The sequence below is a fragment of the Schistocerca gregaria genome, chromosome 7, assembly GCF_023897955.1.
Source record: "Schistocerca gregaria isolate iqSchGreg1 chromosome 7, iqSchGreg1.2, whole genome shotgun sequence".
In the NCBI taxonomy this organism is placed as follows: Eukaryota; Metazoa; Arthropoda; class Insecta; order Orthoptera; family Acrididae; genus Schistocerca; species Schistocerca gregaria.
In genome coordinates, this window is record NC_064926.1 from 503658771 (window position 1) to 503730859 (window position 72089).

The 72089-nt window shown below is 39.1% G+C and overlaps 1 protein-coding gene across 2 annotated transcripts; it reads left to right on the top strand.

Moving 5' to 3' along the window:
- The first annotated feature begins 23128 nt into the window (after nt 1–23128).
- LOC126281557 (protein C19orf12 homolog) lies at nt 23129–59479 on the top strand. Of its 2 annotated transcripts, none has more exons than XM_049980628.1 (3): nt 23129–24193; nt 24269–24468; nt 58301–59479. In XM_049980628.1, exons 2-3 carry the CDS (start codon nt 24309–24311, stop codon nt 58540–58542), a joined length of 402 nt encoding a protein of 133 aa, XP_049836585.1. In that variant the 5' UTR covers nt 23129–24193; nt 24269–24308; the 3' UTR covers nt 58543–59479. The 2 variants fall into 2 exon arrangements, with proteins under 2 accessions (XP_049836585.1, XP_049836584.1); XM_049980627.1 differs by having other exon boundaries at nt 23133–24193; nt 24291–24468.
- The last annotated feature ends 12610 nt before the right edge of the window (nt 59480–72089 follow it).

Below are 72089 nucleotides of genomic sequence, written 5' to 3' on the forward strand. Positions count from 1 at the left end.
AGAATTGGATTAACAAGTAGCTGGAACTTATTTGTATGTTGACAATCACTTTTAGTGTTACATAACGGCTTGCCGGTGTGGACGAGCGGTTCTAGGCGCTACAGTCTGTAACTGCGCGACCGCTACGGTCACAGGTTCGAATCGTGTCTCGGGCATGGATGTGTGCGATGTCCTTAGGTTAGCTAGGTTTAAGTAGTTCGAAGTTCTAGGGGACTGATGAGCTCAGCTGTTAAGTCCCATAGTGCTCAGAGCCATTTGAACCATTTTTTGTTAAATAAAGAAATGCACTGAAAACCTTCAAGCACTGCAAATTGCTTGTTTAAATATGTATTTGTTGACAGGCTTATTTATTGTTTAGCAGCTCTCTGAATTGTATGTGAAACAGTTTTGCAAGCATCTTTGGCTAACCTCAGTACATGCAAGGCACTTGAACTACTAAAAGTCAAATACAGCATGTAAAGAAAACCTTACGTATCTCGACGGGAAAGGGATTGAAGGAGATAGGACTGATGCACAAAAATTTCCACTTGAACAGCAACTAAAGCTGACCTTAAACCAAATTTTCACGGAGTGTGATGGCAACTCAGAAGGCTGTGTTACTTTTAGTAAGCCTGGGTGCAAATAAAAGCAAAACTGATGTCTGCACTTTCCAAAATATGAAACACAGATTGCTCTTCCTCAAGCTCCTTGTATAATGTGTGAAATTCCTCTTCTCTACCACACAATGACATTTTTTTCGGACCCACGCACTTCCCTTATTTTGTTTTGCATTCCTGTCTCCATTCTCCAATATACAAGCTATACCCGCAAGCTGCAAACCATTTGAGTACAACACAGTTCAGCCGGCCAGAGTGGCTGAGCGGTTATAGGCGCTTCAGTCTGGAACCACGCGACCGCTATGTCGCAGGTTCGAATCCTGCCTCGGGCATGGATGTGTGTGATGTCTTAAGGTTAGTTAGGTTTAAGTAGTTCGAAATTCTAGGGGACTGATGAGCTCAGCTGTTAAGTCCCATAGTGCTCAGAGCCATTTGAAGCCAACACAGGTCGTTTTCACATAAATGCAGACTCCAGCATCCCATGCATATAAGTTATCACGTTGTGTATGTGCACTTTGCACATAAAAAACAGTTGAAAATCATGTTGCGAAGATCGTAATTTCTGTGAAAAGAGCAGTGGAGGACAGCAAAGCCTGTTGATATCAAGTGACTTGAATTGACTTCATGACTCAGGACATGACGGACAGTGTGACTACACCCTGACGTGGCGAGACAGTGCCGTGGCGTGACAGTGTGAATTGGCCTTGAAGCGACGTCGGGCGACTGCTGAAACAGATGTCAGTTAATTTGCTGATTGGCCAGCGCATGTCAACAGGGTTCGTGCACTGACCGCCAGGAGCGCTCTGTGACGCTTTCTCCTTGCTGCAGCGCATGCTCCGTGAACTTAGTAATTTGCTTTGACTTTTAGGCTCCATAAATTTAATAATTTGCTTTGACTTTTGAGTATTCTTGTTACTGTTACTTTTTCCTGACTTAGTAACAAAAAATTGGTAATATTCGTGGCGCCAGAAATGTTTCGTAATGCTTTTCCTGTTGTTATATGAGCTAAAAATAACTTCTTGCCTAAATAAAGTGTTTGACAGAATTATACGTCGCGCATATCTTATTCTCGCTGCGAACACGAACGCGATAACGAGATCGCAAGTACAACACACCCATCTTGCGACAGTGGTGACCCCGACGTGATCGCAGCTAGAGAGAATCAGCAGCACAAATGACTAGTGGCGAACTTCAAGAATCGGAAATTGGTGCGGGGGCGGACCCACCAACCATATCAAGACTGGTGGCGTGGCTACCGCCGTTGTGGCCCCACAACTCAGTATCATGGTTTGCACAGGTGGAAGCGAGTTTCCTCTGCGCTGGAGTGACCGCCGACTCCACTAAGTTTGCACTGGTTGTCAGTTAGCTGCACCACCTCTACGCAGCTGAGGTTCAAGATACTATAGCGTCACCTCCGAATACGGAAGCATACGCGAAATTAAAGACTGAATTAATTCGAAGAGTGTCCTCTTTGCAGGAAGAATGAGAGCGGCAGGTCTCACACAAGATGATGTCAGTGACAGAAAACCATCGCAGTACCTGTGTCATTTAAGGAGGAAGGTTAATACGCGCACGGTACCTAGTACATTACTACCCATTTTGTGGAGCAGCCGTCTGCCGGCACAGGTGACAGCCGTTATAGCGTCACAAACGGACATGTCGCTAGATGGCGTTGCGGACCTGGCGCATCGAATTCAACGACACCATCGTACCGACCTCCTCCCTTAAATTACGACGGCGTGTAATAGCACCCCGGTGGTAACGCGGGCTGATTACGACAGTCTCGTAAGCATGGTCGACACGCCGGGTAAGGAGATGTGCGAACTACTGTTCGACAGCTACACTAGAGGACGATTCCGCACAAGATCTAGAAGTCGTTCCTCGGCGATCCCCGCCGCGGCCGAAGGTTTAACCCGGGCAGACATGTGCCGGTACCACAGGAAATTCGGAAATCAGGTGTACTTCAAAGTGTACCTTTCTCAGTTATAAGCGACAGGCAAAAGTAATCGCTCTGAACCGTCGGCTGCCGTCCATGCTTCGCTTTATGACAGATCGCAAGACAGGGCGCAAGTTTTTGGTGGACACGGGTTCCGACATATGTACTCGTATTTTGCCACAGACCCAGTTACACAACTATCAGCCAGCCACCTCATTTCGCATTTCCGCAGCTAATAATTCAACCATTGCAACGTATTGAATGCAGCACATCGAGTTGGACCTGGGACTACGTCGCATCTCGGAGTGGAATTTCACCGTGGCGGACGTAACCGAGTCTACAATCGGAGCCGATTTCTTAGCACATAATCATTATCGACTGCTGCCGGACGTCGCCAACGCCCGCCTAACAAATGGTTCAAATGGCTCTGAGCACTATGGGACTCAACTGCTGTGGTCATTAGTCCCCTAGAACTTAGAACTACTTAAACCTAACTAACCTAAAGACATCACACACATCTACGCCCGAGGCAGGATTCGAACCTGCGACCGTAGCAGTCGCACGGTTCCGGACTGCGCGCCTAGAACCGCGAGACCACCGCGGCCGGCGCCCGCCTAACAGACAACGTCACGGGACTATATGTCGATGGATTCCGTCCGACCTAGCGCGGCGTATACGACGCCAAACTGATCCAGTCGAAGCGTGATGAGTTCATAAGTATACCGTACTTCTAGAACAATTCCTGGCTATCACAAGGCCCCCTGGGGCTCCACAAAAGGTATGTCACAATACTGTACATTATACCAACACTACTGCGGGCCCTCCAGTTTCGTGCAGACACAGGCGTCTTGCTCCTGATCGATATGCGGTTGCCAAGGTGGAATTTAATACAATGTTGAAGAAAGGCCTCATTCACCTGTCTAGTGGTACGCGGTCGTTATCCTTCCATTTAATGCCAAAGAAGAACGGTGCATAGCGTCCTTGTGGTGCTTACCAAGCCTCGAATGCTAGGACAATACCGCATCGGTATCCTGTTCCTCTCTTGAAAGATTATAATTACACACTATGTGGAGAAAAGGTGTTTAGCGTATTAGATTGCGCAAAGGCATATACACAGATTCCTGTTGCCGTAAGACACATTCCGAAAACGGCCATTGTAACGCCGTTTGGTCTGTTCGAAAGACTGTTTATGACATTCGGATTGAGAAATTCTGCCCAGATATGGCAAAGATTTATAGTTTCCGTTTTGCAAGGCTTGCAGTGTTGTTTTGCATATCTTGATGATATACTCGTCTTTTCAGCGACCCCAGAAGAACACAAACAGGACCTGCTTGAGGTGTTTAAACGCCTTGACGAATACAGAGTAGTGTTGAACACTTCAAAGTGTGTTTCTGGCCAGAAAGAGGTTACCTTTTTAGGCCACCAGATTTCATCAGAGGGGTCACTGCCATTACTGGAGAAAGTAGAGGCTATATTGAATATTCCACTGCCAGAAACTGCTGAAGAACTGCGAAGATTCTTGGGAGTCCTTAATTTCTACCTTATGCAGCAGAACTCCAAGAGCCTGGTCCTACGTTAAAGGCCAAACCCTGGTATTGTGGACAGAGTCGATGAAAAAAGTATAGCAGACGCAGCCCTTCTTGGACATTTGACTTTGGAAGCACCTATCGCACTGGTAGTAGATGATGGCCAGGCGGCAATCAGTGCTGCATTGCCACAACATGTAGGTGAAGCTTGGCAACCTCTCGCATTCTTTTCACAAAAGCTATCTCTTGGGCATCAACAATGGAGGGCATACTACCGCAAATTGTTGGCGGTTTATGAGTCCATTAAATATATCCGTACACGGTTGGAAGCTAGAGTTTTTGTCATTTTTACAGACCATAAACCCCTCACCTCTGCCTTTCAACAAAATAATGACAAGTGTTCTCCGAGACAATCCGATAAACTGAAGTTCATCGCACAATTCGCTACTGATGTACAGCATGTATCGGAAATCCACAATGTCATTGCAGAATGTCTATCCCAGGAGAGAAGTATCACAAAGACTGTAGGTTTCACTCACCTAGCCCAAGCATAGGAGTCTGACCTGGAACTTCGAGATTGTTGACAAGATGCCACGTCTGGCCTTGAACTTCAGCCAATGGACGTTCCAGTTACAAACGCAAAGCTATATTGTGACATTTCAACTGGGAAAACTCGTCTGTTCGTTCTTACAGCGTTATACAAGCAAGCCTTCGAAAGTCTACATAATTTATGTCACCCCGGCGTGAAGGCAACAGTTTTGTGTGGCCAGGAACAAAAAAATACTGTCACACACGGGCTCGTGCATGCCTACAGTGCCAGGACATCAAGGTTTCTCACCATGTCTCTGAGCTGGTGCGCAAATTCCCAGACACAATGGCAAGTTTTGCCTGTATTCATATTGATGTAGTAGGTCCACCGCCCCCTTCACAAGGATAACTTTATCTACTGACAGTGAAATTGCTACGGCAAACAGACTGTTCAAAAAAATATGTAAAGCATTCCTCACTGCACATTTCTTATCTGTTGATTTCTTGCAGCGAGAAGACTTAACTAAACATGGTTTGCATTTGCATGCAAGTGGTAAGTCACTCCTTGGACATAAAATTGTACAATTGCTAGACCAAAAAAAAAGAATAAAGAGACCATTGCTACGGTGGGCAATCCAACACCAGCAGCAGTACCTAATCCAGCAAAAGCACAAACAGCAGAAGCTCAACCACCACAACAACCAGCTTCATCTACAGCACCACCAACTGTGTCAGCAATGAGTAATCCACGAACCGCAACGACAGTCTTAACATCAACAGCAGAATCAGTAATGACTTCATCAGAAACAACAGCAGCAGCAATAATTTCTGGGCTACCAATTAGTCCAGTAACAGCAGATGCCCAACAAACAACACTATCAGCTTCATCTGTAGCATCAGTAATGAGTACTCCAGGAACTACTACAACAGTCTTAGCAACAACACCAGTAGCCTAACCAACACCACAACCAGCTTCTGTAACCACTTCATCAGGACCAACAGCAGCAATAATTTCTGGGCTACCAATTAGAAGTGTGAGGCAGCCGAATCACCTCAAGTATTTTTTAGTGTCAAAGAGCCACAAGAAAGCAGTGTTAAGATAAGTAATAATTTATTTAACTATGTGTCTAACAACCAGTTTTCAGTGCTATATCAGAATCTACAAGGTTTAAGTAATAAGTTGGGTGAACTTGAAGTTATGTTAAGTGACAGTTTTAGCCAAGTATCTGTTGAATGTGTCAGTGAACACTGGTTACAAAACTCTCAAATATGTACAGCAGTCCTTCCCAAATTTAAAATTATAAGCCGTTTTTGAAGAAAAGAGTACAGATGTGGAGGTGTTTGTATTTATGTTAGAGACAATCTTAATTCTAAAGAACTAAAGTTGAACAAAGTAAAGTGCATAGAAAAAGAATTTGAATACTGGGTCTGTGAACTGACTAACTGTGGTTTGGCAATTGTCTCTCTATATATAGGTAACTTCTGGAAATATTCCTTTATTTTAAAAAAAAATCTTGAGGATCTAATGAATAAATTGAGAGTTAGGTCAAAATCAACAATTGTACTAGTTGATTTCAACGTCAGTTTTAGAAGTAATAGTAATGCACACAAGGATCAATTGCTAAATCTCTTTACCTCATATAATTTAGAAGCTACAGTAACTGATATCACCATGTATGGACATGGGTGTCAGACAACAATTGGTCAGGTGTTTATTAACAAAGAGACCTGTAGTTATTAGGTTGAAGTAACAGATACTGGTTTCTCTGACAACACGGCAATTAAGCTCTTATTAAAAATATGGTTAGGAAAAAACATGGCAGTGGAAACTATATAGAAACCAGATATATTAATGAAAGTAGCCTTTGGAATTTTCATAGCATGTTGCATAGTGTTGAATGGGACAGAGACCCAAACAAAACTGTAGACTCTAAATATGAGTCATTTTTCTCTTATTATTATTACTGTCTTGATGTCGCTTTCCCCCTCAAAAAAAAAAAAATCTCTTTCAAATCTAATTCATGGTTAGCTGCAGGAATTAGGAAATCTGCAGGTACTCTTAGAAATCTGGGTTGGCATTCAAAGCGTAATACAGCTTTAAAACTATATCTTAGATGTTACAGAAAAGTTACTCATGCAGAAAAAAAGAAAAAAAACTGAAATGTGATTTAATTATCAGAAAAGGCAGCAATAAAACCAAATCAGTTTAGAAGGTCACAAACCATAACGTTGGTAAATCCAAAGTGACAAACTATAAACTTATAATAAAAAAGGGAGGAAAAGTTGTTGAAGACCCTCGATGTGCTGCCAATATGTTCAATGACTACTACATTAACAGTGCTCAAAATCCTATCAAGACTCTGGCGAACTCAAAAGATAGTAAGTCAAAAGTTCCAGCAAATGTAAAAACAATGTTTTTGTACCCAGTTACATATTCAGAAGAAAGAAATGCAATTAATTAGCTGAAAAATAAAATGTCCTGTGGATGGATTGGTATTCCTGATATGGTCATGAAATATAGTGCAAACAAAATAATAATTGAACCAGTTGATATTATTAATACATCATTTAAAACTGGTGAATTCCCTTCTGCATTTAAAAAATCAATAGTAAAGCCACTTTATAAAAAAGACTGTCCATATACCATACAAAATTATAGACTTTGCTAAAGTAATTGAGAGGATTATGTATGAGAGACTGATGAGTTTCCTAAACAAATGCAAAATTCTAACCAACGCACAAAATGAATTCAGGAGAAGCAGGTCCACAGAAACAGCTCTATATCACTCCTTGGAACAGGCTCTAACTGCAATGGATAATGAGGACTTAAACTGTGGAATATTTTTAGATCTATCCAAGGCATTTGACCTCATCAACCATGATATTTTGCTACAGAAACTGTATTACTATGGAGTACGTGGAAAAGCATACAGCTGGTTTCAATCGTATCTGTGCAACAGATATCAAAGTGCTGAAGTAATACATAATGGCACGAAGTGTTACTCAACATATCTGAAAGTCAACGGTGGTGTACCCCAGAGTTCGGTTCTAGGCCCTTTTCTCTTCTTAGTTTTTATTTATCATTTTCCTAACCATCTAACAAGAACAGAATCAGTACTTCTCGCAGATGATATGAGCCTTTTTATTAAGGGAGTTAGTGAAGCTGACCTACAAGAAAAAATAGCTTCAACAATGAATGAGGCGGCTGAATGGTTCAAGGACAATTACTTAATTATAAATGACAAAAAAACCACTTGGATGAACTTTAGGCTCATAAGGAACAAAGTAAAAAATTACATAAGAGTAGAGATTGGGAAATGTCTGATAGAACAAACTTCTTTTACAAAATTTTTAGTTGTATGCCTGGACAATAACTTGAGATGGGAAAAACATGTTGAACTATTGAATGAAAAACTTAGTAAATACTGTTATATATTGAGAAAACTTAAAGAAAACTGCAATTTCGAAACAGTACTATGTGCCAACTACTCTTACATTTGTAGTAATCTAAGATATGGTATTATATTTTGGGGAATACAGGTTTTGCAAAAAGTTGTTTTAAGCTTCAAAAGAGAGCAATTCGTATTTTGAAGGGTGTTGCCTACAGAGATCCATGTAGAGGAATCTTTAAGGAGTTGAAAATTTTGACCCTCTCTAATTTATTAATCTATGAATCAGTACGTTTCCTAAAGTCAAAACAAGAATTCTCTTCTCTAAACAGTGAAGTACACGACTATCAGACCAGAAACAGGCACGATTTCCATAGAAACATACATACAAAATCCCTGTACCAAAATAGTGTGATGTATCTACCCAAAATAATGTTAAATGCCTTCCCAAAAGAAATAAAAAGCACACAAAACTTTCATATATTTAAAAAAGAATTAAAGAAGCTTCTATTAGGTCAGAGTTTCTATAATGTTGATGAATTTCTTTGCTATCTAAACAGACAGTGCTCATCTTTTGATTTTTCTGCATAATCCTTCACTTTTTTCAACTTGCATGTAAATATAAGACAAAATATGTGAAGTTTAATTTAGAAAAATATTAAAGTGTAATTAAGAAAATGTTATTGCCTTTGATGGATTTCTCTTTGTATAAATCTTGTAAATTTTTTTCTCATCTTTCATGTAAAAAGAAGACAGAATGTGTAAAGTGTAACTAACAAAATGTTATTTCCCTTAATTGTTAAAAATATAAATCATGCTCTCTCTCTCTCTCTCTCTCTCTCTCTCTCTCTCTCTCTCTCTCTGTCTGCCTCTCTCTCTTGCTTTCTATATGACAATTCCTATATCATGTATATTATAAAATGGATGATAATAAATTGAATTGAATTGAATTGACAGTAATAGCCCGATTCACGCACTAGCCAGAAGCCATTCTGGTGGATAACATTCCTACTGAGACGCTATCCAATGCATTTGTGTCACACTGGATCGCCCGTTTTGGTTGTCCACTTCATATAACCACGGACAGAGGAGGGCAGTTTGAATCGGACCTATTTGCCCAACTAAGTAAATTTTGCGGCACATTGCATCACATGACGACAAGTTACCATCCTGTCGGTAATGGCATGATTGAATGCTGGTACCGATCGCTTAAAGCAGCCTTAATGTGCCATGGATCACAATGGACCTCTGTTTTACCACTGGTTTTACTTGGCCTACGTAACATGTATAAATCGGATCTAGAAGCCTCACCAGCAGAAGTGGTGTATCGGCTTCCCGATGAGTTCATGGACCCGCTCCAGTGACGTCACTTTTGGCATCATCCAACGACGGCGCTCCTCTTTCCCAAAGAGGGCTGGTGTAGCGACGTAGGGCGTCTACCGAGATGGCCACCGAGTGAGATCACCAGTATTTTCTTTGTCCGCTAAAAGAACTTATTTAAGAGGAAATAATGTTAAATTTTTATTTTCTTTGTTTCATATACTTACTGTAGTGTTTGTACTTGTCACACAACTGCATATTAGCAAGAACGAAATTGTTCTTGAAAAAACTTCGAGTTATCTGAAGTGCCGACAATCGAGACATAACCCGAAATTCTGCGTGACATAAGCACAAAAAAATCTATTCAGGTTTTCTTGATAAGAGAAAAATATATTTAAAAAAGACAGCTGCTAATTTAATCAGTGACTAATCTCACAAAAAAGTGTAATTATACGTTTGTAAATCGTATTAACTAACACATTTCGTATTGTTTACTAGTTAGACAGACACAATCTAGGCCTAAATTTTCCGAGTTATAGACGTTTAAAAACATGACTAAACACGCTTGATAAAGTAAATTCTCTAAAAACAAAGTGAGTGCTACTTCATTCTTCTGTCATTGTATATCTAAATCAGTACAAAAACAACAACAACCACACATAAGACTTGAGTGTCGTTTTTTGTTTACACACAGCCAGTCTCGAGTCCTCGACAAATTTAAAACGTTCTTTAAACTTAATTATTCTTTTGAAACTGACCGTTACAGAAATGTGGGAGCTGTTATAGGGTATTGAGTAGAGGGATTTGTTGCCTGTTGCCAATCTCTTAGGAAATATTTTCAATGGAGGGGGGGGGGATGCAATGGTGTTGGGAGAACAGAAGAGGCTCTATCCTGGAACTGCAGAGTATACAACAGGAACATTCTGATTGCGAAACAGGAAAGGAAAATCTGTGCTCTTCAGACACAGTTGGAAGAAGCAAGGAAGGAACTAATAAGGGTCAAGGGAGATAGGGAGGAGGAGGGTGGTTGGGAACTGGCAGCTGGTAGGAGGATGTTACTGAAAAGATGGGATTGTCAGGTTCTGTAGATGCTGCTATGGAATACCTCAGACCAGACATTTCAAGTAGCTTCCATAACATGAATCTGACCTTCACTACCCCATCAGAAATAATGTCCATCATAAAATCTTTAAAATCAAAAACATCTAGTGGGTATGATGAAATATCAACAAAGTTAATTAAGAATGTGATTTTGAGCTAAGTAACATATTAAGCTATCTTTGTAACCAGTCGTTTATCAGTGGAATATTTCCTGAATGGTTGAAATATGCTGAATATAAACCACTGTTTAAGAAAGGAGATAAAGAAATAGCATTAAATTTCCGTCCAATTTCAATGATGCCAGCATTTTCAAAAAATTTTAAAAGGTAATGTACAATCGGCATTATAACCATCTTATTTCAAATAACATACTGTCAAAGTCGCAGTCCGGATTTCTAAAGGGTTCTGATATTGAGAAGGCTGCCTACACTTACAGATAAAATGTGCATAATTCATTAGACAAAAAATTACAGGCAACTGATATATTTTGTGATCTGTCAAAGGCTTTCACTGTGTAAATCAAAATATCTTTGTACATAAATTAGAATATTACAGTGTAACTGGAAATGCTGCAAAATGGTTCAAATCTTATATCTCTGACAGGAAACAAAGAGTATTATTAGGAAAGAGACATGTATTAAACTATCAGTCATCATCCAACTGGGAACTAATTACATGTGGGGTCTCACAAGTATCCATTTTAAGGCCCTTACTTTTTCTTGTGTATATCAATGACCTTTCATCAGTAACATTATCAGATGTCAAGTGCATTTTGTTTGCCGATGATACAAACATTGCAATAAAAATCCAATCAAGTGTAGTCTTAGAAAAGATCGACTAATAAAATATTTGAGGACATTAATCATTGGTTCCTAGCCAATTCTTTGTCACTAAACTTTGAAAAAACACTCTACATGCAGTTCAGAACTTGTAAGGGATATCCCATGAGTATGTGCTTAACATACGATGACAAGCAGATAGAAGAAGTGGACAGTGTTAAATTCTTGGGAATACAGCTTGATAATTAATTCAACTGGGAGGAGCACACCACAGAACTGCTGAAGCATCTTAACAAATCTCTATATGCAATGCGAATTGTGTCAGACATGGGGGATATAAAAATGAAAAAGCTGGCATACTATGCTTACTTTCATTTCATAATGTCATAAGGGATTATTTTTTTGGGGTAATTCATCAAGCCAAGGTAAAGTTTTCAGGGCACAAAAACGTGCAGTAAGAGTTACATGTGGCGTGAACTCAAGAACATCCTGCAGATGCCTGTTTAGGGAGCTAGGGATACTAATTGCTTCTTCCCAATATATTTATTCCTTAATGAAATTTGTAATTATAAATATATCACTTTTTCAAACCAACAGTTCAATTCGTGGAATCAGTACTAGAAATAAGAACAATCTTCACAAGGATTTAAAGTCACTTACTCTTGTACAAAAAGGTGTGCATTATTCAGGAACACACATTTTCAATAACTTGCCAGCAGCCATAAGAAGCTTAACAACCAATGACATTCAGTTTAAGAGAAGCCTAAGGATCTATTGGTGGCCAACTTCTTCTACTCCACTGATGAGTTTCTCTGTAGAACCAACTGATTTGTGTATAAGTATGATATAACTTCTGCACAATTTTAATCCAGTAATGTGTTCATTGTAAATAAGTGTGTGTGTGTGTGTGTGTGTGTGTGTGTGTGTGTGTGCGTGTGTGTTTGTGTGTGTGTGTGTGTGTGTGTAAGTACAATCTAACTTCCGCACTGTTTGAGTGCAGTAATGTGTTCATTGTAAATAAGTATTATGGTAGTTCTATTACATGTTTATTACCTTATAAATAAGAAAAAAAATTATTTTAAATCGAGTGCATTAGTGTTTGTAAAATGATTCTTTCATAAAGTGCTCATTTCAAAAAATGACGATCATTCCACTTGGCACCCGTGGAAGGTACATTAGCCTAATCTAATCTAATCTAGAAAGAAAGAGAACGCGATCTGAGAGCTTTGTCATCAACACCAAAAGCAGGTATCTACCACTGCCAGAGTTAATGAGATGCAGGAAATGTGCAGCAAACTTCAATCAAGGCCAAGAAGCCTAGGAATGTACAAAGAGTTAGGAAGAACAAAGTGCTGCTTCTGGGTAGTAGCCTCAGTTACAGGAAAGTTTAAGGGCAGCATAACAGAACACCAGTATCTTCCAGTCAAATGTAGGGCTAAGTCATGTGATACAGGACTTAGGGTCTTTATTTAAGGAATTTACAAAAGAGGACCATGTTGTGATAGTATGCGGGGTGGGAAACAGTTTGGACAGGGATGGGGCATATGAAATAGGTGGTGACCTGGACAAGATAGCTTCCTGACTCATGGCACCAATGTACACTTTGTTGAGCTGTTTCTGCGTCATGATCGACCACGCCTTAATGGAGATGTGAGGCGAATCAATATGGGGGTAGGAATGGCTATGAGGCCAGCCAACTCAGGACTATCAACAGATGGGGTTTCACTAGGCATGGCCTACACCTAAACAGGACTGGTACAGCTGATTCATGAAAGTGTAGGGGGTGGATCTCAGGACACACATGTTCTAATACCTCTTGTCATAGGTAGGAAAAGTAGGGCTTTTTAGGATAAACCCAGACATCAGGTTTTCCTGCCTAAATAGTATCTCCAGCAGTTTAAAAAATACCGAAACAATCACACATACCAGGTGTCACAAAGAAAAACCATTGGAAAGAGTAACATGGGGTATTTCACAGACTTAACAGTCCTCCATCAAAACATGCAATCAATAAAAAATAAAATGCAAATATTAGAGGGTGAGCTCCCATCTTCAAACTACACGGTAGTCTGTGTGACTGAGCGCTGGTGTAGAGACGCAGAAACCCAGCATGTAGTATTATCAAAGTATGAAAGGGCAAACTATTACTGCAGGGGAGGAGGATCATGCATTTATATCAGAAAAGGGATGCAGTTCAAATCAAGACATGAGCTCAATACAGTAAGTGATGACAATCACTTTGAAATATAAGCTATTGAATTAACAAGGCTTGATATCAGCAAGAAAGTAATCATTTTGTGTGTGTGTATAGATCTCCTAGTGGTGGTATGGACACTTTTTTTCAGAAATTTACAGAAGTTCTAGATAAAGTCTCAAGTAGAAAGGTCAACATAATTCTGTGTGGGGACATTAACATCAACATTAATATCATAAACGAATCCGGCAGCACCCTCATAAATATCCATCATAGTTTTGGCATATCCCTATTGGTCAATAGTGCAACAATGGTTACTACAATGACTGCATCATAATTGTACATGTGGCCACAAATAGGGACAGGGAAAATGCGATGGAGCTATAAAAGATCTTGGACCATCAGACCATCTCTGTCAAATAACAATGGTAAAATCAGGCATTGAATCATTCCCTAAATTACAAGCCTACAAACGAAATCTCTCAGAAATCAAAATAAAAGTTTTTTCAAAAGAACTAGCAAAACAAGGCTGGATGAAGTGTATAAGAAAATTAATGTGATTACGATATTCTCCACATTATTTAATTTGAAAAGGCATTTCCAAAACAATGCATGTCGGAATAAACATCTCACAAAAACATTTGGATAACAGCAAGTATTAAGAAGTCCTCCCAAACACTTAAATACCTCAGTTCGTTGAAAAAGAGTTGCGATGATCCAGAATTCTTAAATTTCTATCATAGATACAAAAAGATCTACAAGAGGATGCTAATTGCTGCAAAAAAAGTCATTTAAAGACAAAATAATATATAACGCAGAGAATAAAACCAAAGCAGTCTGGGATGTTATAAAAAGGAAACAGGGAGAGGCAAACAAATGCAGAATGTAGCAAACTATGAAAACGAGCATATGTCAAGTATTGCACAAGCATAACACCTGTAAATAATGTTGTACTACATATAATGATGTTACTTACAACTACAGAGAATGAAGTCAATAAAACTGTTCAAAAACTAAAAAATAAAAAGTCAGTGGGCTTAGATGAAGCACCAATATGTGTACTGGAACAATGCATAGAGATATACAAGGCCCCTAACAAATATAGTAAATCAATCCTTCACATCAGGGACATTTCCAGAGCAGTTAAAACCAGCTAGAGTTGTAGCTTTGCTTTAAAACCAGCTAGAGTTGTACCTTTGCTTAAGAAAGGTAATTCAGAAGACATAGAAAATTACTGGCTCATTTCCCTGCTGTCATCATTCTCAAAAATAATAGAAGCAATTATGAAAGGCAGATTAATGAATTACATGAATAAATAAATCTATTAAGCGAATCACAGTTTGGTTTCTGAAGTGGTAAAAATACGGAGTCAGCCGTAATAGAATTCACAAACGTTGTACTTGATGCTCTTGATAATGATGAGTGTGTCACAGGCATATTTTTGGATCTTTCTAAGGCCTTTGATACAGTCGACCACAATATTACATTAAATAAATTAAAAGCTTTAGGAATAGGAGTGTTACCTAATGACAAGTTTCGATGATACCTAGCAGATAGGGTACAAAGAGTGAGGAACACAGACTTCAAATAGATCATTTAGTAAAACACTTATCAGAAACAGCATACATTAATGTAGGGGTTCCACAAGGTAGCGTATTAGGACCAATACTATTCCCAATATGCATCAATGACTTTTCCAGTAGTGTTACTCATGGTGAAAAGATTGTCTTCTTGCTGACAGCAATATCATAGTCACTGAGAAAACAAGAGAACTCCTTGCAGAGAAAGCAAATGAAGCTCTTAAGGAACTTTACAACTGGTCAGTAAGCAATAAAGTGACATTAAACATAAAGAAAACTAGTACCATGAATTTCAGTTTGAAGAGGAAAAATGACAATGTTAATTTAAATGTAGATGGCACCTCTACAGGCTGTGTAACAAATGCAAAATTTATAGGAATGAATACTGATTCTCAGTTGAACACACAAACGTGCTGGCAAACAGAATGTCATCAGTTTGTTATGCCCAGAATTCTATCATCAGCATGTAATATGCACTGTCTTTTAGTTACATACTGTTCATATGTACACTCAGTTGTTAGCTATGGCATTCTTTTCTGGGGAACAAATGCACAAAATATGAACACAATTTTCAAATTCCAGAAATGAGCCATAATAACAATAACAAAAAATTGTAGTTGAGTAATTTGTAAAAATCTGTTCAGAACACTTGGGATTTTAACTGCTCCATGTGAATAACTTTATCAGTCAGCTGTACATATCAACATTGGTAATTACTGCACAAAGAGCTCTGTCCATGGCCATTGAAACAAGTGCTAGACTCAACTTACATTTACCAAGAAAAAATAAACATGAAACTTGAAACAGGATTTTCTACCAAGGAATAAAACTACAATAAATTACCAAAAGTAATTAAAGAAGTTGCAAAAATACACTTATTTAAAAACGCAGCTAATAAGTACCTGTTAGGCAATACATTTTATACATTGCAGGATTACTTAGATAAAACAGAGTAGTCGTTCGGTAAACAAAAATGTTATACAAATAAATAATAATAAGGATTATAAAACAGCCAACATTCCACATAACACCTCCACACTATGCTTTTTCCTTTTCTATAAATACTTAGTCCCAATACTAACACCTCTTCCTCTTTCTGAGCTCAACATCTCAGTCGTTATATATATATATATATATATATATATATATATATATATATATATATATATATGGAGTAAATCTATTAAATGTCTCTAACTATAAGTCTGTAACTGTGTGTGTATACGAATTACCTTATTTTAAATTGATCTCAACTAGTAAAAACTTAGACATGTCCTATATTCGTGTAAAAAAAGATATATGGATGAATAAAGCTGCTACTGTTGCTGCTACCACTACTACTAGATGTCAGTTAATCAACTGCACCGCATCTCAACAGGGTTCGAACATTGACCGCTAGGAGCGCTGAGAGACGCTTTCTCTTGCTGCAGTGCGCTCCATGAACTTAACACCCATAATTTGCTTTCACAACAGAGACTTGGACGCCTTTGAGAAAGCCAAAGCATATCTTCGAAAGGTGTGGGCACTGATCTCTATACCACAGTCTAACTTAACAGTCGCGACACTCACTGTTGTAAAAGTTGTTACCGTTTGAAAGATGGAGCGACACTAGCGCTCCAAGCGGCGAGTACGGTGAATGTCAGACGCGTCTTAATAATTGCGTTTGTTTTGCATCCATTTCCTAGATAATTTACGAAATATTTGACTTATTTTCTTGCCTCTGGGGGTTTGTGTAGTATCAGAAGGCATATATGTTTCAAGAAAATGATTTTAAAATAAACGCAAGTATGGACAAAAACTGTGAATCGAATGGCAAGCTACAACACATTCATGAAAGAAGTCTTGTGACGTTGTATAAAGCCGGGTTCACACAGGCAACAAAAGTATCGCCACTGCGAATGGCGAACTGCAGTTGCTTTGTAGTTGCATGTGTGAACTCCTAGTTTTCCGTGGCGCCTTTTAAGAAGCGCAACTTTTGTCACGCCACAAGATGTTGAAATTAGTTCTATTGTGTTGCGCCATTTTGGCTTCTCCACAATCGAATAACATCATTCGATTGCTACCTCGCGGCTGGATTCAAACCTTTCTAGTGCTTATTCGTTCGCAGATAGTTCCTTTGTTTATGCTTTTGCTATTAATATGTCGAAAAATTGGTCAACAGCGACAATTATGAGATTCTTGGAGGTGTATCAAGAACGAGAATGCCTTTGGAACCACAAAAGCGAGCCATCCAAAGAAATTTGAGAGATGCTGCATTAATTGAAATAGTAAACAGTATGCGTGAATATGTACCTGGAATTGATGTAGCTACAAGAGCGAGTCATACAAAGAAATTTGAGAGATGCTGCATTAATTGAAATAGTAAACAGTATGCGTGAATATGTACCTGGAATTGATGTAGCTACAAGAGCGAGTCATACAAAGAAATTTGAGAGATGCTGCATTAATTGAAATAGTAAACAGTATGCGTGAATATGTACCTGGAATTGATGTAGCTACAAGAAAGTTTAAAATTCGAAGCATTCGAAATGCTTACATGAATGGACATAAAAAAGTACTGAAATCATTTAAGAGTGGTGCGTCTACAGACGGTTTTTATAAACCCAGCCTTGCTTGGTTTGAAGCTGCAGACCAGTTCTTAAAACATGTAATCGAGACAAGAGATACGAGAAACACTTTGATAAGTAATATTTTACATTTATTATGTTTCCTAAACATCTTATGTAGTAAAATGTACAGCCGTTTAATCAGCTGATACAGGTGACGCCATTTTGCAAGCTGCGCAATTACGAAGAATTTGTGGCGTCCTGTGTGAACGGTAGCTCATAGCGCCACATCAGAATGACTAGACTTGTGGCGATAATTTAGTTGCGTGTGTGAATCTGGCTTAATACTGCAGCTAACCTCGTTGATGTCAAAAGAATATAAACACACAGATTCACACGTAAGAAACACAGACATGCATCTTTACATGCAAAAGCGATCGACAGCTCATTTATCGTTCTATAGGCCTACTGTGGTTGTCATTGTCGTCGCCTGTTGCCACAAGTACGATCTTCATGTTTATATTATTCTAAGTGGAACAAGTAACTGCCAAATAGCGGAAGAAATATGTTGAAAACATTATAATGAGCTGATTACATTACATTTCACGCAAAAGCAACTATTTGAATAATTTTCAAACCATCTGTCAGGAAAGAAAGTGCTAACAAAATAATTATCATCACACGAAGGAATCGAAAATTAAGCGACTGAGAACAGAAGTGAATGAAATACATACCAAACATTACTCTATTGTAAGACACGAATAACTGCATTTAACCTAACCACTTCATCGCCAAAGCAGGTCTGTGTTGACGATTCACATGAGTCTGGCACTGATACATGGAGAGTTGACCTGGCTGCTTCTGTTATAGGACTGTTTTACAGCTTTAGAAAGATTGTCGAATCTTTGTGGCAGTTTCCTCTTCATCGTCAGATGAGGTGGCTTATTTGCGATCTCAAACAGAGTGGGTGCTGTCTGCGTTCATGAACTGGTTTTGTTCGAAATGTAGCCAATAGAACCTAGTATTATTATACAGGTAAACTTTATCTTTTTTCATAATGTCTTCCAGTTTGCTATTAATTAGCCATTTTCTGCTCCTAAAACGAAACATTAATGATTAATGCACAAGTAGTTTGCAAGTGAATTCCTGACGATACAGTTTAGTAACATGATGGTATATACCTCTCATGGTCCGTAGACTACTTAAAAAAGACAGCTGTAGTGTATTCTTCCTGTTGTTGCTGCAATTTATTGCACTACAAACGCTACCGCTTGTAAAAACCATTGTAGAAATAAAAATAAACCACCACTATTTGCTTTCACGATCGCGCCGAACTCTAAGTTTAAGTTACTGGCCGCTTGGGGCCCTGATGGCGGGGTAGGCAACAAAATCGAGGCGACTGTTACGTGTGTTTATACTTACTGGTCGTACATTTTCTGTCTTTGACCATAGCGTTTATCCATGCAGTGTCAGGACTGTTTACGTTGTTCGCCATATTTTAGTTAGGCTGAAAGTTTCTCTTGCTGTTAATGAAGTGTATGTTGTGACTGTAAAATGGTTATTTCTGCTCCACATATAACTGTATGGACCTGTGGAGCAAAGAAAGTGTTTAACTTTCCACAGGTAATAATTGAATGTCAAGAAATGACAATAATCTCGTAAATATCTTGGTCGTTGCCTTGCATATGTCTTCTGTTTTGGACAGGTTTCCTCTACAAAAAGGAAATTTGCTGAAACAGTAGGTAATTGCCACTGAACGCAAAGGTTTCACGTCTACATGGGTTAGTTTATTGTGTGGACGTAACTTTTTGGAAGAAGATTATTTAGTAAGGCCTAGTACTTCGAAAGGCATCTCAGTCCTGATGCAGTGCAAACACAGTTTGCGTTTGCAACGCATTTAATGCCCAAGGGAATGCAGCCAAGGCGACAGATTAGAATAACAACTGAACAGTCTACTATACAAACTCATGATTATATTGAACAGGTTAGTCACTTCACATAAACATTGTTTTTGTTTGGAAACAAATGTTTTTTCGTAAGTACTTGCCAAATATTATTAATGTTTCATGCCTGTACTACTTGTATTCTATTCTTGGTTCAGCTTTCTCAGAGTTGCAGACATCTGCAGTGTGGATCTCAAACACAAATAGAAATGATTGACAAGGCCACTGCCACATGCAGTTTTTTACCAGATGTGGACGCACTAAGAAGAAAAATCAAGAGCCTGGAGGAAATAATTCAGAGAAGAGAGAAGGAAAACTGTTCAATGAAAGACATCATAAGTGCTCTGAAAGAGAAGTGTCATCTAACAGTGAAGCTGCATGAATTCCTGAATCAACGTACAGGGATTCAGGGGGAATTAGCGTGCAATTTGTTGAATAATTCAGTTTCATCCTAGGGAAACAGGTACAAAACAGACATTAAAATGTTTGCAATGACAGTGTATTTTTACTCTCATAATGTGTATGAATGTTTACAGACATTAATGACTCTGCCTCACAAATCACTGATTCCTTGTTGGGCAGGACTGTGAATTGTGATCCTGGCCTTTTAAGTGGTGTGTTCAGGTACTTTGAGTTTAACCATCAAGTGAGGACTAAATTTGAAGATGTTGTTGTTGTTGTTGTCTTCAGTCCTCAGACTGGTTTGATGCAGCTCTCCATGCTACTCTATCCTGCGCAAGCTGCTTCATCTCCCAGTACCTACTGCAACCTACATATAATAGCCTCATAATAGACAGTATGGCAATTAGAAAACAGGTAGTATGGGAACAGGAAACTAAGAGGTATACAGGTTTTGTAGATTTTGGAGGAGAAGTTGAAAAATTAAAAGAAGTGAAAGAAACTTCAGAGGCATTGATTTTTATGCTTGTGTCCATAAAAGGTAAATTTAAGTGAACAGGTAAATTTTTAGTGAATTGATTTGATGGTAGTGTGCAGGCAAAGTTAATAAGCTCTGTTCTGGAGAGGCTGAGCAATTCAGGCATCAGAATTTGGGCAGTCACTTGTTAATGGCACAAGGACAAATATAAGTACTCTTCATTCATTGGAAGCAGTATTTATTGTAATCAAAATTTTTTTCTTCTCAGTTCCTTTACCCAGTTTCAAACCACAATGTTCACTGCATTTTGGATATGTCTCTTAAGTGGCTTAAAAGAACTAAATGAGGTGCAAATTGAGGAAGGCATGACATTTGCTAACAAGTTATCAGGACAACATATTAATTACATTAATAAAAAGATAAATGTCTGGTTAGCAGTTAACACTCAGTTCTAGTGTTGCAGATGCTATAGATATTTTGAGAAGAGCTGGCAGTCCCAGATTCCATGGTATTGTGGCAACAGTAGAGTTTTTGAGACTCATAGACAGAATTTTTGATGTCTTTAACTCCAGAAATCCTCTAGGTTCAGGATATAAAGCCAGCCTGAAACTCAGTAATCAGACATATTGGCTTGATATTTTTCATCAGACAGAATTTTGTATGAGAAGTTTAAAAGTAAATGGTGTTACTCTCCTGCAGCATCCAAGAAATACTTTTGCCTTTGGCATAATTTTGAACAAGCATTCAATTAAAGCCATGGCACTGGAAATAATTACAAGGAAAAATTCTTCCCTGTAATATTTGTTGACACACTAGTTTTCCCAAGATCATATTAAACTCTTCTTCTCATGTGTGAGATCCAGAGGGGATTGGCAGAATAACCCAAATTCATATCAGTTGAAGTGTGCTATGCATAAGTTGCTTTTAGGCAGTAATGTTAGCACTGTTGGGGCAAGCTGTGCAAATTTTACATGTGTTTATGGTACCTGTGGGGCTGTATGATTTCTGATCACAAAAGCGTCCTCTTACAGATGATGATGATTCTTTTATGTTTGTAGATGAAGTAGAAAAATGGTGCTCACCTATTGAAGAGGGTACTCTGTTTTCTACATACAAGCAGAACATTTTGTACTACACTGCAGGGCATGTTGCCCTCACAATTTCAAAACAAGTTACATATAAGGAGTGCCTCTACATTATTTGGCCACCTGTCGTTTGTAATGCTGCAATGTAAGCACATCTCAGTACTGCATAAACGGGCTCATTCACAAAATTTGTAAGGCGAGGCCAGCTTATTGAAACAAGTAGTGCTTGTATACTCTGTGGTGGAGCACTCGGAAAAATTGTTTCAAATGTTTGTTGTCAGTGGTGACATGAGGCAAAAGCACTTAATTAGTAAGATTGTCATGTGTGTCCTTAAAAAATTTATGAACTATTCATTCCCTCAACTTGACCATAACTTCCATAATGGATGCAGAATTGAAGATTTGCATGAGACACAGCTTGTATGTAAGATTGCATCCAGGTACATGTACGAGTGGCTGAAAACATATGGGAAAAGGTTTTCAGCTGAGAAGATAGGTCACAATACAACTCGTGTAAGACAAAAACTCAGCATTATTTTATTCAGTAACATTGCAGGAGTGGTTAAAAATGTATGGAAATGAAAAAACTAAATTTCATATTTTGTGTTTGTGTGTTTTTGTGTTCTCATTTCAATGTCCTTGCTCATGCTTAATGTTTACAGTATTAATCATTTTACAAATGATAAAAAAGTACATAGACATATTAAGATATTAATTGGGACATTACAATCAGGGTAGCTTTTAACTAATCATGCTACCCTTGTACCAACTGCTATTTTGTTTCAAATGGCTGGTGTCACACCTATTTGTATTATTTTGTATAAAATGTCACGTTTTTATTACCTCTGTGATTCATTCAAATGTCTTTCCACATCCCTAAAAGCTCTTAGGCTTGTGATTTTTCTTTAATTGCTTTGACTGTGAAGTAAGCCTTTGATAGTGATTTACATTGAACACTGCCAGACTGATACAAACATCTTGATATTTCGAAGTAAATCTGGAAATTGAATCAACACTGTTTTTACTTATTATTAACACCTAATTTCTTTTTGCTGTGATGTAAATTTATCCAGAACATTAGATGTGGTAAAAATATTATGTTTTTTAAGACTGAAGTTACCCAAAATTTCAGTAATTTTGTACCAGTATTAAAATTGAAATTTTACTCCAAGAGGGCATCTCTAGTACATATTTCCTCATTGCCAAGACCAGCTTCCCCCCCTCCCCCTCCCCCCATGAACCATGGACCTTGCCGTTTGTGGGGAGGCTTGCATGCCTCAGCGATACAGATGGCCGTACCGTAGGTGCAACAACAACGGAGGGGTATCTGATGAGAGGCCAGACAAACGTGTGGTTCCTGAAGAGGGGCAGCAGCCTTTTCAGTAGTTGCAGGGGAACAGTCAGGATGATTGACTGATCTGGCCTTGTAACAACAACCAAAAAGGCTTTGCTGTGCTGGTACTGCGAACGGCTGAAAGCAGGGGGAAACTACGGCCGTAATTTTTCCCTGGGGCATGCCGCTTTACTATATAACTTGACCAGAAGAAGGGATCGGTTGGAAGGACATGTTCTGAGGCATCAAGGGATCACCAATTTGGTATTGGAGGGCAGTGTGGGGGGTAAAAATCGTATAGGGAGACGAAGAGATGAATACACTAAGCAGATTCAGAAGGATGTAGCTTGCAGTAGATACTGGGAGATGAAGAAGCTTGCACAGGATAGAGTAGCATGGAGAGCTGTATCAAACCAGTCTCAGGACTGAAGACCGCAACAACAGCAAGAAGACCAGCTTAGCAGCACGTTTTAAATTTTAGTGTCTGTTGTAAGGTAAATTGTGCAGTGCTTTCAAAAAGACGGAAAAAAGTGGTGCAAAGTTACCCAGACTGACTGAACTCTTTATATACGTACGTTCTCAGTTAAATATGCACTTTAAATCAATTGATTTCATCGCAGATTCCATGTTGGTAAATGTGAATTAGTTCAATACAATAAGAGAACAATTTTCGTGTCACTCTCGCGTAATTTTGGTTGTCTTACACAGTGCCTGACAATATTTAGCATATTGTTGAGGATATCCAGAATTCACGTTTAAATAAACCACATTAGGTTTTTTCCGACGCCAAAGACGATGTCGCCACTTATAAGTGCATTACATATGTAGATAAAACTGTTCCTTACGCCTGGGAAAAATATTGTTTCGCTTTTAGGTACTTTATGTTTACGATATTACAGTGGACTTAAATGTTCATGAGCGTAAAACGAAATTGGTAGTTCGTTGCTTTAATGTTAACATAGTGGTTTTATTATCGTCAAGAATGTAGATACTTTCGAACGAAAATAAGTGCCGCCTTTGTAACTGAAATAGCACGTCCAGTTTCTTGCCTAACTGCAGACAACGGCAAGCTGTGACAACCGCAGTTCGCCATCCTGTTAGTATAGAGGTCACTGGTGTGCAGCCACAGTACCTGTAGTGACGTATATACAAATAAAGGCACTTGAGCTTTTAAGGCTAGACGAGAATACAAAACACGAAAAATGTTTCCGTTGGTAAAAAATAATATTAATCAGTGTAGGTATTTCCTGAGTTTGTCACATACATGGAAATTTTTCATATGCTGAACCGCTGAATAGCTGTGATTGGCCGCTACAGCATAATATGATCTCTGCACCGGGGAAAAACTGGGAGTTTGCGCAGTGGAGTGCAGGACCGATTTTGAGGTCAAGACAAGCAAAGAGCGATATCGTATATAGTACTGCCATTGTTGCCTTGATTTTTGAAAAAGTGTTTACGAGGTAGGCTGATGTATATTCCGTTTAAAAAATGATGTGCAGTAAATTTTGTGAGAGTTGCGATGAATTTCTTTAAAGGAATATTAATTCTTGTTCATAGTCTGCCATATTTAAGAAAATGCCTCTCAGTACTCGAGAAATAATGGAAGCCCTTGCCATTGTGGCAGAACACGAAAACGTGAAAGTTGCAGTCAGGAAATCGGTTACGGGAGGTGTTATTACTTGTTTAACAACTATTTGTGGAGGCCTCCTGGCTGGACGTTTCGGCATGGCGCTTGGTGAGTGGTGGACATATTTATTTTTGTGGATTTTTGGCACATTATTTTTATTTATTTATTTGCCCATATAAATCTCTTTTTCAGTACATGTATTGTACGCAGGATATTGGACAGAAAACCTTTTTAGCTATTGGTTTTTCAAATGTTTAAACTTACATTTTTTAAATTTTTATCACAAATTGGCTCTATGCAGTTAAGAATTACAAATTTCTGAAATACTACAATTTAAGATACAAATTACATTTTGTTTTGCATAAGATACTGTGGAATTGAATAGTAGCAGTTTTTCAGAAGGTAGGATGTCACAGCCTTTTTAAAGCTTTGTAGTTCAGGAAGAGATTTTATATGTCTTGGTAATCTGCTGTAAGGTTTTCTTCCTGCATGATATACACCTTTTTGGCATAATGTGGTATTACAATGATTAACATGTATGCCACTGTCTGACTCGGTACTGTAATCATGGACACTTTTGTTTTGAGGAAAAAGGTTTTCTTTTCTCAGTATGCTTTTTTGACGTGGGTGACTACTTCCAGTATACAAATGCAGGGAAGGGGTAGGATCTTTAGATCTTTAAAGAAAGGTTTGCATGATTTCTGCTGCTCACTTATTTCATTATTCTTATAATTGCCTTTTGTTTCCTGAAACTGTTATGGTCTGATGTACATTTCCCCAGAAAATGATACCGTACTTCAGTATTGAATGTACACGAGCAAAGTATACAGCCCTAACTGTTTCTGCACTAGTACTGTTGCAGAGAATTCTTACTGCATAGCTCATTTTTGCTTGTTTTGAATTTAGGGCTGTGATATGAGTGCTCCATTTAAGATTTTCCTGGATATGAATCCCAAGACATTTAGTTTCATTGATAGACTAATGTTTGGTTATCAATACATATCAGAGGTTGTGCCGGATTTTTATTTTGATCAGTGTGGAAATTCATGAGTACCATTTTTTGGGGATTAACTATTAGCCTGTTTCTGGTAAACCATTCAGACACGCCTTTTGTAATATCTTTTGCAGATGCAGTAATTTCTTCTTTATTCCCTTCAATCAATAGACTGGTGTCATCTGCAAACAGTACAGGTTCAGAATCCCTAACATGTGATGGGAAATCGTTAATGTAGACCCCAAAAAAATGAAAGGGACCTAAAATGGAGCCCTTTGGAACACCATGACTTAGTACACGTGGTTCCGAAAGGTGTACCTGGAGTTCATTTCCTTCCATGTACTTAATTTCAGTTACCTGAGGGCGATATTCCAAGTATGATTTAATCCACTGATTTGGCACACCTCTTAAACCATACCATTCAAGTTTTCTCAGGAGTTTAGAATGATCAATCACATCAAAAGCTTTTGTTAGGTCCAAGAATAAACCTGAGATATTTCTGTGGTTCTCCACTGCATTTAAGATTTTGTTTTGTTTGATCCATTTTCATCTACAGCTGCACAATGTGCAAGAGATATTTGGATTTTTTTGTTAATATTAACACTTTTACATATACTATACCTTTGTACATAATAACGCACATTAATATATTAATTAATGATGAATACTTAAATAACTGTTGTTACACTATGTACAGAGAGATGAAATACAAATGTTCTTCTGAATGAGACTACATTGGATAAACACACAAAAATTTAGTTTTGTAGGTATTCATGTATTGTGTAAAAGCAGCGATCAACCAAGTACGATTTCAGTTTAGATTTGAAGTGACCAATGTTTTGTATGCGTGTAATGGTATCTGGTAAGGCATTGTATAGTTTGATACTACGATGGATAAGGCTGTTTTGAAATAACTTTGTGTTGGCACTTTGAACATATACATCCAATTTTTGTCTTGTGTCACAGCTGTGTATTGTGTGATTTTGAGTGATGAGTGGTCTTTTTGTATGTAAGTTTTGCTTGAAATACATTATATTTTCAAGTATGTATATGCAAGGATGTGGCAGGATCATCCTTTTTTGAAACAATGGTCTACATTATTTGCGATTATCTACCCCCCCTTTTTTTTTTTTTTTCATCTCCAGAATTTCACCAGAACATTATCCCATACTGGAGGTGAGAGTGTACAACTGCATAATTTATACACTGAAGGGTTTGTAGCTGGTACAGTTTTTTAATGTACACAGGACAAAGCAAGAAGTGCTTAATTTTTTGTTCATTTGCTCAATATGTGCTTTCCATTTCAAGTTGTCTTGTAGATGAAATCCAAGAAATTTTGTACAGGCTGTTTTGGCAATTGTCTGTTCATATAGGTCTAGATTGGGTGATATCAGATTTTTTGTTTGTGCTGTGTGTACATCCATAGCTACAGTTTTTTTCAGTGTTTAAGTCATTGTCATCAAAGTAACATGTTAGGCTGTCAGTAGCTTCTTTTGTGTTTTTTACAAGAGTTTCTTCTGAGTTTCCTGTAATTAGAACACTCGTATCATCAGCAAATTGAAATATTTTACTGCTCTCATTGCATATGTTTAGGTCATTTACATAGAGTAAGAACATAACAGGACCCATTACTAATCCTTGTGGCACTCCATATTTAACAATCAGTAGCTTGGAATTATATTTCCCTTTCTTGATCTATATCCACATATTGTTCCCTGTTCTTAAGATAAAGAGCTGAGCCAGTTGTTAGCTGTTCCCCTAATCCCAAGATTTTCTAGCTTGTATAGCAATTTGTCATTTATGGTGCCAAATGCCTTTGACAAATCTAAAAATATGCCAGTGGTAAGTTTTTTGCCGTCTAATGCTATCAGTGCCTCTAATAGAAATGAGTGAGCTGCAGATTCGGTTGAGCGGTTTGCTCTAAATCCATGTTGAGATTCTGACAGAATGCCATTTACCTCTTATTGAAATGCCTTTCTAATTTTTTGGAAAAACAGGCAGAAGTGCCAGTGATCTGTAGTTGGAAGTATTACCTTTGTTTCCTTTCGTGTATAATGGTTGTAGTTGTGCTGTTTTCAAACATGAAGGAAAAGTTCCTGTAGCAAAAGATAGGTTACATAGGTGGGTTAAGGGCTCAGTAATGAAGTCCCCACACTTCTTTATAATGAAATCAGGTATATCATTTACACCTGCAGAGTGTTTCATTTTGAGACTTTTTATTGTAACCTATACTACCTCTACATTTGTTGGGTACAGAAACATTGATCTGCTTGAGACTTTTTTCCTTGTTTCTGTGTGCTGTTTTTATTAGAAGTCAGTTGTAGTAGTTTCTCTGTTACATTTATAAAATAGTTATTAAACATATTACATACTTCCTCTGGGTTTCAGATTGAAAGTGGCAGTTTCAATTGATTTCTGTGCTCTGAAGCCATGTTGACATCCAGAAATATTATTATTCTTGTCAAAGACTGTAATTAGTTTTGAAAGGAACACTTTTTCAATAATTTTCGAAAACCCTGACAATAGAAACACTGACCTATAGTTACCCATACATTGATGATCACCTTTTTTATATAGGGGTATTACTTATGCCATTTTCAGTTTCTGAGGGAAGACACCAAACGATAAGGATGAATTGCATATGTCAAATAAAGGTGAAAGTATTTGTTTTGCTGTTATTTTTATAATATAACCTGGAATATCATCAATACCAGTTGAATACTCAAGCTTCAGTGAATTAATGGTATTTAGGAGCTCTGTTGGGCTTACTGGACTGAGAAACATGGATATATTATTTATTTCACTAGATGAAAGTTCTTTCCATTATTTCACAAGGGTGTGCATATAAAAACAAATAGAAAACTGTCACTTAAGTTATGGCCAAAACTATTCATATTTATCTGACATGTTCCACACCCGCGAGAATCAATACATTTTTTGGTCTATGGCACAAAACTGAATGTAAATAAGGTTACCGTAATATTAATTTTCATATTCTTTACTTGTAGCACTTCCAAATTTATTCTGAGTTATGTTTCAGTACACATTTGATTAGTACCTCAAATGGAAGAACAAGTCGAATTTAAGCTTAGGAGCGTTTTATGCAGATTGTGTGTTTAGTGGTTCAATAATTATTTCACTGAATACAAGCAATGGTCCATCATAAGTGACATACAGGTAAGGTGGTGAAGTTATTTTTATATGCCTCATAGCATACTGGAAAAAATTAACCGTTTGTCATTTTTTTGTCCTACATCTACATCTACACTCTGCAAACCACTGTGAGGTGTACAACAGAGGGTACATCCCAATGTACCAGATTGTACGCTCTCTTCCCATTCCATTCATGTATGGAGCGCAGGGAGAATGATTGTTTGAGTGCCTCTGTGCGTGCAGTAATTATTCTAATCTTAGCCTTATAATCCACATGTGAGTGATCAGTAGAGGGCCAGTTCCTGAAACTTTGTTAATAGACTTTTTCTGTATAGTTTAAGTATATCTTCAGGAGTCTACTATTTCAGTCCCTTTAGTATATTTGTGACTCTCTCCTACATATTAATCAAACATGTGACCATTTGTGCTGCCCTACTCTGTATATGTTCAATATCCCCTGTTAGTCCTATCTGGTACGCGTCCCTCACACTTGAGCAATATTCTAGAACCAGTCACACAAGTGATTTGTAAAGAATCTCCTTTGTAGACCAGTATTCTACCGATAAACCAGAGCCTGCCATCTGCTCTGCCCACAACTGAACCTGTGTGATGAAACCATTTTATATCCCTACAAAGTATTTCACCCAGGTATTTGTATGAGGTGCTGATTCCAACAATGACTCATTGACATTTTAGTCATAGGATACAATGCCCCCCCTTTTTTTTAGCAAAATTTTACATTTCTGAATGTTTAGAGCAAGTTAACAATCTCTGCCCACATTGAAATCTTATCTGACTGATCATATGTTTGACAATAGCATAAATGTGGTACTGAGTGAAACACTTTTCAGAAGTCGAGGAATATTGTATCTACTTGATTGCCTTGATCCAAAGCCTTCAGTATGTCTTGTGAGAAAAATGAGAGTTGGATTGCTCAAGACTGATGTTTTGAAATCGATGCTGGTTGACATTCTGTTCGAGATACCTGATTATGTTTGAGCTCAGAATATGCTCTAAGCTTCTACAACAAATGGTGTCACAGGACACTAGATCGTAGTTTTGTGGATCACTCTACCACCCTCCTTGTAGATTTGTGTGACCTGTGCTTTTTTTCCCAAGAACTGGTCATGGTTTTTGTTTGAGGGATCTAAGATAGATTACAGTTAGAAGAGGGGCTGTTTCAATAGTCGGTATACAATCTGCCAGGGATTCCATCGGGGCCTGGAGCTGTGTTCAATTGTAATGATTTCAGTTGTTTCTCAACACCACTGCCACTAATACTTATTTCATTCGTGTGTTCAGTAGTAGAAAGGTTAAATTGGGGCAATTTTACTGGGTGTTTCTTTGTAAAGGAACATTTGAACATAAGACTTAAGCATTTCAGCTTTTGCTTTGCTAGCCACTATTTCAGTTTATGTCTCATTTGCTAGGGACTGGACACCAACTTTGGTGCCTCAGTCAGCTTTTACGTACGACCAAAATTTCTTTGGGTTCTGTAAAAGATTGCTAGATGATATTCTGCTACAGTAATCATTGAAGGCATCATGAATTGCTCTCTTGACAGCCAAATGCATTTCATTCAGCATCTCTCTATAGCTATAGCCCTACACATGTTATGCAGAGTTTCAGTGTTGCTTCTCTCCCCCCCCCCCCCCCCCCCCCCCCTCTCCCATGTCAAAGTATACAGGGTGTTACAAAAAGGTACGGCCAAACTTTCAGGAAACATTCCTCACACACAAAGAAAGAAAATATGTTATGTGGACATGTGTCCAGAAACGCTTACTTTCCATGTTAGAGCTCATTTTATTACTTTTCTTCAAACCGCATTAATCATGGAATGGAAACACGCAGCAACAGACCGTACCAGCATGACTTAAAACACTTTGTTACAGCAAATGTTCAAAATGTCCTCCGTTAACGAGGATACATGCATCCACCCTCCATCACGTGGAATCCCTGATGCGCTGGAGAATGGCGTATTGTATCACAGCCGTCAACAATATGAGCACGAAGAGTCTCTACATTTGGTACCGTGCTTGTGTAGAAAAGAGCTTTCAAATGCCCCCACAAATGAAAGTCAAGAGGGTTGAGGACAGGAGAATGTGGAGGCCATGTTTTTTAGAAGCGTACGAACACTTCGACTGAAATGTGCAGGAGCTTGATGCTAGTACTGTAGAGCAATGAGTCGCATGTCAACACAAGCACTGAAGTCAACATTACCTTCCTTCAATTCGGCCAACTGGCAGTGAATTGAGGAAGTACAGTACATACTGACGAAACTAAAATGAGCTATAACATGGAAATTAAGCGTTTCCGGACACATGTCCATATAACATCTTTTCTTTATTTGTGTGTGAGGATTGTTTCCTGAAACCTGGGCCGTACCGTTTTGTAACACCCTGTATATATGTGATTACATAACAATCATATATACATAGACTTCAAAAAATAAATTAAATTAGGAAAACCAAGGAATTGACAGTCTACATTTAGGTAGCATTTATCCAGATTTATTTTATATTATTTAGTTTTTGTTGTGTGGCATGTATTAAGAGTTTTGAATCCCAAGATAAGCTACATGCATACAAAGATTACAAAACTACTATTTATCAGCATTTCAACACAGCTCTCCAGAATAATAAAACATAAATGACAACAGCTGATCATGAATATCAATGTCATTTATGTAGTTTATCACAGCACACGTTACTGTTGGGAAAACATCGGATGGGCCCTTGTGGGCATTCGTAGGGCATTGGAGCAAGGTTATTAGTGGTTACGTTCAAACTTGCTGTCCTTGATACGAATGCCCATGACATAAGTGATGACTTAGCCATGTCAGCAACATTTCTTATCTGTTAAGGGACCTCCACACAAACCATTCCTAGTTGTAACTAACCAGAAAATATTCATATAACTCCAGTTTTGATGCTTAGATTACCGCTATGGAAATCATGCCTTATCTGAAGGTACTTCCAAAGGGAAAGAAAGAAAAAGGCTGCTCATTCTAACTGATATCAATGCAAACTGCCCCCTGTGGAACTCAGATAGAACTGACGACACAGGGTAACTAGTGCTTGACGTGGTAAATGAATGCAACCTCTTCGTACTGAATAGGGAGGGTCAGCCACCTATCTACCTTGGAGACGCTGGTGGTGTAAGTAACACAGACATTTCTCTAGGGAACGCAAAATCTCTTCCACTAGTCAATACGTAGAGGGTCAAACAATGGAAAATCCAGGATGGAATGTAACAATACGAGAGAAGGAAAGTTGCTACTCACCATATAGTGGAGACGCTGAGCCGCGATAGGCACAATAAAAAGATTCACACCATCGTAGCTTTCGGCCATTAAGGCCTTTGTCAGCAAGTGTGTGTGTGTGTGTGTGTGTGTGTGTGTGTGTGTGTGTGTGTGTGTGTGTGTGTGTGTCGCGGCTCAGCATCTCCACTATATGTTGAGTAGCAACTTTCCTTCTCTTGTATTGTTACAATACATGGAGGATATTAGATAGAGCCACATGCAGTGACCACAACACATTGGTCATAACCACAGACATATATATCAATACACATAACATGGACCACAAACAGCTGCACTTACTCATAGGAAGAGCCGACTGGCAGAGAGTTCGAGATATTGTTGAGGCACTATAATTACACACTGTTCAAGGCAGTATAGATTACAAAACACATGTTCTGACAGATTTCCTACAAAGAGCACAGGAAGCAGCTATACCACTAGCAAAAACTGGTTGGGGACAGAAACAACCGTGGTCAACAGAACTGGCAAGACTAAGGAAGGATTCACGGGACAAAAGAAAGTACTACCGACAAGCAAAGACAGCTAAGACTTGATCTGTAACGTGACACTAAACAGAAATACCAAAAACAACTAAAGACAACAAGGCAAGTCTACTGGACCAACTTTGTAAAAACCCAGCTACAGAACATCTGGGGACAACCATTCAAGTTAGAAACGGAATGAGTTAAGACACTGACAGTTCTGTCAACACTGAAACAAGCTGACGGCGCAATGACCAGAGGATGGAGAAGCACAGCAGAATATCTTCTGAACAGGCTCCTCACAGACGACGACACCACACAAGATGAGCGAGACCATGCTGACCTAAGAGAGAGCATGAGCAACCATGCATCAGTGACAGTGTAACCATGCCTTTCTTACAAGAAGAAGTCACAACGGCAATCAGCAGGCTTAAAAACTGAAAAGCACCCGACCCGGACAAAATACTTTCAGGAACATTAAAACAAACAGTAACATAAATCACACCTTTTCTTACTAACATGTTCTACAAGGCACTACTAACAGGCAGAATTCCAAACCTCTGGAAAACTGATAATGTAGTAATAATCAGGAAATCACAAGACAAAGAGCCAAGAGATCCCAGAATTTACTGACTGATCTGTCTCTTAAACACTCTCGGCAAGGTACAGGAAAGGCTCTTGTGTGACCGTTTACAACCTTACAGACACCTCCTCGGCCTAACGCCCCATCAGTTTGGCGTCAGGGAAGGTAGATCAATAGAAGATGCTGTCAACCAAGTACTGACAGTAACAAATAGCATTAGCAACAAATATGTGGTCACCATACTAATTGACATAGCCAGGGCTTTTGACAACTTGTGCTGGCAGTCCCTCTTCGCCAGGTTAAGAGAAATGAGGCTATCAGCTTCCCTCTACAATAGCCTCCTCAACTATTGCAGAGGCAGAGTGGTGGAGTGGAGGGCTGGAATATCGCAATTGAGCCCTTGCTGAACACCGTAGACAGTGATGACAGGGTAAGAGGTGTGGTGGCTTACGCAGATGACCTGCTCGTAGTGGTGTCAGCCAACTCCAGAGCAGCACTAAAGACCAAAGATACGCACCTGCTTCAGAAAATTAACAATTGGTCCAAAGAAAATTAATTAAAAATAGCTCCCAACAAAACTGTATATTTACTCCTCAGAGGGACACTACAGATGAATCCAATTCTAAAATTAGACAAAACAAGCATACAGAGGAAGCAAGCCATATGTTATCTCAGACTGCATCTTTGACAAAAAACAGACTTTCAGCCATCATATAAAATTGACGATTGACAAAGCCTCCAAAGTTATGCTCGAACTAACAAGACTAAACACAACTCAGTACAAATTACCTATTAATGCGATAAGGGCCTACCACATTGTGATATTTGAATCCACTGCATGCTTCGCCACAAGTGAGTGGGCTCACAGACTGAATATACAGACTAACAAGACAGTTGCAAGACAAGGTCAGCGTAGTGTTCTCCTGAGGATGATTGGAGCGTTCAACACCATGTCACTAGAGGCACTGTGCGTTGTGATGGGGACCTGCCCTAGAGACATAACTTTACTGGCTTAAGAGAGACAGGCTCAATAAAGTCACCAAAATTATGGAAACCAACATCATGAAGAAAATGCAAATGAAACAATGACGGATTCAAACATGGCAGAGAGAGTGGGATGCATCTGGCAAGGGTTGCTGAGTACAATTTTTCTTTCTTGACTTTCAACACTACAACTGAAACATGTCGACCCAAGTCAGGGGATGTTCCTTTTCCTGACAGATCACAGGCCATATCCGGTACATTTAAACTGTATAGGACTGACTAACGATGAAGTATGTATATGCAGAGAAACTGGGATACCAGAACGTCTCACACTGCCATGCAACATGCTAGCACAAGTGAGACCTATACAGAAAGACAATGGCATCAGCAGAATAATACGGAATCCCGATGACTGGAACACAATAAATAGCGTAGCCTATATTGTATTGGACACACTGCGTAAAGAATACAAGTGCCAGAATCCATATGGAAGGAAGTGTAGACAAGCACAAACAACACAACAAACTACATGGGAGGGGACAAGCAAGTTCAGAGATTCCAATACTGAGGAAGGAACTCACTGAACATGACTCAGAAGGGATCAACATGTAAGGGACCAAAACCAACAATGCATGACACTGCATGCCACAACACAGTCACGAACAACACAACAATCATAAAACAAATAAACACTGGCATCACATACTAATACTGTAGTAATAAGGTAATGTCACTTGGGAGGAGAAGGCTCAAAGAACTTGTATTCCGAGGCTCCTCCTCCACAATGACATAGTGTATAGTGTTTGAAGTATACTGCGTGCAAGCAGTAATGAATTGCTCATCTTACTGTGTGCAGACAAAAGTATATTCTCTTCTCTGTTCAAAGCTACAATCAATGAATTTTATATATCAGTAATGTATTAAGTTATTTAAGGAATAATGCAGTCAAGTAGCACTATATTCTGTTTCTACTAACAAATTGCAAACATAAGTGTATTTCTCATGTAAAGCTAAAATTCATGTATGAAGTGCTCAATCAGAATTTAATCTGTATAATCTGTGTACACATATATTAGCACAAACCATTTCAGATGAGAATTGCTCAAGGTTGTACAGAGACCTTCTCATCAGAAATATGGTAGGTAGAAATAGTCCATTATCAAACAACATGCTACTTAGACTATATTACATATCCAGATATCACTTACCTCTACATACTGCAAATTATTTTCACCACACTCATTGCATTGCATTTTCTTTTTTGTTTTATTTTATGTTTGCATTATATAAATTATATTCTGATCAACTAGGTACTAACAAATTATATGGAAAAAAAACATTAACAACTACATACCAATAAGATTTTTACAATGAGAAGTCTTTTCTGTTAGATTCAGAAGCATCTGACACAACTTACATTACAAGGTGGTGGGTTACTCTGTACTGTTAATGAAATAAATAAAAAATAAATGGTACTTCCAAAGGCTTTGATGTCTGGAAGAAACTTGTTTTCAGTTTTAGCCTAAGCTGTAACTGATGGCCAAGTAGGGGGTGATTCAGTGATGTTCAACTTTCAGTTGTTCTTTATGAGCAGTGTCTTCCCAGAGAATTTTTGGAGATGTGATACTGGACTGTAAATCTTCTCGACAGGCGTTTATCGTTCTGTAGCTATGGACATTCATTGTGCTGGGAGTTCCACAATAATGGGTTCTCTTCAAACTGATTGTCACTGAACTTAGATAAAACACAATTCATGTACTGCACGAGATCTGGCCACATCGTTAACAATAATGCGTGAGGGTAAATCAACAAATGAAATAAGATACTCCAAAATCTTGTTGTTTATATTTATAATAAAGGTGCATTGTGATGACTCAGTGCTTTTGCTATTTGGTAAATTATTGACATTCAGCAATTTGTATTATCTTTAACTAGATACCGCATGGTACAGATCATCTTAAACGTCTGAGCATTGCAACATATACATTACAGATAATATCAATTTTTTTTGGATGAAAATGTAAAAAAAAAAAAAGACGACTCAATTTTCCTATTTGCATTCATTAATTTTTTGTCACTCATTAGTATAGAAGAAAGGGTCTGCTATATAGAAATTAGTAATAAGGATTCTATGTTTTGCCCAGTCTTGAAACTTCTGTAGACAGCTGTTTAAATGCTTGAGCATTCTGACAAGACTCAGTCAGTATATTTACTTCATCGTGAAACTTGTCTTCAACATCAGTCTCATTTCAGAAACAGCTGTAAATTCATAAATGCAGTTCTAGGAGGAGAAATGACAAACTTTCACTAAGCCTTAATGTAGTGAAGGTGGTATGAGAGAGAAAGAAATTAAACTGAACTGCTGTTTAAAAGATCATAATTTGAAAATGGGATAGCCGCATAATATACTGACACATTATTTTAAGTGAATGACATATGATCTAGACATCTTATAACCATAAAAATGTTACTCATTTCAGTCATTGATGGTTTTTTCTTGTTGGTGAGCCCCACAGACCATGTTAATTGAAATAACTCTGTGCCCCAATAACTATTTTTACAGGTAACTGACTTTCTTCACAAGAGCAATCCATTACTAATTAATTAGTGAAGGAATGGAAGTAAATGTAGAATAAGCTTGAAACACTCTTGACATTCTAGTACTCAGTCTTAGTATATTTAGAAATTGGCAAGTTCTGAAAACTGGATTCACAAGCTTGCACATGAGTTTATTTTTAAGTTGCTTCGTAGCCGTATCCCAAGACTTTGTCTCATCAACTAACAATATTAATATGTTGTCAAGAATTGAAACAGTAGAGGCTGCTTGACAGCTCTGCAGTACAGCAAATGTAGTCAGTGGTGTTTTTTTTCCATGTTTGGCGCCTTTTTAGGCTAGTTCAAGAATGCAAATACCATGGTCAGTTACGTCACATGGTTTGGCAGATCTAGTACAGAGTTATATCTTGGTTTGAAACATCATTCTGCTTGATGTACATTTATGTTGAGGTAGACTAGAATTTGCAATAGGTTCACTTTTTTAAAAGAAACACAGCATTTAAGCTTAACTCTTTAAACTACTTTAGAAAAAATACTTGGTTGTATAGTGGGTGATAGTGGTTTACAGTATCAATATTTACCTGTTTTTGGTCAGAGGACTTCCTTGAGGCCTAGCTGATTTTTAAAGGTACTTGAGAAAGTTCCAATCCATGATCTAATGTTACTATTGTTCTGTTGTAGTTCCATGACATACAACCAGGAATACCATCCATTTCTTACTAATATTTGTTTTTGCTTTGTTGCTGAAGTACTTGTTAAATTTCAGTATGTGGAAAATATTTTTTGGTAATGATTACAGGCAAAAGAGTTTTCATCCTACTTTTTGAGTTTGAAATATAGTATGAAGTGTGCTGAAAGTGATGATTTTTAAGACTTCTGCGCCCAAGCACTAAGTAGGCTCGGTTATGACCAGTTAAAATTTAACGTAGGAGAGCACAAATGAAAGGCTTCGGAAAAATGTGTTGCAATACTTTTCCTCCTTATCAGGGGATTGGGAAAAAAAAAAAAAAATGACTCTCATCTCAAAACAAGTATGAGGCTGATTCAACTATTTTGTTGTCATATAATCTATAAGGTAGCAACCAGAAATACTTCCTCAACTTCTCATAAATTTTGGTTCAGCCAGTTTTGAGATGATGAGTGAAACATTGAGGTATGATTAATTGGAACAATAAATCACTCTAGATTTTTTTAATTTCAATCATATTGAAGAAACAGCTTCAAAATTAAGAATGAGAAAAACTGAAATGTGTACAGCTGCAAATGTTAAGTTCCTTAACATTGGTTATCTTGCAAATGTATACTAACCATGTCCTTTAATAAAAGGTATTGTTAGGATATATAAAACGTTCTTCATCGGCTTTATTGTCCGGCCCCGGTGGCGAGTGGTCAGCGTGACGGAATGTCAATCCTAAGGTCCTGGGTTCGATTCCCGGCTGGATCAGAGATTTTCTCCGCTCAGGGACTGGGTGTTGTGTTGTCCTAATCATCATCATTTCATCCCCATCGACGCGCGGGTCGCCGAAGTGGTGTCAAATCGAAAGACCTGCGCCAGGCGAACGGTCTACCCGACAGGAGGCCTTAGCCACACGACATTTCATTTCATCCGCTTTATTGAGATGCCAGTTTCTTCCACTCCAGTTTCCTTCGTTTGGTGTAGACCTTGGTTGGACCTGCTTAATGATTTTGGTCTTGATTTCCTCTTTCACTCCTGGTGCTATCTTCACCTTCCATTAATGATTTTATGGTCCCCATTATTGGGCTTGACCTACCATCTTTTCCAAATTTTACAGAAGTGTGTATCATACTGGAAAGGTTGCCCACTGCAGTGTATGCTCCAATGCTCCACCTCTATGCCCTTCCACCCTCTCACTCTTCCTCCCTGTTGTCATAGTATACCCAAAACTCAGCACAGTAGCCATCATGTAGCGTAGGGGAGGTGGGGGGTCATCAAATACCTGCACGGTGATAACCCCGACCATGCACAGAGCACACTGTTGGTGCCTGCGCTGCACACTCCACATGTATGCCATGGAGCATGTGCCCATCATGATTGGATCACAGGGACTCCTAGCAATGGATTACTGGTCAGGGAGCCATTGCTGTGGCTGGATGGCACCCATGAGGGGGAGCCCCCATGCAGAATGGGTGACACCATGGTTGATAGTTCGCACATGAAGCAACATAAACATTCTTTTGTTGAACACATTGAAGGAAAATATGGGGGAGTAGCAGCCATGTCTGAGGTGAAGACCAATTCCTTACTGATTAAAACATCATCTCCTGCAAAGACACAGGCAGTGCTCTCCTGTGAAAAGTTGGATGACATTCCCATGACTGTCACTCCCCACGAGAGTCTCAATGTGGTCCAGGGCATCATCTTTCCGTGCAATCTGACAATGAGCTGCAGGCCAGCTTAGACTGACGGGGTGTACTCTTCATCTGTCATGTCCATAGGTGACCAACGGAAAACAGAGCTTTCGATATCGATATGGTGCCTGAGAAGGTCAAGGTGACAGTCTATTGGTGTGTGTTCCTCCTCCAATGAGATGCTTCAAGTGTGTGAAGTTTGGACATTTGTCTTCTCGTTGCACTGCTACCCATGTCTGCAGGGATTGTGGATGTCTGTTGCATGCGAACATGCCTTGTGCCCCTCCCCCAATCTGTGTAAACTGTGGTGAGCTCCACCTTTCGTGCTCCATTTTTAAGTGTGAGAAGAGAATCTAGGAGTATAAGATTCTGGACAAGCTCAAATATCAATAGGTGAGAAAAAAAAGTATGAGCCTCTTAATTCCTTACAAATGACACAATGTTACACTACAGCTGCAATGTCATCGCTTTCTGTGTTGATGGTGCTTTCCTCTGTTGTGCCTCTTACAGGGGGTCCTCAGAGCTGCCAGCTAATATCTGCTCCCCCCCCCCCTCCCCAAGGTGTTCGTGGATCCTTCTGGTGCTTCCATCGCACCCATTTCAGGAGAATTGGCTTCTCATCTGCTGGGGACACCGATCCCCATAGCCCAGTTGGAGGTGCTTCATCCTCCTCTGGCTTCTCTAGCTTGCTTGGAAGAGGTCCCTAGGGACTCTCACTTCCATGGTTCCTGCTAGTCCACAGCCAGACACCAGTGAGTGGCTGAAGGAACCACAGGGTGCAGGCCATCTGACTTGTCGTTCTTCCCCTGTCCATGAAACCAGTTCAGGGAAACCTTCCCAGTCTTCTTCTAAGGAGAAGAAGGACAAGGAGGACTAATGGAAGTCCTCTAAGATGAAGGAAAGTCCAGTCACACCCACACCACCAGATTCTGCATATACTCCCTTCTGTGCCCAAGATGGAGATCCTGATGGCCCTGGGCGAACACTTCGTACTCCCACAGTATTGACTGTTCTGTTAAGGGCACATCAGGGATTTACCACCAGTAGTTTATTGCCCTGCCAATAATGTTGTGTCCCAACATGTACTGTCTGTGTTAATCCTTCAGCAGCTCCCCAAACCTTTCCTAGTCTTGGGCAACTTCAATACCTATAACCATTTGTAGGGTGGAACAGTGATCACTGGTTGTGGTAAAGAAATCAAAACTTCACTGGCACAGCTCAGTCTTTCCCTCTTGAACTCTGGTGCCTCCATACACTTCCTTGTGGCACAGACAACGTATTCGGTCACTGATATTTCCTTTTGCATCTCTAGTCATCTGATCTGTCCACCGGAGAATCCACGATGACCTGTGTGGTACTGACCACTTCCCGATCTTTCTGTCACTCCGTCAGGGGTGCTCCCCTGGATGCCCACTCAGATAGGTTCTCTCTAATGTTGAGTAGGATGGGTTCAACTGTACTGTTACCCTTAGCTCCTTATAGCGTGGCAGTATCGATGCATTTACATCTACATCTATATCCATACTCCGCAAGCCACCTGACAGTGTGTGGCGGAGGGTACCCTGAGTACCTCTATCGGTTCTCCCTTCTATTCCAGTCTCGTATTGTACGTGGAAAGAAGGATTGTCGGTATGCTTCTGTGTGGGCTCTAATCTCTCTGATTTTATCCTCATGGTCTCTTCGCGAGATATACGTAGGAGGGAGCAATATACTGCTTGATTCTTCGGTGAAGGTATGTTCTCGAAACTTTAACAAAAGCCCGTACCGAGCTACTGATCGTCTCTCCTTCAGAGTCTTCCACTGGAGTTTATCTATCATCTCCGTAACACTTTCGCGATTACTAAATGATCCTGTAACGAAGCGCGCTGCTCTCCGTTGGATCTTCTCTATCTCTTCTATCAACCCTATCTGGTGCGGATCCCACACTGCTGAGCAGTATTCAAGCAGTGGGCGCACAAGTGTAGTGTAACCTACTTCCTTTGTTGTTGGATTGCATTTCCTTAGGATTCTTCCAATGAATCTCAGTCTGGCATCTGCTTTACCGACGATCAACTGTTCAGCATACAATAGCAGCCATTCTTTTGGCAGTCAACCAAGCCATCCCTGTTCCCCAGGATCCTTCTGTTGGAAGACAGTATCCTGAGGACCCCAGAGATCGCTGTGGCCATAGTAGCAGCCTTTCCAACACCATAAGCAGGATCCTTTGCTGTAGCACCTCATTGCCTTTAAATGGCTCCATGCCTGCACCAGCTATCTAGTAAAATGACAAAAGCAAAAATCCTGGGAGCAGTATGTTTCCATCACCACAAGTATGGGCAAAGGTCAGACTACTCTATGGCTTCCAGTCCCCTGCATGTGTACCAAGTATTTTTGAGGATGGTGCTGTTTATACTGATCCACATGCTGTCGCCGAACGTTTTACTGATTATTGTGCTTGCTTGTCTGTGTCTGAGAACTACCACCCTGCCTTCTGGCTCATAAAACAGCAGGTGGAGTGAATTCACTCTGCTACCCTCCACCTGTAGCCATGTAATGTTCCATTCAGTGAATGGGAAATCTCCAGTGTCCTAGCCCATTGACCTGATATGGCCCCAGTACCACACCGTGTCCACAACCAGATGCTGCATCATCTCTCAGTGGACTGTTAGTGTTATATTCTTGTCCTCTTTAATCAGATCTGAAATGAGCGTTCCCACCTCAACAGCGAGAAAGCACAATAGTTCCAGTACTGAAACCGGCTAAGAACCCCCTAGAGATGGACAGTTGTCACCCATTTAACCTTACTGAGGTTCTCTGTAAGGTGATTGAATGCATGGTGAGCAAGTGGCTGGATTGGATCCTTGAGTCTCAGGGTCTTTTAGCTACATCTCAGGGCCGTTTTCTCAAGGGCTTATCCACTGTTGATAATTTGGTTCACCTCCAGTCCACCATCCAGACAGCCTTTGCACATCATTAGCACCTCATTGCTGTCTTTTTTTGACCTACAGAAGGCTTATGACACGACATGGTGTCACCCTTACTGTGTTATGTGAATAGGGTCTCTGGGGCCCACTCCCAATTTTTGTCAAGAATTGCTTGTCACACAGTACATTCCGGGTTCAAGTGGGTACTTCCCTCAGTAACCCCCCCCCCCCCCCCCCCCTCCCCCGACACACTGCATATCAAAGAGAACAGGGTCCTGCAGAGCACTGTACTGAGAGTCCATCTCTTTCTAGTGGCTAACAGTGTTCTAGAGGCAGCTGTGGGGTCTTCAATATTGCCTTCCTTATATGCCGACAAATTTTACTTTTATTATTGCCCCTCTAGTATAGGTGTTGCTGAGCATCGCCTAGAGGGCACCATCTGAAAGGCACCGTCATGGGCTCACCCATAGCTTTCGATTTTCAGCCACCAAGACTCATGTCATGCACTTTTGTTGCCATCATACTGCCCACCCGCACCCAGAACATTACCTAGACAGTCATTTACTCCTTGTAGTTGAGACATACCGTTGATTGGGACTTGTTTTTGATTCCCAGTTGATGTAGCTTCCCTAACTTCATGAACTTACATAAAAGTGCACTTTGCTGCCTAAGTAACACTAGCTGGGTTGCATTTTGCTCTACCCTTTTCAACTCTACAAAGCTCTGATTCAGTCCAATCTTGACTTAGGAAGTGTTGCATATGGTTCAGCATGATCCTAAGCATTGCTGATACTGGACACCATTCATCATTGTGGAGTCCAACTTGTGACAGGAGCCTTCCACACTAGCTATGTGGACAGCATACAAGTCAAGAGTGAAGTCTCTCCATTACCTATCAAGTGCCAACAATAGCTGCCGAATCACACTAGACATGTTCGTAGCTTCTCAGCACATCCCAGCTGTTGTATCCTTTTCCCTTGAAGGGAGTTCCCTCTCCTGCAACAGCAATCCAGGACTGGGTTTACAATTGCTGCACGCCTCCAGTGTCTCTGTTCAGAACTGCAACTTCCTCCACTGTCGCTCTGTCAGGGAGACATTGTATCAGCCCGCATGGCTTGTACCCTGACCTCAGATTTGTCACCAAGTCTCCTTTGGTCTAAAAGATTCCACTGATGCCCCTCAGTTTTTCGCCATCTGCTATTGGCTGTCCGTGAGATGCATTCACACTCGGAAGTGGTATCACTGTTGGCTTGACAATCGATGGACGAATGGCCTTTGCATATGCACATGCACGTTGCAGCAAACTCCACTTCCTGTCAGATGGCTGCAGTGTCTTCACTGCTGAATTGATGGCCATTAAACCATCCCTTAGCCATGTTCATTCTTGCACTTGCAGGTGTATCCCAGAATTGATTGCCATTAATTCATCCCTTAGCCATGTTCATTCTTCCACTGGCAAGTGTATCGTAATCTGTAAAAGCCTTCCAGGTTATAGACTAGTGCTACTCTCCTCACCCCCTCTTTATGACTATCCAAGATCTTGTCTCTGGCCTCCTGGATGGCCTGCTGTTTTCATTTGGATCCCTGGTCAAGTTGGGATTTGCAGGAAATGAACAAGCTGACCAATTGGCCAAGCTGGCCTCCAGGATGCTGATTCTGGAAATGGGGGCCCCAGAAGCAGGCCTGTGGTCATTTATATGCCATAGATTGCTGGAAGCCTAGAACTCACAGTAGTTTGCTATGATCTCCCCAAACAAACTGAGGACAATTAAGGAGATCAGTACTATGTGGCAGTCTTCCCTGCATGCTTCCACCAGGGAATCCACCATCCTCTGTCACCTCCGCACTGGCCACACTTGGCTGACCCGTGGCCACATTATCTGACATGAGGATCCCTCATTACTGATGCAGAGCCTGCCTGATGGTGGCCCACTTACTCATAGACTGCCCTTATTTAGTTGTTTTGAGGTGGCATTTTAATCTTCCTGGCACACTATCTCTGTGCTAACAGACGATGCCAAGCAGCAGACTTGATGTTATGTTTTGCCAGTGAAGATGGTTTTGTATTCATCAATGTAAGGTAAGTTTTTGACCTCATTTCCCACCTGAGAGATTGGTGGAGCACAACTCTCGTGCCCCCCCCCCCCCCCCCCCTCCCCAGCTCACTTTGAGGCCTCGCTTGGTGTCCCAGCCTGGCATCTACCCTTTCCTCCTTTTTATCCTCTCTATTCTTTTCAATTTTTGATTTTAATGCCTTATCTTGGATGATTTTTTAAGGACTTGTCTGAGCAATATTTTTCTGTGCTTTTATCTCTGTTTATTTACTTATTTTAACACTCATGCTTTCCAGGATTTATTTTTCGCCTCCTTCCTTTAACAACCACTCCTGTTTTTCTATTTAACGGAAGGGACTGATGAACTTGCAGTTTAGTCCCTTTCACTCCAAATCAACCAACCAACTCAGGATAACACCTCCTCTCCCTCAGTCTCTTCACTGTAAACATCTCTCGTAGGTCTCTAGAAAATATAAGTTTTTTTTTTCATTTAGTGGCATACAAATAATTTTATATCATGAACACTATAGAGCCTGAGACCTTGACTGATTAAATAGTAAATTACCTCAGTAAATAATGCCTCCCAGATGCCTGAAATATGCTAGAAAAGATTCTGAAACCAGTCCATAAATGTTTCCATGTAAGTCTAATCATGTGAAATGCAACTGTCTAAAACCCCAGCAACACAACATGATTTTTTGCAGCAAGGATGGCCTTTGTGGCCCTTTACTACCCAAAGCTTTTGAATGTGCTCACCTCTGCATATCTTTTGAGTGTAATTTGTACCACATTGGTCACAACTGATTTTCCAATGTCATCACTGACATTGGTGATGTCATAATTGAACACATTACATGAAGGGACATTAGCAAGATTATCTTTCAGATTTATTCCTATGTATCATGCCTTGCAGTATTTGTATTGTGCTATATTATACTCAGACACACCCCATTAAATACTTGAGTTTATACCTAAAAAATTATCACATTGTGGATAATGACAAGGACTACGGAAATAACCAAAAAGAAGTGTAAAACACTAAGTTCAAAGAACAATAGATATAAACAGTTTTTGTTATGTTATCACACCCCACGGAATAGTGATAGATTTGTTCAGTGACATGAGTTCCACTTTAAGTACATTCAAGTTAGTGCCAACATGAAGAAGTCAAACACCCATGCCATATTAGCTGGAAATTAATTACACAATAGAGAACCATATAGTGATCAACACCACCTCATAATATGAATCTCACCCTATTCCATGGCAATTATCAATATTGTACAAGGATATGGAATGTTTGGTCAGTTCTTAGCTTCAGGAGGCAAAATGCCAGGTCCTAGTAACAGACACATATTTAAAAGTTGGGGAAAAACTGTTTTGGTACTATTAGTGTCTTCCGTAGAGACAAAAGGGGGATAGTTTGGGGAAGGTTGGATAGGAGAAGCATGCCATTTAGGCTTGAGGGTGAAGGGGATTCCTCTTGTTGGAAGGATGATGGGAGATTTTTGTCTCCCTGTATTCTCACAAGAAGTGGGTCTAGGTAACTGTTAGGTCGAAGTGACAAGTACCTCTCCTTTATATCCTTTTCCTACTCCATAAGGAAGGAGCTAACAATTCTGAATGCTTACATAAACCCAATTTTTTAAGAGGTGTCTTTCATAAATACTTGGAATTTCACCTCCTGCAGGTAAGCACTGGCTCACCATTCTGCCTTCTTGTAAGTGTTAGCTTAAATAAATACTCATTTGATACAATTATATTTTCTTACGTAGATCATAAATTCTGGTGTGTTTTAATTGTATTTAATGAAGGAGTACAAACTTGTATTTTGCCTTTCCACTGTATTGTAAAATGCCATGTGTCACATATGTTTTTAACAATCTTAATCCTCTGCTTTTACTTTGGGAATGGAATGTCAAAATAAAATAATGAAAAGCCCAGGCTGGAATACCAACAATATTATGAAAAGCATAATTACCACTGAACATAAAGAGGACATGTTGAGTTGCAGACAGGCTCAATGAAATGATTGTTACGCATTGGGCTTTTGGCCACAGTCTTCATGAGAAAGGAAACACACGAAACACACATACATTCACACAAGCAAGCTCACTTACACACACACACACACACACACACACACACACACACACACCACACACACACACACACACACACACACACACAAATGCTATCTCAGTTGTTCCTGTCAGAATGCAACTGTGTCATACATAAGCAGCAATCTGGATTGGAGCAGGGGAGGGAAGGGGTAGGGGAGTATGAGTTGCGGGGGGGGGGGGGGGGGGGGGGGGGACGAGTGAGTGCTGCCTCACAGAATGTGAAGGGACTGATAGTGGCAGGACATGGCTGCCAGGCATGGTGTTGAGTGACTGGGGTAGAGAGAGGTAGGGCGAATGGTGAAAGGAAAGGAGCAGAGAAAGAGAAAATACCACCCCCACCCCTCCCACAGCCCCCCGATGCTTTGCCTGGTAGCTTTTTCATGCTACCGTCAGACCCTGCACGCTCCGCCAGCAAATGCTCACTTCTCTCCCATCACCTGTACCCTGATATCTCTCCTCCTTTTCCACCCCACTCTATTGCTGCTTCTGTTAGATGCAGTTGCATTCTGGCCAGAATGACAAGACATATTTTCGTAATATTGTGAATATCAATATTACGTAGATAAACATGCCATCGAATATGAAATTTATTGCAGTTTCACCAAATACTGTTTTCCATGTTTTCCATGATAGCATAAAATACGGCGTCCATTCAAAAAAATTCCAGAACTTTGTCCACAAAATTTTTCTAGCATACCTTTCACTTATTGTGTATGGCCTCCTTTGAAATACTCTCATCCACAATTGACACACTGCTCCCAATGCCGTTTCCACTTCCAGAAGCAGTCTTGGTATGCCTCTTTCTGGATCACACCAAGCACCATCTGCAAATTTTATTTTATTTCATCTGTCATTGTAATATTTCATCCTTTCAACATTGGAAATAAAAAAAAAGTTTGGAGAGTATGGGGTTTGTGGGAGCACAATTATTTCTTTTTTTTGTGCAGTAGTCAATCACCAACGAGGATGAATGTGTAGGTGTGTTATCATGGTGAAAGAGCTATGAATTGTCTCACCACATTTCACAATGTTTCATTTTCACATTTTCTCGCAAGCATTGAAACATGTCCCAATAGTACCATAGATTAATAGTTTGTCGGTTTGGCACGAATTTATGTAAACTAATCCTTCATAGTCAAAGGAAACTATCAGCATAATTTTGATCTTTTACCTGACCTGATGAGCTTTTTTTGGTGTTGGAGACCCTTTCCCAACCCAGTGTGAAGATTGAACTTTGATCTCAACGTCATAACCTTAGACATTCATCTCATCACCAGGTTTGATTCTCTAAAGGAACATCCCATTCTTGGAGTCCAAAAGCAAAGCTCTTCACAGAGTATGAGGCAAAGGTCTTTCTGGTCTTAACTTATGAGCTGTGGGTCAAACTTGGTGGCAACATCATTTCATGACATGATCCAACTAAACACTGAAGCACTGAATAATAACTAACTCACATTCAACAATGAAACTTATGGGAGTTGCACATTAAACACAGGCATGTGGAGAGGTGCCATCCACATTTCACTCCAACACACCATTGGTGCGAAATTACTAATGTTCTAGGATTTTTTGAACATAGCTTGTAGCCTCATTTCATCACTGCAACCTATCTGTTCATTAGTTTTCAAACAATGGAAAATCCAGGATGGAGTGTAACATGTTCATTAGTTTTACACTATGGTCCCAATTTTCTCTCATTGTTGAGCTTTGTTGACAGTGTCTGACCATTTTTGTCTCTGTAGGCAATGTTTATCTTACAGCTAAGGTCACATGCTATTACAAACACATTGTTAGCTGCTCATTTTGCTTTCAGCAGACATACCAGCTGAAGAACTGACTGGTGGTATAAATACAAATGTATTGACTCTATTCAACAAATCTGTTTGTTTTGTAGTTTGACTCTGATAAGAAGTTAACATTTGAATTCCAGAGTTACCTCCTATCAATTTTCAGTCACATAATATTATTAAATGTAGGCTAGCCCCAGTCTTTTCTCTGTTTTTCAAATTTGGTAAGCAAGCATGTGAGAATACTTTTTGAGCAACTGATAAAAGGGAAATGCCCCATCTGTCATATCACTATAATCTTTTTGTATAGTGAGCAAACCAAAGGAATTTTCCAGTCTGCATGTACAACTATGGTCAATTATGAACATCTCAGTTGGTACACTACTCTTCAACACGTTAAACAACAATGTACCATTAAATATAAATATTTAAAATAACATAAAAGTGTATGTTCTCAGGTTGGGTAGTTACTCTTACAGGAAAGTAACAGAAGTCTTACAGAGTTCATGATAGAATATTTACAGTTTTAATTTCTATCATGTTCACCGGTTGCTGTTAACATAAAACAAAGGTGGTCCAAAAGTTACCTTTGAACTTCGACACAGGGTTGTGTGTGCTTTTCAATAAAGATTTTTTCTGATATTTATATGTCCCTGTTTTCCTTAATGTTGGTTTTATTTGTTTTCAGAAATAAATTAATTGTTTCATGTTGGAATACTTTTGCATTCGTTATTCCCATAGAGAATTTTCATTTGGCTATGCATTTAAATCCATTTGTGTAACCAATAAACAAGTATGAATGAGATGAAGAGAATCTTCAGAATGAAATGGGTACAATAAAAATGTTGTTATTGTTGTGGTCTCCAGTCCAGAGACTGGTTCGATGCAGGTCTCCATGCTACTCTATCCTGCGCAAGCTTCTTCATCTCCCAGTACGTACTGCATCCTATATCCTTCTGAATCTGCTTAGTGTATTCATGTCATGGTCTCCCTCTACGATTTTTACCCTCCACACTGCCCTCCAATACTAAATTGGTGATCCCTTGATGCCTCAGAACATGTCCTACCAACCGATCCCTTCTTCTAGTCAAGTCATGCCACAAACTTCTCTTCTCCCAATTCTATTCAATACCTCCTCATTAGTTATGTGATCTACCCATCTAATCTTCAGCATTCTTCTGTAGCACCACATTTTGAAAGCTTCTGTTCTCTTCTTGTCTAAACTATTTATCATCCATGTTTCACTTCCATACATGGCTACACTCCATACAAATACTTTCAGAAATGACTTCGTGACACCTAAATCTATTCTTGATGTTAACAAATTTCTCTTCTTCAGAAACTCTTTCCTTGCCATTGCCAGTCTACATTTTATATCCTCTCTACTTCGATCATTATCAGTTATTTTGCTCCCCAAATAGCAAAACTCCTTTGCTACTTTAAGTGTCTCATTTCCTAATCCAATTCCCTCAGCAACACCTGACCTAATTCGACTACATTCCATTATCCTCATTTTGCTTTTGTTGATGTTCATCTTCTATCCTCCTTTCTAGACACTGTCCATTCCATTCATCTGCTCTTCCAAGTCCTTTGCTGTCTCTGACAGAATTACAATGTCATCGGCGAACCTCAAAGTTTTTATTTCTTCTCCATGTATTTTAATACCTACTGTGAATTTTTCTTTTGTTTCCTTGATGCTTGTTCAATATACAGATAGAATAACATCGAGGAGAGGCTACAACCTGTATCACTCCCTTCCGAACCACTACTTCCCTTTCATGTCTCTCCACACTTATAACTGCCATCTGGTTTGCCTTTCCTTAATCTGTCTTCTAAGATAAGTCGTTGGGTCACGATTGCCTCACATGTTCCAACATTTCTACGGAATGCAAACTGATCTTCCCCGAGGTCGACTTCTACCAGTTTTTCCATTCGTCTGTAAAGAATTTGCGTTAGTATTTTGCAGCTGTGACTTATTAAACTGATAGTTCAGTAATTTTCACATCTGTCGACACCTGCTTTCTTTGGGATTGGAATTATTATATTCTTCTTGAAGTCTGAGGGTATTACACCTGTCTCATACATCTTGCTCAGCAGATGGTAGAGTTTTGGCAGGACTGGCTCTCCCAAGGCTGTCAGTAGTTCTAACTCCGAGGGCCTTGTTTCGACTAAGGTCTTTCAGTGCTCCATCAAACTCTTCATGCAGTATCCTATCTCCCATTTCATCTACGTCCTCTTCCATTTCCATAATATTGTCCTCAAGTACATAGACCCTCTGTATACTCCTTCCACATTTCTGCTTTCCCTTCTTTGCTTATAACTGGGTTTCCATCTGAACTCTTTATATTCATACAAGTGGTTCTCTTTTCTCCAAGGGTCTCTTTAATTTTCCTGTAGGCAGTATCTGTCTTACCCCTAGTGAGATAAGCCTGTACATCCTTACATTTGTCCTCTAGCCATCCCTGCTTAGCCATTTTACACTTCCTGTTGATCTCTTTTTTAAGACATTTGTATTCCTTTGTGCCTGATTCATTTACTGCATTTCTATATTTTCTCCTTTCATCAATTAAATTCAAGATTTCTTCTGTTACCCAAGGATTTCTACTAGCCCTCGTCTTTTTACCTACTCGATCCTGTGCTGCCTTCACTACTTCATTCCTCAAAGCTACCCATTCTTCTTCTCCTGTATTTCTTTCCCCCATTCCTGTCAATTTTTCCCTTATGCTCTCCGTGAAACTCAGTACAACCTCTGGTTTAGTCAGTTTATCCAGGTCGCATCTCCTTAAATTCCCACTTTTTTGCAGTTTCTTCAGGTTTAATCTACAGTTCATAACCAATAGATTGTGGTCACAGTCCACATCTGCCCCTGGAAATGTCTTATAATTTAAAATCTGGCTCTTAAATCTCTATCTTACCATTATATAATCTATTTGATATCTTCTAGTATCTCCAGGTCTCCTCCGTGTATACAACCTTCTTTCATGATTCTTGAACCAAGTGTTAGCTATGATTAAGTTATGCTCTGTGCAAAATTCTACCAGGCGGCTTTCTTATTCATTTCTTACCCCCAATCCATATTCGCCTACTATGTTTCCTTCTCTCCCTTTTCCTACTATCGAATTCCAGTCACCCATGACTATAAAATTTTCGTCTCCCTTCACTACCTGAAAAATTTCTTTTATCTCGTCATACATTTCATCAATTTCTTCGTCATCTGCAGAGCTAGTTGGCATATAAACTTGAACTACTGTAGTAGGTGTGGGTTTCGTGTCCATTTTGGCCACAATAATGTGTTCAATATGCTGTTTGTAGTAGTTTACCCAGACTCCTACTTTTTTATTCATTATTAAACCTACTCCTTCATTACCCCTATTTTATTTTGTATTTATAACCCTGTATTCTCCTGACCAGAAGTCTTGTCCCTCCTGCCACCGAACTTCATTAATTCCCACTATATCTAACTTTAACCTATCCATTTCCCTTTTTAAATTTTCTAACCTACCTGCCGGATTAAGGGATCTGACATTCCATGCTCTGATCCGTAGAACACCAGTTTTCTTTCTCCTGATAATGACGTCCTCTTGAGTAGTTCCCTCCCGAAGATCCGAATGGGGGACTACTTTACCTCCGGAATATTTTACCCAAGAGGATGCCATCATCATTTAATCATACAGTAAAGCTGCATGCCCTCGGGAAAACTTATGGCTGTAGTTTTTCCTTGCTTTCATTTGTTCGCAGTACCAGCACAGCAAGGCCGTTTCGGTTAGTGTTACAAGGCCAGATCAGTCAATCACCTAGACTGTTGCCCCTGCAACTACTGAAAAGGTTGCTGCCCCCCTTCATGAACCACATGTTTGTCTGGCCTCTCAACAGATACCCTTCTGTTGTGGGTGGTTGCACCTACGGTACGGCTATCTGTATCGCTGACGCACGCAAGCCTCCCCATCAACGGCAAGGTCCTTGGTTCATGGGGGGGGGGGGATAAAACTGTTAACTGCAGCTAATGACTAACAGCCCATACTTGGCAGCATAGGTGAATCACTAAAAATATTGTGAAGAAAGCACCAAAAAACACAGCATACCCCCACCTCCAAAAAAAAAAAAAAAAAAAAAAAAAGCCTCCGAACAGTATGAAGTAATAATTTTTGTTTAAACACATAATAAATTAGGTAAGATATACTTTTTTATCTAGGGATATTGTGATGATATCCTCAAGGATACGATCGTGGCATAATGAACAAGAGTGCGCAATACAGACTGTGATAAACAAAATCATTATAATCACCTGGTTTATAGCGTGTTATGTTCATCTTTGAAAAGCAGTATAGCAGCAATTCTATGTGGCATGGATTTGACAGCTCCTCATCAGATTTCTGGAGGCATATAGTGCCAGAAATCTATGCGTAGATCATGCAATTTCCATAAATTATGGGTTGGTAATTAGTGAGTACAAACTGGCACGCACACATCAGCATCCCATGTTCACATCAGGAAAGTGATCAAGACATCAACGTGAGCTCGCCATCATAGTCCTCAAAACACTGTAGCAAGGTTCTGTCCTTTAGACATACACAGTGATCTTTCTGGAAGACGATACCATTGTAGATGAGGAAGATATCAAACATGAGCTTCACAATAATGATCATGTAGTTCACAACTGCCTTGGTGCCTTCTAATACTATTGCAGGTTTCATGGAAGCCTTGGTGAATGTCCCCCATAACAGAATTCTGCTCTCACTGGTCTGTGCCTGTGGCATGGTCCTGTTTCAAGCAGCCGTCCAACTGAATGATGACATACCTGGACTGATGTAACAACAAGTGGCATTCATCTGACAATTATCCGTCGATCCACATGGACTCTCTGATCCCACACCCACTGTAATTGTAACTGATGTTTTTACACATAGGGTTGTCTGCTGTGGAACCCCGTGTTCAACACTGTATGCTCAACTGTGTGCTATTAAATGTATGTGCCTCACATGAGAACATATGTTATCTGATCTGTCACAGAGATTTGTCTACCCTGCTTTACAGAGTCGGAAAGCATTGTACCTTTGCGTACTATGCTGTGATGTGAACTTTGTTGCCTACTGGTACCTTCCAGGGTTCTCATGGTAGTGGCAAGCAACCAATCAACCAGTTTCACTGTTTCCAAGATGCTCCTTCGCAGGCTACAGCCATAACAATCTGCCTATTTTTTTTTTTTTTTTTTTTTTAGTCCGTTATGTCAATGGATTTTCATCCTGTATGATGGCTAGAAAGATTACAAATTAGTTTCTGTCCCACTTATCTACTACTCTTACTGTGGCACTTGCCCGCACCACTGCCAGGTGGCATTCAATCTCACAGTGGGCAGTGGTCGTAGTATTTAGGTTCGTGGATAGAGTAGGATGTGATTAGTCGGGGAACTGGGCAAGTATTGCATGTGAGTCTTCTTCAGTAACGTGAACCCACTGATAAAAACTTGGAAGTGTGAGTGGCATAGGTAGCAAATCCTAGCCTAGTCCTTTCACATCCTTATCCCATCATTATCACACACATGCAGCTTTACTGAATGGTTAAATGATGATGGCATCTTCTTGGGTAAAATAATCTCCCATTCGGATCTCTGGGTGGGGACTACTCAGGAGGACATTGTTATCAGGAGAAAGAAAATTGGCGTACTACGGATCGGAGCGTGAAATGTCAGATCCCTTAATCGGGCAGGTAGGTTAGAAAATTTAAAAAGGGAAATGGATAGGTTAAAGTTACATATAGTGGAAATTACTGAAGTTCGGTGGCAGGAGGAACAAGACCTCTGGTAAGGTGAATACAGCATTATAAATACAAAACCAAATAGAGATTATGCAGGAGTAGGTTTAGTAATGAATAAAAAAATAGGAGTGCGGGTAAGCTACTTCGAACAGCATACTGAATGCGTTATTGTAGCCAAGATAGACACAAGGCCACTCCTACCACAGCAGTACAAGTTTATATGCCAACTAGCTACACAGATGACGAAGAGATTGAAGAAATGTAAGATGAGATAAAAGGAATTATTCAGATAGTGAAGGGCGACAAAAATTTAATAGTCATGTGGAACTGGAATTCGATAATAGGGAAAGGAAGAGGAGGAAAAGTAGTAGGTGAATATGGAATGGGCAAAAGGATTGAAAGAGGTAGCCGCTTGGTAGAATTTTGCATAGAGCATAACTTAACCATAGCTAAAATGTGGTTTAAGAGTCGTGAAAGAAGGTTGTATATGTAGAAGAGACATGGAGATACTGGAAGGTTTCAGATAGATTATATAATGGTAAGGCAGAAATTTAGAAACCATGTTTTAAACTGTATGACATTTCCAGGGGCAGATGTGGACTCTGGCCACACTTCATTGGTTATTAACTGTAGATGGAAACTGAAGAAACTGCAAAGAGGTAGAAATTTAAGGAGATGGGACCTGGATAAAATGAAAGAACCAAAGGTTGTAGAGAGTTTTAGAGAGAGCTTTAGGGAATGATTGGCAAGGACAGGGGAAAGAAATACAATAGAAGAAGAAAGGGTAGCATTGAGAGTTGAAATAGTGAACGCAGCAGAAGATCAATTAGGTAAAAAGATGAGGGCTAATAGAAGTCCTTGGGTAACAGAAAAGATATTGAAATTAATTGATGAAAGTAGAAAATATAAAAATGCAGTAAATGAAGCAGGCAAAAAGGAATACAAAGTCTCAAAAATGAGATCGACAGGAAGTGCAAAATGGCTAAGCAGAACAAATGTAAGGATGTAGAAGCATGTCTCACTAGAGGTAAGACAAATACTGCCTACAAGAAAATTTAAGAGACCTTTGGAGAAAAGAGAACCACTTGTATGAATATAAAGAGCTCAGTTATAAAACCAGTTCTAAACAAAGAAGGAAAAGCAGAAAGGTGGAAGGAGTATATAGAAGTTCTATGTAAGGGCGATGTACTTGAGGGCAGTATTATGGAAATTGAAGAACACATAGACGAAGATGAAATGGGAGATATGATATGACAGAGCACTGAAAAACCTAAGTTGAAACAATGCCCTGGGTGTAGACAATATTCCATTAGCACTAGTGGTAGCTTTGAGAGAGCCAGTCATGACAAAACTCTAGCATCTGGTGAGCAAGATGTATGAGATTGGTGAAATACCCTCAGACTTCAAGAAGAATATAATAATTCCAATCCCAGAAGAGACAGGCATTGACAGGTATGAAAGTTACTGAACTATCAGTTTAATAAGTCATGGCTGCAAAATACTAACACAAATTGTTTACAGGAAATCTGGTAGAAGCCAATCTTGAGGAAGATCAGTTCGGATTTTGTAGAAATGTTGGAACACGTGAGGCAATACTTTATCCTATGACATATCTTTGAAGGTAGATTAAGAATAGGCAAACCTATGTTTCTAGCATTTGTAGACTTGGAGAAAGCTTTTGACAATGTTAACTGGAACACTCTCTTTCAAATTCTGTAGGTGGCAGGGGTCAGATACAGAGAGCAAAAGGCTATTTACAATCTTTACAGAAACCAGATGGCAGTTATAAGAGTCGAGGGGTGTGAAAGGGAAGCAGTGGTTGGGAGTGAGACATGGTTGTAACCTATCCCTGACGTTATTCAATCGGTATTTTGAGCAAGAAGTAAATTAAATAAAAGAAAAATTTGGAGTAGCAATTAAAATCCATGGAGAAGAAATAAAAAGTTTGAGGTTTGCTGACAACATTGCAATTCTGTCAGAGACAGAAAAGGACCTAGAAGAGCAGTTGAATTGAATGGGCAGTGTCTTGAAAGGAGAATATAAGATAAACATAAAAAAAGCGAAATGAGGATAATGGAATGTAATAGAATTAAATTAGGTGATGCTGTAGGAATTAGATTAGGAAATGACACACTTAAAGTAGTAGATGAGTTTTGCTGTTTGTGGAGCAAAATAACTGATGACGGTTGATGTGGAGAGGATCTTAAATGTAGATTGTCAATGGCAAGGATAGCGTTTCTGAAGAAGAGAAATTTGTTAACATTGAGTATAGATTTCAGGGTCAGGAAGTCCCTAATGAAAGTATTTGTATGGAGTGTAGCCCTGTATGAAAGTGAAACATAAATGATAAGTAGTTTAAACAAGAAGAGAATAGAAGTGTTTGAAATGTGGTGCTACAGAAGAATGCTGAAGATTGGATGGGTAAATCATGTATCTAATGAAGAGGTACTGAATAGAATAGGGGAGAAAAGAAATTTGTGGCACAACTTGACCAGAAGAAGGGATCAGTTGGTAGAGCATGTTCTGAGGTATCAAGCATCACCAATTTAGTATTTTAGGGCAGTGTGGAGGATAAAAATCGTAGAGTGGACCAAGAGATGAATACAGTAAGCAGATTCAGAAGGATGTAGGTTGCAGTAGTTACTAGGAGATAAAGAATCTTGCCCAGGATAGAGTAGCATGGGGAGCTGCATCAAACTAATCTCTGGACTGAAGACCACCAGAACAACAACGTCAGAGGCAGGGCCACCTCCACTGTCAAAACACACTGCCTCTTCTGACCTGTCATCCCCTCTCAGTCCACACCTCATGTCATTGCGCACTGTATGAGCTCACCAGCTTTCAGCTCTCTTGTGTTGCTAATTTGTCCCATGCGCCTTCTGCCTCTCCCACCTATCCCACACTCTTGCTGACACCCTCTGAGCCAGTGGCTTCCCCTCCCCAACTCTTCCTCACACTTCGCACAATGTTTACATACTCTAGCTCGTTGAAGAATTCATTTGATAGCTAACAAATTATGTGTTCATTTTTGTGTTTCAACAGCTCGACATTTCTACTACCTTTACTCCTTGTGTGATTTAACATTATGGTGAACTAACAAACATACATCTGATAAATTAATTATATGAGTAACATTCAACATTATGTGAGAACACACCTTCCCGGTGTTACAGAAATGACTGATCAAGAATGTCACAAAATCTGTTTCAGTAATTACAACAGAGTTGTAACTTACGGGATGTATAAAGAGTATGGAGTGCTATGGTGTGTTAAAATGCAGTCGTGATCAGTTTCTATTTTGTTTAGTGAATGGAATGCTAATTCTGAGGTCTGACTTCAGTAATCAAAACCTCAGGCTGGGCACAAGGTTATCAGAGCTCTGGCATGCCAAATAGATTACTAAATTTTAACATCCATGGTTGCAGTTGAAAGACTTCATGTGTATTGTGGATAGCATTTCTCTTAGCCACACAAACTCCACATGTCACATGTCTAATAGATACTTGTTTGAAGGAGCCCATGAAGGATATCTTGATAATTTGCATTCTACGGTGTATACATTGTTTGCCGATTCCTCAGTTGCATTTTATATTAAAAAAGACTTTCAAATAGTGTTCTACTACTGCTTGTTGGGTGTTACTTTGTCAGGAACACTTCAAAAACTTTAAAATACAGTTTAGAACAACCTGCTTGTATTGCACAATGAGTTGAGAGAAAAGCCAGACCTGTATCAGTCCTCTTGCCAAATTAAATACTTTTGTACTGGTACACTAGCCAGTCTCTGTCTGGATTCTAAGCAGTTCTACACACTTGCCTAGGCAAACAGTGAGCTGATTCTCCATCACCATTTCAGAAACACAATACGTAAACATTAAAACACAAAAGCACATTTAACTGTCTTTACATATTCACAGACAGTGGCATTTACAACTCTTGTCTCTTGCAGTAACTGAAGCTCATAGTGACAAGAGTGGCATCCAGTTCCAGAATTTAAAAAAGAAAAAAAATATCCATGATAGTACATGGAGAGTTTCCCACCATTGGTGATGCACCTCTATGGTTAGCCAGCTGGGATGATATGATCTTACAGATAAGTGTGTGTGTGCTATACCTCTGTGAGGTACAATGACTCAGTGCGTCTACTAAACTGAGACTGTCATAGGTCATGAGAGTGTCCTGGTCTGCTGTACCTGAGGCCAAGATTAGCCTTAGGTACAGCCCGTCAGTCTATCATATATCAACAGCAACAACCAAATAACTTGTTGCATGTATCTGCCATATTGTCCCCAGTCTGCCTTCAAATGTCATGGTGTGTAAAAAACAAAATGTTGGTTGCATTATATTCGGTGATGGACATTCTCTAGATGATTACCATAACCTTTCAATAAATAGGTTTATTCTATTAAGTTAGTTTGTTTTATTATACAACAGAAACACACAGGATAGCACAAAAATGTAGCTGCTGGCTAACGACGGGCTTACATTGCAACATTACTATAGGTAAATAAGTTGTACATTTGGTGAAATTACAGCTCATTTCAGTATTTTTCTCATTGTTACTACCGAAATGCATGCTTTGTTATGCAATAGTAATGTGCACTTTGGAATTTTTTTTATAATGTCAAAAGATATGAACTGATTTGAAAAATTAGAAGTTCAGTTTTCTAGTTCCTCTGTGACTAAAAATTTGTTACATTTTGAACACGATTTATGTGCTATGCTATGTGAATGCTTGAAAGGACAGTCTGTTGATTTCAGGTTGCTGTAACAGATTCAGTCATCTTGATAGCACAGTGTTATTTAAATTGTTTTCTTGATAAAAACACGTGCTGCAGTTTTTAAACATTGCTTTATCTTGTGGAAGGAAGTAATTAAACAGTATATTTTTATTTCCAGGTAGCACAGTTGGTGGAATCACAGCCTATATTATGAATAACAACTTCAAGCCTCTCCCACAAATATTAATGGAAGACCTTAGTGTTCACCAGAAGGAAGAATTGGTTAGATCTGTTCGGACTGTTGTTAATAATATTAGAGTAGAAGATGCAGTTATGCTTGCGACATTGATTGTCGGTAACAAAACTCTGTCAAAAACTGTTCTACAGTTGGTAGTAAATTTTCTGAGAACTCAGATGTAGAAGTAACTGGTCCAAGCTATCTTCAGTAGTATCATTTTTCTGTTTAAAATCAAACAATATTATTGTCATACAGTGCAGGCTTTCACAGCCAGTGTTGTCTTCAGTTAAAACTTCTGGGCTGAGAGGCCATGGTCAGTGTATAAAACTTCCACTGAATGTTACATCTCCATATGCAGGAGACATCTTCTGAGGTTGTCTAGCTACTGCCACTGAGGCTCCAGGTACCCTCGCATTTATAGAGCACATAGAGGGCACCACCATTCGTCACGTCGGCATCACGTGACGAATGGTGGTGCCCTCTATGTGCTCTATAAATGCCAGAGTACCTGCAGCCGCAGTGGCAGTAGCCGAACGACCTCAGAAGATGTCTCCCGCAGATGGAGATGAAACGTTAGGTGGAAATTTTATAATCGACCATGGCCTCCCAGTCTGGACGTTTTAACTCAAGAATGTTATTGTCATTTTTGTGTGTAAATAATTTATATTTTTTATTTAAAACAGTCACTAAATGATGTTTTTATCTAGCCATATCACCCATGGGAATTTAAATTTTGAGAATACAGTGATTGTCTACTTTACTTCAATAAAATAGTGGTACCAGCATTTTTACAAAAGTCACAACCCAGTAATTTGATCGTGTTCATGTATCTTTTAGGAATTATTCTGTGTTGCATAGCTTTATCATATATAGAAATGTATTACTTTCACAGAATTTATTTTTTGTGTGATCTGTGTTACACATATCAGAATGTGATATGGACTGTAACAAGTATGACAAATGAGGTTGCTATAAAATTTATTTTCAGCATTAGCTAGGAAAATGAGCTACTGTGTGATAGTTTGTCTTTATATTTGATATAATATGTCATCTATTGCTGCAATATAAGATTAATATTGCCAGTACCATGGAAATAAATGAATCAAATTCAGAAATTAATTTGTCAGTCTCTGAAAACTCTGCTGCACACTAACATTAGAGAATTTTATTCTGTGAACCCTCTTTGTTAATTTGTATTGAAAGTTTCTTATCCAAATGGTTAACAAAACATTATTTTGCTATTTACAGTAAGTGTTGAACATGATCCTTCATTACATTGTTGTTAATTATTCCACATCAACAACTGAGGGGACTTACCAAAATATTCAAAAAGCCCAGTCCAAACAGCGAAAGACAGAGACCTGAAATCCACAGACGGTGTTGATTGTAAGTTGTAGGCATCATTTAAGAAGCAATTTTTTAAAAGTCCGCCCCTAAGGGTGTGAAATAAGAGGATCCAATTTTTTTTGAAAATATGTTGCTATTCAGGCAATTTTGAAGCCAGGCCTATGAAAATTGGTATTTGGTTTCTCAGTCAAAAATAAAGAAATAATCATTTCAGCCTTTTTGAAAATTTAGCCCTTTGGGTGTGAAATAGAGGGTGAAACATTTTTTTTAACTATTGAAGTATTTGTAAAGCTACATCTATGAAAACTGGTATTTGTCATCTCAGTTACAAATAGAAAAATATGTATTTCAGAGTTTTTGGAAATTTAGCTGTATAAGAGAGTGAAATGGGATGTAAAGTTTTGTGAAATTATTTCATTATGAAAACATTGTTTCTAAAGGTGACTATGTTGCTTCTTGCAGTTTGAATTAAGTTGAGAGACTTTCTCCATATAGCATCAGGGAAATGCAGTAGATTCATATTTTCCAAAACTTTAAAATATGAGATTCATGACAAAATAAAAAAATTCCATATTTTTTATTAAATTTGATGCTACTCTCTCTGAGTTCCTTTTACTCTTTAAAATTTGTATGAAGTTCTGTTTGATTGCTAACAAAGAATCAAATCTGGAAGACTATCTAGCTTGGCACAGATTCTTCTGAGCCATCAAAACATATCTGTCAGTTGCAACAGTTTCATTTATTTGTTGCCATCAAAATGCAGAAACACTAAAGAAAATATAAATGCATTGTATCTTCTCATAAAACTGGAACCATTCAGTGGCAAATTTAAATTAGGTATTGAACACTGTATAAACTCAGCATTTGGGAACCATTCAGTGATTCTTAATTGAATCACAAGTGCTGCTATCTGGTTGTAAGTTCAGCTTATCTAAATCAGTTATTTCTTTTTAAGACATCACAGAATTCTAGAAACAATTCTTTTATTTCAAATTCATTTCTATCTTGTTTGCTTGGATCTAAATGTAAATATTTTACAATACTAAGTTGATCCGTTCTTGATACATCAGGGGTTGTGTCTACAAGAAATGAAAAGAAAGGCTTGTAATGTGACACTATTTTCTAACATATATATATATATGTCTGCTTGTGTCTGTGTATGTGCAGATGGATATGTATGTGTGTGTGCGAGTGTACACCTGTCCTTTTTTTCCCCTAAGGGAAGTCTTTCCGCTCCCGGGATTGGAATGACTCCTTACCCTCTCCCTTAAAACCCACATCCTTTCATTTTTCCCTCTCCTTCCTTCCTTCCTGACGAAGCAACTGCCAGTTGCGAAAGCTCGTAATTCTGTGTGTGTGTTTGTGTGTTTTGTTCATGTGCCTGTCTGCCGGCGCTTTCCCGCTTGGTAAGTCTTGGAATCTTTGTTTTTAATATATTTTTCCCATGTGGAAGTTTCTTTCTGTTTTATATAGCGGGAAAGCGCCGGCAGACAGGCACATGAACAAAACACACAAACACACACACAGAATTACGAGCTTTCGCAACTGGCAGTTGCTTCGTCAGGAGAGAGGGAAGGAGAGGGAAAAATGAAAGGATGTGGGTTTTAAGGGAGAGGGTAAGGAGTCATTCCAATCCTGGGAGCGGAAAGACTTCCCTTAGGGGAAAAAAAGGACAGGTGTACACTCGCACACACGCCGGTAGACATGCACAATAAATAAAACACACAAACACACACACAAAATTTTTAGCTTTCGCAACCTACAGTTGCTTCTTCAGGAAAGAGGGAAGCGGAGGGAAAGACGAAAGGATGTGGGTTTTAAGGCCTCCCTTAAAACCCACATCCTTTCGTCTTTCCCTCTCCTTCCCTCTTTCCTGAAGAAGCAACTGTAGGTTGCGAAAGCTAGAAATTTTGTGTGTGTGTGTTTGTGTGTTTTATTTATTGTGCCTGTCTACCAACTATATATTAAAAGAATTTCATATGATTTTGCATACAATTCATTTCATTTAGAAAATAATAATATAATTTGGTGATGATTCTTCCTTTGTCAAGAAAGCTTGTAAACTCTTTTGTTTTGTAACAAAAATGGCGCCACAGAAGGGTAATGAAAAAGATCATCTCCCAGTTTCATTATTATGTAACCGTTCCGTATGCAACATATGCTCGAAAAAGATAGCAAGAGGCATTCTGTGCATGGAATGTACATGTTGGTATCACGATAAATGCGTCAAAATTAATCTGAAATTCATAAATGATGGAGACCAGTGGCAATGCCGTACGTGTGTCGAACATTTAGCAGAAAACAATTTAAAAGTCTCCACAACCCTTCAAGAAAATGAAATTACCGCATTAAAAGAAGAACTAGCTGCAATACACTCTGGACACAAGGATCTCTTGAACAAACTCAAAATACTGAAGGACAAACTGTCTGCCGAGTACATAACAGTGAGCAATCTCGAGGTTCTGTTGGCGTCCCAGGAAGGGAAAAACAATGCTTTAAGGGAAGAACTGGCTGCGGGATGCTCAGAACATGAAGAAATAAAGAAGAAGGCTGTGGCATGCTCAGAACATGAAGAAATAAAGAAGAAAATGGCTACAGTGGATAGTGATCTACAAAATACTCGTGCATTGTGTTCGTGTGACTCGTGCGCTGGGAATACCAGAAATAACAAGCTTGTTAGACCTACTGGAAATAAGGAATGTGATTTCAGTGCTACAATCAATCGCTCCAGTAATGATGTAAGCCTATGTAGCAACAGCAGCTCAAAAGGTAAAGAGCAACCAAATCTAATACCAGGTAAGACAATCATACGTCAGAAAACGATGCAAACACAACTTTCAAACCCATGTTTACCCTCCAATGATCCCCAAAACAAAGTGGAAATGGTTACAAAATTCTGTGAAAAACAAAAAAACGAGTGAAAAAAAATTTAAGGCAATCATCTTGGGCGACAGCCAAGCCCACAATATATCGAAATTTCTAAATGAAGATGACCACATTCAAAGTTTTGGTTACGTCTATCCCCAAGCAAATGCAAGTGTTGTCATAAAAACCATTGATCAAAACTCTCCAAACACATGCATCTCTGACATTGTTGTAATTGCAGCAGGAACAAACGACGTTGCCTGCAACAACAGCCCGAATCTACTAAAAACACTATGAAACAAACTACCATGCATTACATCAAAAAAAGTGTTCCTTGTTGACGTACTATTTAGACACGACCTTCCAAACAGGTCGTGTGTAAACACAGATGTAACAAACACAAACTCGCAAATCTATGAACTTTTTTCAAAATTTGCAAATGTCATCGTAATTGAAGCTTGCAAATTTCGCAGAGAACACTACACACAGCATGGGTTCCACTTGAACAACCTTGGCAGAAGAGAAATTGCAAATCAAATATCACAATCTGTAGAGCTAAAGAAATGGCAAAGTGGCCCTATAATACCTCTTAGATTTAAGAACAGAACATAACTAAAAAAACCTTGTTCCCAAAGACAAAGCCAGTGTAAACCATACGGGTTACGCCAATGAGGGTAGGATGTTAAATCTAGAAACATTTTATGGCCAAGCCCCCTACCTCCACAGAGGCAACAAAAAAAGAGCCATCGGTGTCCATATACATACAACTTCTCCATATACCACCAAAATGTGCAGTCAATAACAAACAAGCTTGCAGAAATCGAACTCCTATTCACAACAGACCTACAATATGTAAAAGTCATTTGCATTACAGAACATTGGCTGAAACCAGACCAAATTAGTTCAGCTGGCATACCTGGTTACACATTAGCTTCCCAATACTGCAGGAAAAGCCAGAATGGTAGAGCTGCTGCCATATTTATAAAAAAAATTCGTAAAGTATAGAAGTTTTGACCAGTTTGACCACTTAAATATACCTTACAAATGTTCTCCCCTTAGACTGCAACAACAAATACACAACTAAAGTAAGAATCTACAGCAATGAAAACATGAAAATCTTCAATGATTCCTTAGCTGCAGAAACATGGAACAAAGTATATGAAGCAGATGATACGGACAACAAAATGGAATCATTTCTAAACACGTTTCTATATCACTTCAGTATTGCATTTTCTCTTAAACTCAAATGCACCACATCATAAGAACCCAATAAGAAGCCTTGATTAACAACTGGTATAAAGATTTCCTGCACAAGGAAGAGAGATCTGTTGAAGTATCGAAAAAGTAATGACACCATCCCCACCCCATCTGAAGAGAGATACATCAAGCAATATGTCAAAATCCTTAAAAAAGTCATAGTACTAGCAAAGCAAACAGCAAAAGACAACTATGTGGCAACATCCTCAAACAAAACCAAGGCAAAGTGGAATATTTTAAGGAACGAAACAAATCAACAGCCACATAACCATGAAAACACTATCCTGATCCGCAACAACACCAGAGTTACTAATCCACGGGAAACTGCAAATATCTTCAACAATTACTATGAAAATATTGTAAAAATCTGTTACAAAGCTTCAACAAACCCACACCCAACAGACAAAACAAAATAACAACTCCTATAGAATCTATATTCTTCTGGGAAACTACTCCTGAAGAAATTGTACTAAGTGCAAAGCACCTCAAGAATAAATTCTCTTCTGGAATCGATGACATACCGCATTTTATCATAAAAAACTGCATAAACCAAATAGCTCTCCCACTCTCAAATGTGTACAACTCATCGTTGATGGCAGGTACATTTCCAAAATTCATGAAAGTGGCTAAAGTCGTCCCAGTCTTTAAGAAAGGTGAAAAACTGAATGCAGAAAATTACAGACCCATATCGCTGTTACCTGTGTTTGGTAAACTTTTGGAGATACTAGTTCACCAAAGATTGATAAATTTTCATGATAAGAACCAGATACTATCTGATGCTCAGCACAGTTCCAGAAAAAACAAATCCACGACAACTTTCATATATGAGAATTACCACTACCTGCCAGCACCTTCATTTGGTAAATCACATCATCTTTGTTTTTAGATACATTTTTCCCACGTGGAATGTTTCCTTCTATTATACAGGGTGATTCAAAAAGAATACCACAACTTTAGGAATTTAAAACTCTGCAACGACAAAAGGCAGAGCTAAGCACTATCTTTCGGCGAATTAAGGGAGCTATAAAGTTTCATTTAGTTGTACATTTGTTCGCTTGAGGTGCTGTTGACTAGGCATCAGCGTCAGTTGATGCTAAGATGGCGACCACTCAACAGAAAGCTTTTTGTGTTATTGAGTACGGCAGAAGTGAATCGACGACAGTTGTTCAGCGTGCATTCCGAACGAAGTATGGTGTTAAACCTCCTGATAGGTGGTGTATTAAACGTTGGTATAAACAGTTTACAGAGAATGGGTGTTTGTGCAAAGGGAAAAGTTCTGGACGGCCGAGAACGAGTGATGAAAATGTAGCACGCATCCAGCAAGCATTTGTTCGCAGCCCAGGAAAGTCGACTCGCAGAGCTAGCAGAGAGCTGCAAATTCCACAATCAACTGTATGGAGAGTCCTACGAAATAGGTTAGTTATGAAACCTTATCGTCTGAAATTGGTTCAAGCACTATCTGCAGCTGATAAGATTAAAAGAATCGATTTCTGTGATTTTATCCTTGCTCAAATGGAAACAGATGAATCTTTTATTTCAAAGATTGTGTTTAGTGACGAAGCAACTTTCCACACAAACGGGAAAGTCAACCATCACAATGTCTGTATATGGGGCACTGAGAATCCGCGGGAAACAACTCAGTATGAACGTGACTCGCCTAAAGTGAACGTTTTCTGTGCCATTTCAGCCAATAAAGTTTTTGGTCCCTTTTTCTTCGAACGTGCTACTGTAACTGGACTACAGTATCTGGAGATGTTAGAGAGTTGGCTGTTCCCTCAGCTCGAACAAGAAGCACAACAATTCGTATTTCAGCAGGATGGAGCGCCACCACATTGGCACTTATCTGTCCGTAACTACCTGAACGTCGACTACCCGAGGCGATGGATCGGCCGCCAGGCAGCCCGTGACAGAGCACTTCATCACTGGCCTCCAAGAAGCCCTGATCTTACTCCTGCGATTTTTTCTTATGGGGGTATGTTAAGGATATGGTGTTTCGGCCTCCTCTCCCAGCCACCATTGATGATTTGAAACGAGAAATAACAGCAGCTATCCAAACTGTTACGCCTGATATGCTACAGAGAGTGTGGAACGAGTTGGGGTATCGGGTTGATATTGCTCAAGTGTCTGGAGGGGGCCATATTGAACATCTCTGAACTTGTTTTTGAGTGAAAAAAAACCTTTTCAAATACTCTTTGTAATGATGTATAACAGAAGGTTATATTATGTTTCTTTCATTAAATACACATTTTTAAAGTTGTGGTATTCTTTTTGAATCACCCTGTATATATACATATAATAGAGGGAAACATTCCAGGTGGGAAAAATAGATCCAAAAACAAAGAAGATGTGACTTACCAAACGAAAGCGCTGGTAGGTTGATAGACACACAAACATACACACAAAATTCAAGCTTTCACAACCAACAGTTGCTTCATCATCTTTCATGATGAAGCAACCGTTGGTTGCAATTACTGTAGTAAATGCATCCCGGCAACCATAACAGAAGGTATGCATTTTGCTTTTCAGTTCTCCAGGATATGGCAGGGGATACTTTTCCCGAATGACTCATCTTTTTGGACAAATCGACTATCGGGTAAAGCAAACCGTCATAATATAAGAATTTAGTGGTCACAAAATCATGGAATCGTTATCGAACATGAAAGAAATTCATTAAAAGTGGATGTGTTTTGTGCCATTTCTGTTCACAAAGTTTATGCACCTTCCTTTTTTGCAGAGGAATGCCATACTTGGACTATGGACATCCTGCAAAACTGGTTCTTTCCTCAAGTTCATGGAGATTCCAATGATTTCATTTTTCTGCATTATGGTGCTTGCATCACTTTCACCTTGAAGTGTGGCGTTACCTCAAGATCACCATCACACAATGTTGGACTGGAAGAGGTAGGCAACAAGAACTTGTTCATTGTTTTTGGTCCCACAGGCCACCAGACCATTTGTTTCTGTGGGGGTACATAAAAGACATAGTCTTTGCCTTGCCTATGGCACCTACTCTTCAAGAACTGAGAAATTGAATTGTTAAACTTGTCAATTCAACAGTAACCTGCTGAGAAAGCTTTGAGCCTTCCTCAATCCAGTGACATGTGCAATGTGTTTCTATCTTTCATAGTTTGTCGGTAACAAAAAACCAAGGCACATTCTTTCTTTTTGAATCACCTTATATGTTTTATAGGGTGCTGAATCCGAATTTTCAAAGTTAACTGATCATTAACTGCACTCAGTTTTGCCAAAATCAACTGCATAATGTCAATTTTAATTGTTTCTCTGCTGACTACACTTTCACTTGGTTCAAACATGTCTAGGCTGGGTCCTACAGCTTTCACTTCATCACCTCTACCCTCGCCTCTATTCATTTTCTTAGCAATCACACGAGTCCACCAAAAAAATAATTAACTTCACAAATAATTTATAATTATCTTTTTTTTTCCTTTTCGTGTCCCTCGTCATTGTAAAGACCTCTTTCAATTCATCAGGTCCATCATTGTTGGTAGTATCTTATCACTGTTGATACAACTTTTTTGGGGAGCTTTGAGTCTTCTTTCTTCAAGTGATTATAATTTCATTTATATATAAACTTCAAATACACATATCATTGTCCTTTCTTCTATTGCAACAGACAAAACTTCCTTGTCAGTCAACAGATCCCAGCTCACACTCACACTTGTAACCTTACCCTCCCACACATCACCACTAACCCTAGCATTACCAACGTACTTTTTGTTACATGTAATACAAACGGGGGGGGGGGGGGGGCTCAAAGGCCCATAAAGAATACCACAATTTATTTTATCATAAATCAAGTTTATTTACTTCTGATACCTCTAATAACAATTCAAAATGCTTAGACATTGTTTTTGTATACTGGATAATAAAAGATGTTATTATAATAGGAATAAAATGAACAAATCACGAGATTCAGTTTATATATTTTTTGGAGTAATGTTTCAAAATAGTGTTTTCTTATAAAAACGACTTTTTTAATTCGATACACTACATGAAGCAAACAAAATTTACTGTCTCATTCTGCAACGCATTTTTCACACAACACTGTCTTCCTGCAGTGTTTCCCACAGACGTGTTTGTGGCACTGAGAGCAGGTAACAGTTGACTTTCCCAGCTTGTTGTACTTGATCTTTTTAGATGCAGCTTCTTGGCAGCATAGGTGGCACCGTCCACGTGTTCCTGGTTCTGCTGTTGAGGATGATGGTTCTACAGAGCAGCTGAGCTTCCGTTGTGTGATGCTTTCCATTGCCATTATTACTGGCTTCTGAAGTCCATACAAATTTTGTGCCCGTTTATCTACTTGAGTTCTTATTAGTTCGAGACCTAAGTTAGTGATAAAAACCCTTCTGCGGTTTAGCAAATTCTTTTTCCAATTCGGAAAGTTGAGGAGGAAGAGTGAATATGCATTTATTGCTGCTATGTCAATGAGTGTGTAGAAGAGGGACAAAGGCCATCTTCTTGTTCCTCTCTTTGTGCTGTAGTGTCTTTCCATCTGGTCTATGGTGTCCACGCCTCCCTTTGTAGAATTATAAAAAAGATTTATGTTAGTCTTTTTTGAGTCTTCATTCAACACCCCTTCTGAGTGATAAGTTGAAACCATCAACAGCAGTCGCTTTGGCTTCTCGCGGACTAGCGTTGATGCAAGAGTAACTGGTGGCCTCTGTGTCTGAGGGTCAGTATAAGCAAAGATGGAAGAGTGTAAACTGCGGCCAGTTGTAGTCTTCAGCTCTTCAGGTTTGTGTCATCTGTTAGACTGTAGGGTGCCAACAAGTGTGAGGTGAAAATCATTCCATAGAGTCTCAGCAAGCTCCACTGAAGTATAGTACCAATCTGTGGTAACATTACGGCCTGATTTTTCAATAGGTTTTATTAATCTCTTTACAATTTCCATCAGTCCATTTGAATGCTGTGTTTTTCCTGACTTGCCTGTATAGATGTCCATGCTGATCACATATCTAGTCTCAGAATCAGACAGCATTCGAATTCGAATGCCGTATTTTCCAGGTTTTTCTTTTAGAAACACCTTGAATGGAAAGCGACCACAGAACAAAGACAACATCTCATCCACTGTTGTATGTAGACCAGGAATGAAATACAATGGAAGTGAAGAATTGAAGCTTTCAAAAATTTCCCTCATTGGAGCAAACTTGTCAGTCTGGCGACGAATTTCTCTTGTGTTCTTATCACCAAACCTCAATATTTTAGTCAATTCGAAAAATTGGGTCCGACTCATTGATCCATAGTACACTTGTCGGCCCTGAAGCAAAGACCATAAATCTTGGACAGGTATCTTATTGTCATGATTTGAACCCATGATTAGCAAGAGTCCTATATAACAAAATAACTCATCTTCATCTGTGTGCTGAATACCTAGTCGAGAAGCCTCTTCATTTGAGTGTAGTTTTATTAGATTCATAATTTGAGGTGTAAAAAAGAGCTCTATAGCCTCTTTCGGAGACGCAATTCTTCCTTGTTGTCCTAGCCCCATTCTTTCTCACACTATATTTTGTACAGAACGCCGATATTGTCGAGATGGCTTCGTAATATACTCTCGTCCACTTTTTGCAATGAATTTATCACATTCCGTACCATTATCATCTGGTGGATTGGCTTCAACCTCATCTTCATTCTCAGACGATGAATCAGTTCTAATTTCTTCCACATCATCATCCACTTCACTTTCCTCTAAATCTGATTCGTTCAAAACTTCTTCAAGCACTCTTTCAATGGAACTATCACGTAAATGTTGTCTACTCATGTTGCTGGTTCAACAGCAGCAGAAACACTGAAAATAACAATGGTCCGCTTCATAATAATATGTCTGAAGGCAACAATGCCAAAATTCGTTTCATGGTAAGAATTTGAAACGAAAGACTCAACCACGTAAATCTTTCCTTGCTATTACCAGTGGGTGGGCTTCTAAGGCCCACAGAGAATTAAATCAAGTAAATGAATTTTAATTACATTTTTATTCCGAAATTCTGTAATGACTCAATAGTACATTCAATAACGAACAATTACCTTTGCTTTCAAGTTCATATATCAAAGGGTGTGGATACAACATAGAAAAACTGAGTCAGTGGGCCTACGAGGCACCCCCCCCCCAACCCCCCCGCCCCCGTTGGTAATGCTAGGGTTAAATTTTTCTGTCTCTGCAAAAGTTTCGAAAGCTTCAACAGGCATAAGATTTACAAAAGAAAAACTTTTTACTTATCTTCATTTTCTCTTGTTGTTGGCGGCAGTTGTTGCATCTAGGGGTACATTTTTTAGGCTGAAATTTTTAGTTTGTGGGTTCCAGTTGAATTGAATAATTGATGAAATTCATACTGTTGCTATGACCTTCTTTTTATTTTATCCCATTCTTCTAAATCACACTGACTTTACAATCTCCACTTCAGAACACAAATTCACATTGTTATTGTCAAAAGTATAAAAATGTCTATTTCCATCAGATGCCCACTACTCCTTGCATTCTGCAGTACACAAAATATTCCAAACAGTTTATTGTTCTTTGAATCAATACTGTACATGACATGTACATGGTGATGCACAAACATACATTTGATGTTGGACATCATGATAATTTGCTGGCATGAAGTAACATGCCAAAAGTTTACACAAACATGAGCTTACATCCATATTTTCTGAGAAGTTATGGACACACAAATTACGTACTCAGGTACACATTTGTATTTTAGTGCTATATTCCTCTAACACATATACACAACAGTACCTGGTTGGATATTCTTTCAGCACTTAATATCCTTAGTAGCAGATGATATAGATCCAAGATGTTTGCACATACCTGCATTAATGTTTTACTGTTTACAAAATTCTTTGCTGCAATTTGTTTCATGTTTCTTTCCACCCATGTGGAGCAGAAATTTACTTTACTTGCACTGTAGAAACAATGATCAATTAGGAATGATTTTAATTTTTTATTAAATAGTCAGGGACTTACGGTTTTTTATTTCTGATGGCAGGCTATTGTTTATTTTAATGCCGTTGTTGAAGGTAGAGTTTTTAAAGGCGGAGGTGCTCATTTCTTAAACATGGAGTTCCATTTTCTGCCTAGTACCACAGTCATGGACATTTACATTTTTATTAAATTTGTAATATTACTTTTTACAAATTTGCATAGTTCTAGTATATACAGGCTGCCAAGGGGTAGGATGAGCAACATTTGGAAGAGAGGTCTGCAGTTGGCAGTCGGCTTTGCCTTGTTCATTATTCTTATAGCTCTCTTTTGGGCGAGGAGAATCATTTGGGCTATACGTAGAGTCTCCCAAGAATATAATACTGCATTACACTGTGGAATTGTGCATAGTAGGCTGTGTGAACAGTTTCTGGGCTTGTGCAGTATGTAAGGATTCATAGGGCATATCTCACTTGGTTTAGCTTACTATTAGTTTTATTAATGTGTGTTTGCCATTTGAGATTATCCTGAATCCATAGGCCTAGAAATCTTGTTTCTGCATATGGGGATATTTGGGAACCGTGTAATTTCATGTCAGGCATAATTTTATTTGATCTTAGGTGGAAGTTTAGGTAACTAGTTTTCTTTGTGTTAACTATGAGCTTGTTTTTCTCAAACCAATCACCAGGTTCGTCTGTATTTCCATTTATGGCTTCTTGGAGTTCATGTTCATTTTTGCTTGTTATGAGGATACTGGTATCATCTGCGAAGAGTGTAATGGTGCTGGCATTGATGTTTGACGGTAGGTCGTTTATGTACACAAGGAAGAGCACTGGTCCAATTATTGAGCCTTGGGGCACATCTTGTGTAATATTGCAATAGTCAGAGTAGTGTGTTTTGATATGTCCTTGGTTGTTATGTTTTATTGACACTTTTTGATTCCTATTTGTCAGGTGAGCTGAACCAGTTTAGTGGGGTGCCTCTGATGCCATATGACTCCAGTTTGTTGAGAAGAACCTTGTGGTCTATGACATCCAATGCCTTGGACAGATCTAGGAAGATCCCAACTGCTTCTTGTTTTTTGTCTAGAGCATCTAGGGTGTAGTGTAAATACTCATATATGAAAGTTGTCGTGGATTTGTTTTTTCTGGAACTGTGCTGAGCATCAGATAGTATCTGGTTCTTTTCATGAAAATTTATTAGTCTTTGGTGAAATAGTATCTCCAAAAGTTTACCAAACACAGGTAACAGCGATATGGGTTTGTAATTTTCTGCATTCAGTTTTTCACCTTTCTTAAAGACTGTGATGACTTTAGCCACTTC

Bases quoted from the DNA above. Each gene is read 5' to 3' on its own strand.
- LOC126281557 (XM_049980628.1), top strand. From the start codon at position 24,309: ATGCCTCTCAGTACTCGAGAAATAATGGAAGCCCTTGCCATTGTGGCA. The intron at 24,469-58,300 runs GTGAGTGGTGGA...TTTTATTTCCAG, and splicing joins ACGTTTCGGCATGGCGCTTG to GTAGCACAGTTGGTGGAATC.